Source organism: Gnatocerus cornutus, chromosome 2 (genome assembly GCF_029298725.1).
Source record: "Gnatocerus cornutus isolate USDA-ARS CGAHR chromosome 2, icGnaCorn1.1, whole genome shotgun sequence".
Classification (NCBI taxonomy): domain Eukaryota; kingdom Metazoa; phylum Arthropoda; class Insecta; order Coleoptera; family Tenebrionidae; genus Gnatocerus; species Gnatocerus cornutus.
The window spans coordinates 2,071,590-2,143,678 of NC_142234.1; the positions used below are offsets into that span (position 1 = coordinate 2,071,590).

The following is a 72,089-nucleotide window of genomic DNA, read 5'->3' on the forward strand; positions in this document are numbered from 1 at the left end:
AATCTTGGTAAAAAGTGATGATTTTGTAGATTTAGTGCTCTTCTTTGCGAATTCAAGCCAGAAAACAATGAAAATCGGCAAGAAATCGTCGTTTTGCATCGAAATATGCGGTTTTCTGTGAGAATTATGATGATTTCGTGCAGAATTCTGCTGTTTTCTTGCAACTCAGCCGTTGAATCTTGGTAAAAAGTGATGATTTTGTAGATTTCGTGCTCTTCTTTGCGAATTCAAGCCAGAAAACAACGAAAATCGGCGAGAAATCGTCGTTTTGCATCGAAATATGCGGTTTTCTCTAAGAATTTTGATGGTCTCGTGGCGGGAAGGGCACCTACTAGGACGGGCGGAAGTCCTAGATGAAATGGAGAGGCCGGTGGTGCGATCGGTGAGTACATCTCCTTTTGATTTGAGCACAATTGATGTGGGTGTGTTGAATGAACGAGACATGTCCGCTCTGATTGGGTTGTTGAACGAATACCGACGTTGTTTTGCGACAAGTGAGAATGATCTAGGGCGAACAGATTTGGCGAGCATGCAGATCAGGTTGACATCTGATAAACCGGTGCACAGACGACCTTATCGTTTGGCGCAAAGCGAGAAGGAGAAGGTCAGAAACAAGGTGAATGCGTTACTTCAAAGTGGAGTCATACGAGAGAGTAGCTCGGCGTATGCAAGTCCCATCGTGTTGGTTCCCAAGAAGAACGGTGATGTTCGAATGTGCGTTGACTACAGGGAATTGAATTCGATAACGGTGAAGGATCGATTTCCGCTGCCATTGATTGAGGACCAATTGGACAGCTTGGCGAATAAATGCTACTACACGACGTTAGACCTGGCGCAAGGTTATCATCAGGTGCCAATGCACCCGGATTCGATGGAAAAGACGGCTTTCATCACTCCGGAGGGGCATTACGAGTTTCTGGTAGTTCCATTTGGGTTGGCGAATGCTCCAGCTGTGTTTCAGCGGGTGATCAACAAGATGTTAGGTAGTCTCAGGGGCAATGCGGTGTTGGCATACTTGGACGATCTGTTGATACCATCGTCTACGGTGGAACAAGGACTACACATCTTGGCACAGGTGTTCGAATTGTTGGCGAAAGCAAATCTCAAGCTCAATTTGGCGAAGTGTGCGTTCCTAAAGGAGGAGATCGAGTATCTAGGTCATCTAATAAGCAACAAGGGTGTCTGTCCAGGTGAGAGGAAGGTCCAGGCGATGGTAGGCTTTCCAGTACCCACGAACGTACGACAGGTTCGACAGTTTGTAGGATTGGCGAGTTACTTTCGGAAGTTCATTAAGGACTTTGCGATTTTGGCGAAACCCTTGACGACGTTGACCAAGAAGGACGTACCATGGTGTTGGGGCGTTGAGCAGCAGGATGCGTTTGAACAGCTCAAGCAAAAGTTGACGAATAAACCGGTGTTAGCACTCTTCAACAGTAAGGCAGACACTGAAGTGCACACAGACGCAAGCAAACTAGGCGTGAGCGGAATTCTAATGCAGAAACAAACAGACGGTGGCTGGAGACCTGTCTTCTATTTTAGTAGGGCGACAACTAAATTAGAGCAGATCTACCATAGCTACGAATTGGAGACATTGGCGGTTGTGGAATCTCTTTAGCGTTTCAGGGTGTACATTCTTGGCCGACCTTTCAAGGTGGTAACCGATTGTGCTGCGGTGAGAGCTACATTGGTTAAGAGAGATCTGGTTCCGAGAATCGCGAGATGGTGGTTGGCTATCCAAGAGTACGACATGGTGGTAGAGTACACGCCTGGTAGCAGAATGCAACATGTTGATGCACTCAGTCGAAATCCGATTAAGTCTTTGACGCATGATGTTCTTAAATTAGGCGATGAAATTGCAATTGGGGACGAAGGCGCGAGTCTTAGAGGTGATTTGAATGTGAGATTGCTGGTGGGTGATGACTGGTTTCTCACGGTGCAACTGCAAGATCCAAAGGCGCAGAACATCATGGCGGCACTAAAAGAAGGAGTGGCAGACAAACAACTAAAGAGCGAGTTCGTGGTGAAAGATCATCGGCTTTACAGACGAACAACCTTAGGCGATCGGTTATTTGTCCCTGCCATGGCGACATTCAGCTTGCTACGGCGTTGTCACGATGAAATTGGACATCCAGGGTTTCAACGGTGTCTGAAACTTGTGAAGCAACACTACTGGTTTCCAAAAATGGGGCGATTTGTGAAGAAGTACGTGGAGGCCTGCATTCCGTGTGCATTCAGCAAAGGACAGCATGGACGAGCAGAAGGAGAACTGCATCCCATCAAAAAGGTAGACGTACCTTTCGACACTTTGCATGTGGATCATTTGGGGCCAATGGTGAGAAGCGTACGAGGTAACAGCTATCTTCTGGTGGTGATTGATGGCTTCACAAAATACGTCATCGCCAAACCGACCAAGACGTTGACGGCGAAGGAAGTGGTGGCTGTGTTGCGTGAGATTTTCGGCATGTTCGGATGTCCACGGAGAATCATCAGTGACAGAGGCACAGCGTTCAAAAGCAAGGTGGTGTTCAGCTCATTCGTGATGGCACAGGGGGTACGCCATACCATGAATGCGATCGCAACTCCTAGGGCGAATGGACAATGCGAGAGGGCGAACCGAACGATAATAGAATCGTTGATGGCAAGCGTCGAGAACGAGGCGAGATGGGACGAGAAGATTCACTCGGTGATATGGGGAATCAATAACACCATCAATGCGAGTACTCGACAAGTGCCGGCGGATCTCATGTTTGCTCGGGTGACAGGGACAATCTTTGGCGATCTGGTGGATAAGGACCAACGGCGCGAGCGAACAGAGATCATGGCGAAACGGCGGAAAGCACGGGTAAACCTGGGTGAAGTGGCCACGAAGATGAAGGCGAGGTATGATCGGCGGCGTAAGCCGGCTACCGAGTACAGGTTAGGCGAGCTGGTACTATGGCGAAAAGCAGCTACGTGCACGGCGACGAGAGGCGCTAGTAAGCTTACGCACAGGTTTGGTGGTCCTTACAAGGTGACTCGAGTACTTGAAGGCGATCGATACATCATTACTGCAGTAAAAGGCGTGCGAGGCTACAAGAAGAATAAATTCTTGGTGGCTGTGGATGCCCTAAGGCGATATCGAAGCGTGGTCCCTGCTTCCATGTTCTAATGTGATTTCTTCACAGGGTGTAACAGATTCTAATCCCTTACAGGTGGTTGACTCTGACTATGGCCCGGTGGATTCGCCTGAGGATGAGGAGGAGTCTCGGCAGGATCTGATTGATCTGCTGGAGGGATAATGGGTGTGTGTGTACATGTTTGGGTGTCTTTGTTGTGGTTCTGGTGGTGGACAATAGGCGACTGATGCAGAACGAGCGAGCGAGCGATTGTTCAAATTGTATTCATGGCGATGTGTATTAATGAGGACATTAATATGTTTCAGGAAGGCCGAATGTTAAACTAATTTGAACTTGGCGCGCAGTGACAGGTGAGGGCACTGCGTGCTAGGGACATTTAGGCGTTGACAGGTGACAGGGCGGGAAGAGAGACGAGAATTGGCGGTAAGACCAGCGTGGCGTGGCGAGAAGACGAGGTGTGTGTGAATAAGTGATATTGTGTGGCGTACGAAGACAATAAAAGTTAGATTTCGTAAACGGCGTTTTCTTAGTTCTAACATAAACTTGCAAACTCTATTGATATCCGCAACTTCCCTTGCTTTCTAGGCCATGAGTTCTGGGCCACTTGTATACATACATTGAAAGGAGGTAAACTCCTCATTTAAATCGCACCTTTCAAGGTCATAATTTGTGAAAATTGTGGAGCTCTATGGCAAATTTGAGAAGATTTATGCATTGTACATAAACGAGTACTTTAACACCGAAAGACCCTTTCGTGATAAAATATCTGTAGAATAAATGAACGAATTATTTGTCATTTTTATACTTTTCTACCGATTTTATCGAGCTGTATTGAGGGTGAGACTCAAACCACGCAACATACAATACACAAGTGCATTCTGAGTTGCCAGTGGAAAACCCGTTTATTTTGTTTAAACAATCACAACCCAAGCTGATGTTAGGGGGTACAATTGCGTCCAAAAATAATGCACCATCCCATTGCTTATTTCCAAATAGCATCGGAAAACATTTTGAGGGCCTCGCCGGGGCAGGTACAAGTCCGTTCTTGACCGTCCCAGCACATCTGGGTATTCATAAAATGGTAATTTTTCAATGTTTGCAAAAACCCTGTTCTAAAATTATTTAGATCTTATTTTGCTGTTCTGTGATCGTAAAAGAAACGTATAAATACGGTGGAGCGTTTATGACTTTAACTTTTTAAACAGTTTCCACCAAACTTACCGCAAGACCCTATAAACATAATCACCCTCAAGTGGTGGATCTTGTCTGATGACCAGAATTGATCCCCAATAAATTACAGCCTTTTTGTTGATTCAAATTTACTGGAATTGGGGAAAAAATATTTGGAAATAAAGTTTCAGGACATACATACAAAATATAGTAGATTACTCAACGTGTGAAGTTAAGTTTTGTTTTAATCTAATGTTAACTTGTAATAATTGAGTTGACGAATGATTAAAATTTAGATTAGCATAAAAGTGCAGTATAAAATTTTTCAAATTTCGCTTAAATTAAATAAAAATATAATTGTCAATTTTGACATGTCAAATCACTTGCTCTCATTGTTTTGTAACTTTTTCACTTACTAGTTAGTAGAAACATAAGTTAATTACTAGTGAAAAAAATGAAGAAAATTTGAGTTTCTTAGGTCCCAAACAATGACAGAAAATGTATTTTTATGGCAAAGTTAAAAAAAACCTATATTTTATAACTAGAGACAAATAATTAAAAAAATTATAAAGTCCGTTTAAAAAAAAAAAAACACCAACACCCCAATTTTTCCCTGCATTACACCCAACAACGTTGCCTAGGGAGATTTTGGTGAGAAAACATTTGTCAATTTTTTGACATTTCTGAAAATTAGGCAGTGTTTCCGTTAAAAACGTGTTTCTTTTACAGCCTGTTGGATTGCAAATCAGGATTTAATAGACTCGGCACAGCCTGGAAGGCCGTTTTGTGTAATCAAATTGTCAATTAGGCAGCTAACCTATTTGATTTTATGACCAAAAAGTCACCATCGACGATGTTGCCCGTTGTAAAGTGCTGGGAGAGTGCGGTGTTGGTGGTTTTTTTTAATAAAAAAACGGACGTTACACCCGGTTTACCGAAACAAAATTAAATCCTTAATTTTGATCAAAGATTTTTACGAAATCAAATAACGTTATTGGGGTTTTTACATCTAAAAAACTATGTTTGAAAAACTAAAACTCGAGAAAATGTACAAAATGACGCTTCAAAAATTATAAATGCTAGTTGGCTATAATTAGTAAAACATGTAAACAGTTTAGCAAAATTACCAACACTAGTATTGTTGCCAAATTTTTAACAGCACTAGGATTGTTAAATGTGCCTTTATACAATTTCCTGCTAAAGTGATACTGTTACTCTACCAATTTAAAATGAAATGAAATATTTAACATTATGTTAAAGTGACATAAGTAAGTTGCAAGTTTAATTTAATTTCAATTATTGCATTAAACCGGCCTTTACTTAGTTACTTACTATTGATCAGAATTAAAAATCAATTGTTCTAAAATTTACTTTTTTAGCAATGAAAGTGAATTATGTGAAGAAAAATGAATTTTAAGAAATAAATTAGAAATTAAAAATTAAATCTTTAATTAAAATTTATATTTGATTCCATCATCCATCCATGTCAGCAATCAAACTTAATTAAATGCATGATTAATTTAATCGCAATCAACTTATAGTGGAAATGAGGTCATTGCTTAAAAATACAAACATTGATTCAAAATTTCTTTCAATGGTTTTCAAATCATGTTGTTTAGTCGACTCAATCGGCATGAGTTTTCAAGTGAGTTGTAAATAAAATTTGGTTGTCTGACGCACCCTTGTACAAAAACTGATCGCTCAGATCTCAAGCAGACCAACCCAAAAGTTCTAGGGGTAAAATGTATTGTTGGGTGCATATTATATTCATACCATGGTGCATTATTTTTGGACGCAATTGTACATCGGATACGAGAGATAAATCCAAACGTTTGTTACTTTGTTTTGACACCCATGTCGCCGTTTCCATTTTTACAGATTCACATGAAGCGGTTTTCTTTTCTTCTGACGGCTGCTGGTGGCGAGACGAATATAATCTGTGGTAGGGTTGGTATTAGTAACCCTACGCTCAGTATTAGTAATTTTTTCAAAACGTCGCAGGCTGCAAATAAGGGTTAAAGTTTCAAGGAGACCATATCCATTACATTAGTATAAAAAGAAGCACATTCTCATTTCCTAAGAGTACTCAAACTTACCAATTCAAGGATTATTGCTTATTCATAAAACGTCCCCGTTTTTTTTCTTTGTTTTGCTTACAATATCACATTAATACAACTGGCACACAAATGCCGTCGGACATCTGCAAATTTGTCACAAAACCAGTATTTTCTGCCCGAAGTTGTTTAACGAAAAAATACCACCTTTTCATGTAAATCTTCTCAAAACAGGGCGATTCTATGTATAGGACACTTTTACGTTTAACTTAAAAAAAAAACACCCTTTACCCCATTCCACCCCCTTCCTGGAAGCCTAAAATTATAGAGTTTTTTTTTTCTTCATCAGTTCAAGCAACCTTACACACCTGAATTTTTTCAGAATTTTCGAACTACTCTAACAGGGCTAGACCCAATAGCCCATAGGCGGCTGGTTTCGGGAGATTTATTTTCAAAGTCCACTCTTGGGGTTGAAACAAAATTTGGAGAAAAATTCCGAAATTTTGTAGGGAGATCCTGCTATTAAAAAGCAAAATAACGTGCTGGTTACTTTTTCGATTTAGTTGAGAAAAACTACCCCTCACCCCATTTCACCCCCTTCCTGGAGGCCTAAAATTGTGAAGTATTTTTTTTCCTTATCAGCTTCAATCAACCTAGCACATCTGAATTTTTTCAGAATTTTTGAACGTTTTTATCGTGGTAAACTTGACACTTATTAACCGCCGCCGAGTTCCAGGATGCGCTTTTACAAAACCCCCTTATCTGGATAAATTGTAAACTTTGAGCAAAAAATACGAGATTTTCAGATTAGATGCCTTTGGCTGACGTCGAAAACGTGTGGTAATTACATTTTTGTTTTCTTAAAAAAACAACCCCTTCACCCCAATGCACCCCCTTAATAATGGGCAAAATTTATGGCATATTTTTTTTCTAGTTTTTCTCCAATGTGTTCGTGAATTTTTTTAAAATTTTTGAGCTAGTTTATCCGTTACAAATCAAGTCCTTATCCATAATTTTGACAATTTCGTTAAATTTTAATAAATTTATTGTGAGTCCCATAATCCCCCTAGAAACGCCAAATTTGACATAAGGACTTTGAAGCACTTGAAGAGTTCAAAAAAAAAATAAAAAACTCAACTTTTTGTTGTTTTCAACCCCCTACCCCTAACATACCACACTTAAATTTTAGAATTTGGGGTTGATTTTTTTTTACGGTATATTGGGGCCCAGGAAAACATGTGTGCAAAATTTCAACATTATGGGACAACTCTTTCTACCCTAGACCCAAGAGCCCATAGCTAACCCATCTGAAAACTCTAACCTTAAAAATGGCATGGTTACACTAGGAAAACAGTGGAACTAAAACGTTGGTTTCACAGTCGAAAAGTTACTAAAGTCACGTGAGTTAGTTCCGTATAATGAAAATACATACATATATCTACATATTACATGCATGTTTCATAATGTCATAGTTACTAATCAACAAACGACAGGGTTCTTGCCTAGTTACTTACTACTATGGGAGTAGAAAAAATAAATTATTATTACACCAAAGTAACGACACGAACGAAAAATTAGTTTGTTTGCTTTATAATTATATAATTTGTTTTTGTAACACAACTACTAACTAAAATTGATTTTCTTATTTTGTGATATTAAAAAGGTACAGATTTTCTTTTGTTGTAATTAAGAGAATTGTTTATATTTAGTCATAATTTTCATTGAACATATAAATAATAATAGTTTGGTTTTTTTCAACTTATTTTCTTACCATATCAAATATTATGTACCAACTAACATAAAGTCGTAAGTCCCGGTTTAATGAAATATTAAAAAATACTCAAGTAGAAATGTATAATTTAATCAAAGATTAAGGGCAAAAAAATGAGATTATTTTCCATTACAATTTACAGATTCTCAAACTACCTTAAAATCAGCGAAATGCACATAAAATAAAACAGGGTACATAACTAACAGAGAGAATGATTTTAACATTCATAGCTATCCTCTACAATTGTTTCTATGTTTGGTTCATCTTGCAGTGTTTTTTTCTCAAAATTTTCTAAATACCTGATGCTAACTTTACGATCATCAGAGAGATGAAGACCAATTAAAATTTTCTTTAAACCCTTTCTTTCATTTCCTTCAAGTTCAAATGCTTCATAGTATTTTTTCCGTAGACACTGTTTTAGGGCCTTCTTTGCAGAATCTTGTTTATGCCGCTTCAGTTCAATTATAATTACTGCACATTTTGAAATAATAATTAAATCAAGCTTGGGTGAGCATCCCTTTTTGATTGCAAATTCTGAAAAGCAATCCAACTTCCCACTAGAAATTAACATCCAAAGGTCACAGTGAAAGTGAAAATGAGCTTTTGGTAATTCTCGGTCGGTATACAAATTTTCCACAGATTTTTTAAACGCAACATATTTCATAGGTTCATGCTTCTCTCCACTTCCTAAAGACATTAATGCATTCACAAATGACTCTTGTTGTTCTACAGTAAACAGGTTAGTTTTAAATTCTACCAAAGCCTCCTGAAGTTTGTTTGTAAATACTTGTTTCAATTCTAGATTCGGAATTTGTAATGTACAATTCACATCATTCTTGTCAATAACGTTAAAGTACCCACATTCTGTGAGAAACTGAAGAGCTAAGTCTACCTGCTCTGGTTCGATACAATTCAAAATTGATTCACGTAATGATTTCAGATTATAAATATCGTTCAACTCTATAGTTTTTGTTTCGATGGAAATTTTCTCATTGTCTCTAACGGCAGGAAACACCTTCTCCCGCATTTTTTCGAATTTAAATAGTTGGCAGATATATTTGGTTCCAACCGATTCAACCCAATAACTTTTTGGTACGAGCTTCCGTAAATATTCGACAATAGACACAGGATTAGAAATAGTTATGCCTTCATCTCCCACTGCAGTGTAATTGTTGTACCACATAGCAATTTCATCAAGAGCTTTTTGTCGTTGACTTTCTGTGACACATCTGTTAACTAAAGCGTTTACTTCTTCCCTAGTAAATCCAAAGTATTTATGATAACCATAATCCTTGTCCAAGAATGTTCTACGTTTCACATTGTTAGCTCCTAATGAAATCATACCGCCTAATGCAGTGACAGAAAAAATTATTACTCGTTGAACAAATCGTGCTGATATCTCATCTTTACATAAAAGACGCATTAGGTCTCTAATGAAAAACATAATCTGCTGGTCTGAGTTTTCACTAAATAACATTTTCATAAAAGGTGCGTCGAACTCGTCAATCAATATAATAATTTTCTTATGGGTTTGTTTTGTTTGATAGTGGACCGACAAAACCTCGATCAAATATTTAAAAGCCACCATTATGTATAGTTCTGCTGTGTTACGATCTATTGCTTTGTTCCAATGATCATCATCATCGGCATATTTCAAATAGCACAAGAAAAGTTCAATATCCAGTTCTCCCATATCGTTACTTGACCAGCTGAATTTTTCACCATCTTTATGAATTAAACATGTTTTATATTTTCTAAACAGCTCCATTATCATTGTTCTAAGACTCTCCAAAAATTGGCTATATGACTTTACTGATAATTGTGCAAAATCAAGAAAAATTACTGGATGCTGTCCGCAATGCTTGCGAAAAAATCTTTTACTTTCACAATCATGATTCTCTATGCATTCTTCAGTGCATTTGTAAATTCTGAGATCCTTGAAAAGTTTATATTTCTCCGACATTTGTTCACTGCTGACAATTTCAAAAAACTTCTCCAGCATATTGCAAGCCATAGTCTTGCCAAATCTGGGCGGCGCAGTGAGAAGTATTCTATGTGCATCCTTCATAACGCATTTAATAAACATAGACTTGTCCACAAAAGTCGATGTCCAACGAAGAACTTCAAAAAACAAGTCAGGATCCTGAAAAGACATAACAAATTGTAATTTCCATGAATTCCTATTTGAACATAAAACAAATTGTACATTTGTTCGAAGCAAGTTACTTACGTCTTCACTTTCATTTGAGCCTCCGGAAGTGTAGAAAGATGTTACATCATCCATTAAATTTAATCCAAGTAATTCCTATAACAAAAGTGTAATACCATGTTACCGTGTGATACAATAATATGTCTGGTCTTACTTGGTCTGAATAGACAGGTTTACTTTCGACTTTTTTGCGCTTTGATGAGGATGAGGAGCCCTCCATCAGATCTACCTGAAAAAATTTTTATATTCAACGAATTTTTTTATCTGTAATCTGTATGAGTAAAAAAATATTAACAAAGTTCCGTTCAAAATGATTTAAAAAGATTCAAAATACATTTTTTACAATAAATAAAAAAATGACCAATACTAAAGAGAACAAAATTGTAGCAGAATATTATACACCATTAAAAACAAGACAACCATCTGAACTCCAACAATTTAAAAACAGTTACAAATCTTTTACCCAAGATAAAAAAATAAATATACTAAAAAATATCAATGAAGTAACTCAAATGAAAAATCGTAATTTTGCCATTGAATATCTCAATTCGACTGTAAATAAAAAACTAACAAAGACAGAATTTTGCAAATCTAAAAATATTTCTAGAAATTCCCTAAATATGGGACTAAATTCAGTTGGAATTAAGATTGCATGTAAAACGAGAACAAATGAGAACAAACGGGAACAATCCGGGACAAAAGAGAACAAATCGGAACAATTGGGAACAAAAGAGAAAAAATAAAATAAAAAATAAAAAAAATATTCGATAATGTAGAACATAAAGCAGGTAGTCGTAAAAATATAACTTTAGATGAAGAAGTACATAAATTAATTAGTAAATCTTTAGAAACTTTTCAATCATAAATGGACAAACTAGTTTCATACATTCCCAACGATGAGAAAGAAAAATGGAAAAAAGATTTAAAACCTATTATTACTGAAATAGACAGATTAGAAGATGGAGCAAAAATAGTCGGTTTCAAACAAGAAGTAGTAGATAAATATATTGCAAGAAAAACAGCTAATTTATTCCTTGAACAATTAATTATGACAGACTGTGAACTAGAATCCGCTAATAATAAAATCGATGAATTGGAATATAAATTAGACAACTACAATAATTATGATCCTAAGAAATTAGCAGAATTAAGAAACAAAACAGTAGTAATACCATCAAACATCGATGATGTAAAGAAAAGAACTCTCAAAATATTTGAAAGACATACTAAAAATATGAGAGCAATAAATGAAAAAACTCAAAAATTGTAAATTAAATGTATTCAAGAATTTAAATATATTCAATGAAGAATATCCAAAATTCAGAAAAAAGTTTTCAAGTCTTATTCAACAAGTTAATAAATTAAAAATTATTATTTTTATTCTTACGTTTATTATCGTAATTGTTATTATTGTTTTCTTAATTTATTACTTCAACGCTAATAAAAAATAGTTCAACAGTGTCCATGAACGTACCTATGATGATACTAATACGTGTCCATAAGCTAATGTATCTGTAGAATTAGGTAAAAGATATCTTTTATCATCTTTCCAACTTAGAGACTTTTTCTTTACTTCTTCAGTAAAAATATCATGTTTATGACTCCTAATCACTCTCTGTCTATGGAAGTATTCAGTTTGATTGAATAAGCAATTTTTGTAATCTTCAAAACTTATTTCTTTCTTCAATACTGCTTTCTTGATACCTTTTAATTTTTTTGAAACACACGTTTCAGTTCTGTAACTGTACATTTTTGACCTTAAACCTATGTATTCTAATATCTTAATACCATTCAATTCATCTTTGAATTTCCCTATTACTTTCTTATTTTTATCAGAATATAATGGATGGTCCTTTGGATAATCAGATGTATCAAAATAGTCGGGTTTGTTTTTCATAAATTCATAGAAATCAGCCATTTTAATCTCATATATGAAACTGTCGGTATCTCCATAAAGAAGTTTTATTTTTTCATTAAATTCTTTTTTAATTACATTGTAATGGAAGTTATACATTAATAATTTCGATAAATCTAATACGGCTTGCCCAATGTAAATTGGTTTATTAAACAATACTTTGGTTTTATAATTGTGAACTGCTGCCAGGTGTTTGCTAAATATAGTTCTGTGTTTAAAATTAGGTTTGTTTATCGCTTTTTGTAATTTTTCTTCATCACAATATAATTTAATATTTTGTTGGTTTCTAACAGATTGCATAGACTTACCATATGGTGCATTAACCATTAGTTTCCAGAAATCTTTTTCAAAATCATTTTTCGCCTTCTGTCTTTGTTCAGTATTAAATTTTACATATGGTGCTATGAAATTTGACTGAGTAAATTTTATACCTCTGTGAACCTTTGTTATTCTAATACCTAAACTTTTGTAAAGTTTTAATGTTTTGTAATGAATTATATAATTTTTCTTATCATAGAAATGACAAAGTAGTTTTTCTATTTTTCCGCCCGGGGGAATTCTATTTTCCGGAGCCAAAGGCAAGTCATTGAATTTGTTATGAATAGCCAAGTCTACAGGGAATGCTAAATCAACTTCTAAAACATAACCGGTATCACTATCTGATAACAGTATACCATCAACATTTTTAATTTCATCACAAGTCAACCATTTAAAGTTTTTTTCTGGTAATCTCTGAGATAAAGCCCATCCATATAGATTATTAGCATCTATATAGATAATCTGAGTATTTTCATCTGCCTGCGAATACCTGTTACTACACTGTGAAATACCTCCTCTAATTCCGTTTTCAAAAAACAAATACATTTCATAATCAGTTAATAATTCCAACTTCACTGAAGTATATTTGAGCATACAGTCCCAAGCTAACCCCGGAGTTGTATAATACCAAACAGGATCCAGTCCATAACTCTTTTCTAAACATAAATCTCTAAAATTTTCAAATACATCAGTTAATAGCAAAACATCTAGTTTTAAGTATAAATCATGCCATTCACCCAAGTTTTCAATTTTAAAATATTTCCATACTTTCACTGCATGTTTGAATTCTTCTTGAGAAATTCCTTCTTTTGTGAGCGAAGAATAAAATTTATCTATTGATGGAAGTTTTGTTTCAGAAAATTTCTCAAAAGAATCCATGTATTCCTTTTCTAATTATCTTGCTTTTTTCTTTCCTAAATAACACATCTGATTCATGATTTGAAAAGTATTTAATTATTTCTCTCAACTGACTTGATTCCAGATTAGATGACAAATTGTCTAGGCTACTTGCTAAAAATCTAAATGAATCGATAAAACTCAGTTCGATATATCCATTATCATCCATTCTTAAAATTTTACTGAAAGAAATATATTTCTCTTCGTTATTAGGTATTAATTTCAATTGACTTTTATCTTCTCCTAGATTTTTTATAAACAAATGACAATCGTAAGCGCTTAAATTATGAAACAAAATTGGAATAAACAATGGTTGTCTATATTTCAAATTGCATTTTCTACAAGCAGCTCCTCTATATTTTCCAGTGTAGTGATCATGATCTCTTACTTTTGGGTTTTCTATAGAAAACACATTTTCACAAAGATAATAAATTTTTGTTTTTTTATATTCTTCTAGTTCGATATCTTTTATGGGTTTATTTTCTATTAATAACTTGTATATTGTTCTGGCATATTCAGTTATTCTTTTTATAAAACATTTATCACTTTCCTCTCCTCTGTAAATTTCCAATGGGTTACCAATATTATTATAAGCACTCTTAATGTATAATCCATAACCACAGGGAATATGAAATTGTGTTTTATGAGTATATGATGATTCAGGATTTGGTTCGCATGTATGAATAGGTTTCAGAATAGATTCAAAATCAGAATAAATTACATACGGATGTCTTAACATTCTTTGAATATTTTTAAATTTTAATATATTATCTTCAGGCATGTTCGGAACACATGGTTCATTACTAAAGCACACATTTTGATGTTTCTTTAAAACATCTTCAGTTCTAGCGGAGTAGTTTAAACATCTTCTACAGAAATGTTTTTTGTTTCTATTTACTTCCAACTGATCATTCAACAATCGACTCAAATTCTTGATCCAACAATAATGATTTTTGTCTTTATTTCCAAAGTATAGTAAGTCGATATTCATTTCATATATTTGCTTATTATTATGATACAAAGGATAAAATATTTGTTCTTCGTAACTAAACACGGTAACATTAATTTTATTATGTGATTCAAATTTAGGTATGTCCTGGATTTTGACAGGAAAATGTATTCCTTCAAAATTTAATTCATTTATATATTCCGGCTTATTATAATGATTCAGTCTATCTACGTGTTCTGTTGCTTGATGTAAACATGATATTACGCTGTACATAAAGCATTTATTATCGTTGTTTTTAACATTAACGCAAGCTTTTTTATCTTTAATCCACTTGGGTAATTCTACATATGAATTTCCGCTTAACGGTGTATATTTGTTTATATTAATGCGCAAATAATTTATATTTTTCAAAGTCCATCCAGATCCCTTATCTTGCAATTCATCACATCTTGATATAAATAAATCCTTTTGTTCATCCCAATATTCCTCCAGATCATCTTGTTCTCTTAGTATAACATTTGGTAACTGAAATTTATGTATCATTATAAAGTCTTCATTTTCCAGTTTCATAAACTCGCATTCCATCTCTAAATTGATTTTAATATTTTTATGGAGATTTAAAGCATTTATAACTACTTTAATAGCCTTTTCTTTTATCATATCCATATATGTTTCTATATCTATACCTTCTTCTAGATTATTATGCTGATAGGTTAATAATCTTCCTTTAAAAGCAACCTGAACTAAAATAAAATCTGGCTCTGGATTATGTCTTGCTTTATGCAACTGCATTCGACTTTCCTTAATGATCTTTTTTACTCTTTCTTTTTTCGGTTTAGAAAATATGCCATCATTAAACGGAAATATTTCCAAGCTCTTTTTGTTTTCTCTTGTTATTTTTAATTGCTCTTCAGCATGAATAATCTCGTTTATCAATTCTGCCTTATTGTATCTTTTAATGTCTCTTATACCTAAAGATTTTGCCATATTACGTAATTCAAGCAAACGACGACTATTCAAATCATGTTTTAATTTATGCAAATGTATTCGAGTTTCCTCGATATATGTTCCACATATATCACATTTGATCTTCTTTACTCTATTTTTTTTTGGTTTAGCAAATATATCGTCATCAAACTGAAATGTTTTTAGGTTCTTTTTGTTTTCTTTCTCTTTATGTAGCTGCATTCGGGTGCTTTTGATATATTTTCCACATATGTCACACTCGATTTTCTTAACTCTCTTTTCCTTTGGTTTAGCAAATAAATCATCATCAAATGAAAATATTTCTGAATTCGCTTGGCTCATTATTTTGTTTTCGTTTTGTATTTTCTCATGTAATTGCTCTTCAGCTTTAATAATAGCTTTAATCAAGTCTGCTTTATTATATTTTCTAATATATTTGATGTCTAATGATTTTGCAATATTAAACAGATCAGATAAACGTAGATTACTCAAGTTCCTTCGTTCCATTTATTATAGAAAAAAATCTAACAAACAATTTTTAGCAAATAAATAAATTCAATCCATTTTTATGCAAATCTGTTTTTATATGCCTTTTAAAATTAGTTCTAGTGTAATATCTACCACAAACACATAACAAACGAGTAGAATTAACTGCTTTTTTACATTGTTTACATGTTTTTTCATATTTATTTCTATAGTTATAAAAAACACCTGGACATTTTGGTTCTAAACAAACCGAGCAACGACTAGTCATTTATTAGAAAATTTATTCATCAAAGACTTCAAGATTAGGAAAGTGTATTTTAAGAAAACCTAATTTTGCCAAGTTTAACATATTGTTTTCATACATTTTAAATTGATTATGCATATTTTTAAATACTAATCGTTCAAAGTCATTATTTGGTTTGCTTCTCATATCGTTAAACTTTTTTTGAAACAGTTGCCATGCTTCTTGGTCATCGTTATGTAAGCGATTCATTTAATTTATTACATTTTTTTTCACAAGAAATTATCCATAAACAGTGAGTGCTAAAACACACTGTCCCTGTTTAGGTAAAATTGTGAGAAGCCTCGAGATTCAAAAAATATGTGTTGTATATGGAGGTGATCAATTTAATGTTTATTTAATTAATTGTCGAAAAAAATAATACTTGTAATCAAAGCGATCTAGTGCAATATACGAGGCAATATGAGACCTACGTATTATAAAAGTCTACATAAAATGAATGAAAAGCTAGATATCAACCTAGGTTCAAGGGAAAAGACAGCAATTATTTTAGAACATAATAATATAAATAAAGCTATTAGAAATAATTATAAACAAAATATAGAAAAAATCAGGATTATTTTCTTTAATTTTATAATCCAAGAAAGAAGAAGCAAAAAAAGTGTCCATCAGAAGTATTTCCCCCAATAAGAAAGCATGACAAATATAAAAATTTGAATTGGAGCATTTGAAAAACCATAATTTAAAACTGACAGATTTATTATTATACATGGGATTGGTATATGAAGCGTAGTAATTATTTTGAAACAGCTATAACACAGGAAGACAAATATAATCACTCAGTAATCAGTGTTGCCAACCGTGGGAATTTTTTTGGCTTATTTAGCTGAATTTCATACAAAATATATTCGTTTAAAGATGATTTTCAATAAAAAATTCCCACGGTTGGCAACACTGTCAGTAATTTAAAATAAATTAAATGATTGACATTAATAATACTATTATTTGTTGTAATATTGGGTTACACGAGAGAGATAAAGGTAACCTAAACCTACCTACCCAGTGTCATTTCTATCCAAACATTCCCTAATGTAAATTCTGAAAATTCTTGGATGTAAGTTGCTGTAGGTACGTTCTTTTTGGGAAAATCTTGTGAGAAATTACTGGATGACAAGTGCGAAGTCAAATAATAAACGTTTTTATAAACTGAATATAGGTAGGTATGCCCCTTTAATTATTCTATTAATTGCTATCATGTTTTGGGCGTGAAAACAACGTTTCTTCTACTATACCACGTGGCTGTTCAGATGTTTCATTTATTTTAATTTTCGACACAACCGTTAAAAATTACCGAAAAGCAGACGACTTATATTTAACTTATAAACTTATAATACTATTAATAAATAACAAGACATTTTATTACTTACCAGCAGCTTTAACAATTAACACCAAACCAACACTGAAACGACTGAAACTGTCAATCATCTGTCAACGCAGAACGCAGCGGAACGGACAAAACTGAATTATCGACCGAAAGAGCGTCGCGCGCCATCCTGGTCTAGATGGCGCTAACCATATTATCGTTTCAAGACCGACTCTATCCGTATAAGGCCTGTTCGCTCCCTATTAAGGTCACTAGATCAAATTGTCTGTTTTATAAGGTACCGCTGTTAGTGACAAAAAGAAAGACAACGATATCTTCTGTCTATCTCTACATGCGCACTAAATTTAAATGTTGTTTGTGTGGACACATTGCTTTATGAACTGTCAATTCTTGTCAAATATCGTTTGTAATAAAATGGTTTGAATGTGCGATTTCTCAACACGAATCGTTATGGTGTATTTGTTTCCTCCGCCGTAAGTTAATACTATTTGACGTTTTATGTACGACGACTTTCCACAAATTTCAGAAAACTCCAAAAAGAAGGTAGATGGAAGCCCTATCGAAGCCGACAATCATTGTGACATTGGTTAAGCAGTACGTATTGGAGGAATACTAAAGTTGGTTTTTGTATATGAACCCTTGAGTACTTCTTATAAGGAATTGGAATTTTGTACCTGTTAGTTTATGAATTCCGTGAACTAAATTTAAATAATGTTCCCCCAATTTGTCTTCAATCGCTTTTGTGTTTCAATAGCCCCAATACCAACATGAACTTCTTGCATTCAGGCGAATAACTCGTTCATCTTATTGTTATTATGAGTTGAAAATCAAATCTATGGGCAAGAAAATGGAAGAAGCAAGACCACTCACATGTGGTACATCACAAAACCTGCGATATGGACAGAAATATTATTTCAAATGCCTAAAACACAAGCAATGATATTGTAAAGTGTAAGTATATCGGCCTCAACGGTAAACGTTCTCAAAATGTGTTGTAGGACCAACTGACTGCTATCCTTAATGTAACAGCGGGGCCTCATAAACTAGCAGGTGGACAAGACACAGTCATTGCACTCATCACTTGAACAGTGCAGATACACAGTCACATGAGGAAGACACACCATCGCTTTCAACATCAGCGGCAGAAGATGGTTGGTTTGAAGGCGCTGCTACTTCCTCATAATGAATGTGAAAACTGAAAATGCAATGGGACATGAAATATACATAAGATATGCAAAACTGGTTCTATAGTTTAATGTGGCCTACGAAGGTCCTTAAACGCATTCAAATGGTCTCCTGTAGTGTTAAAAATAGATGTAATTTTGTATTTCAGGGTGATTTAAGTAAATAATTTTAACATAACCTTAATATTTGTTCTTGATATTCATTTTGTTGCAGTTGTTTTGCATAAACTCATTCAAGATCTTAAACATGTCTACTTCTTCAAACTTGTAAATTCTTTCTTCTTAATAGCCCCTTTAAAATATCTCATGTACTTCATTTTCTGCTCATGTACTTGCTACTTCCATTTGTGCAATGCTTTCTCTCAGTTACTTTAACATCTCATCATTGTTACTACATCGTCGGGACAAGCTACAATATAATCAGTGCTAATAGCATATTCTAATTAGGGCGTTACTGCATACAAGTCGAATCGTTGGAGAATAGAAAAGGCAGTGCTTGAAGTCCGAGACCGTTTCTGAGTATTGCACCTCCTTAACGTGCTAAAATGGAATCGGTTCTAATGTCGGTTCGCTCACCTCTTACGTATTCACATAGTCTGTTATAATGTTGGAACCAATTTTCTTTTTGTACCCACGGTTTATTTAAGTGTATTTTAAACAAATAAATTTAAGATAACCTTACATTTTGTCAATGACAAATTTTACGTCAACAATTTTATGACAATTCCCTAGAATCTTGCGTCTCGTTCTAACCCATTGATTTATGGACTATGTCTGTCTCTCTTGCATTGCGCACTGAAAACTAACAGCGGTACCTTACAAAACAGACAATGTGATCTAGTGACCTTACTCCCTATTAAAACGGGTTCCCGTCTAGCAAGCCATGGACGTGCGGATTGTGGCGTCACCTACCTGCTAATTCGAATAACTAAATTGTCAAATCTCCGCTGTCAATCATTTTCCGATTCGTAATTCATCGTTTTGGTGTCTTTAAGTTCCTCTTTTGTGGTTACCAGCATTTTTCATCTAACAAACCAACCCTCTCTTGCGTTCTCCTGCCCACGGACTTGCTTTGTCTTCGTTACTTCGTGTTCAGGACTCCACTTGACCTTGATGCCGCAGTTTAGAAGAAACGGTGGGTGCTGTGCGGTGTGCGTCTCGTTCATTTTCATTTAGGGGGGTTGTTGATCGAGTACGTCGCCTTTTTTTCACTTTGGCTAACGCGGTTTTAACTATTGAGATCGAATTTCTTTGATCTCCATGGCATGGCTGCACCCGACTACCTTCCGCGGATTGTTTCTTATTAGACGGCACCACTTTGTGAAACGGTTGCGTTATAATGTAGAAAATCTCATGTATCCGTCGATTACTACCCCAAAATCTTCGCGGAGTCCCGCGCAGAGGGTTCTGTTGTTACTTCCGCACCGATAAGGGCTGTCAGACTTTCTCTTCGAACCCGCTTCACGCGCCTGGCGTAGAGAGTCATCATGCGTTCCCAATATTAGCGTAAAAGTGCCTATTTTCGATAAACAGTGTAACTACTGGCGTAATTGACAAATCAACATAACCTATTTGTCTCGTTAGTGACAATGACTGTCCCAGTAGTAGGGGAAAATTTCACAAGACGGCGCCACAATCCGCACTTTTTGACAGGAACTTCTAAAAGGCCCGAGCGGACAGGCCTCTTAAGGATATAGTCGGCCTTGATCGTTTTTATTATAAAAATGTGTAATCACAAAATAAAAAAACCTCAAATTTAGTAAGTTGTGTAACAAAAACAAATTATACTTATAACGTTCGCACCGTTAATACGAAACAATAATGACATTATTGGTTGCCTACCGTTGAATACAACAAACAATTTCTATAACGGGAAAAACGAGTTCTAGCGTATTTTTGAGGGATGTTTATAGACCATACCAACGCTCGAGCATCGGCCGTCTTCTGTTTAATGAAAACGCTCAAAAGTCAAAATGCGTTATTCGTTATTAAATTTACACGCTGGACCATAGGACCAGCAGGTAGGCAACCAATAATGTCATTATTGTTTCGTAGTAACGCTGTGAACGTTAAAGTTTTTTTAAGTATAATTTGTTTTTGTTACACAACTTACTAAATTTGAGGTTTTTTTATTTTGTGATTACACATTTTTATAATAAAAACGATATAAGGTCACTAGATCAAAGTGTCTGTTTTATAAGGTACCGCCATTAGTGACAAAAAAGAAAGACAACGATATCTTCTGTCTATCTCTACATGCGCACTAAATTTTGTGTTGTTTGTGTGGACACATTGCTTTATGAACTGTCAATTCTTGTCAAATATCGTTTGTAATAAAATTGTTTGAATGTGCGATTTCTCAACACGAATCGTTATGGTGTTTTTGTTTCCTCCGCCATAAGTAAATACTATTTGACGTTTTATGTACGACTACTTTCCACAAATTTCAGAAAACTAAAAAAAAAAGAAAAATAGAAGGTAGATGGAAGCCCTATCGAAGCCGACAATCATTGTGACATTGGTTAAGCAGTAGATACGTATTGGGGGAATACTAAAGTTGGTTTTTGTATATGAACCCTTGAGTACTTCTTATAAGGTTATGGAATTTTGTACCTGTTAGTTTACGAATTCCGTGAACTAAATTTAAATAATGTTCCCCCAATTTGTCTTCAATCGCTTTTGTGTTTCAATAGCCCTAATACCAACATGAACTTCTTGCATTCAGGCGAATAACTCGTTCATCTTATTGTTAATATGAGTTGAAAATCAAATCTATGGGCAAGAAAATGGAAGACGGAAGGCCACTCACATGTGGTACATCACAAAACCTGCGTTATGGACAGAAATATTATTTCAAATGCCTAAAACACAAGCAATGATATTGTAAAGTGTAAGTATATCGGCCTCAACGGTAAACGTTCTCAAAATGTGTTGTAGGACCAACTGACTGCTATCCTTAATGTAACAGCGGGGCCTCATAAACTGGCAGGTGGACAAGACACAGTCATTGCACTCATCACTTGAACAGTGCAGATACACAGTCTCATGAGGAAGACACACCATCGCTTTCAACATCAGCGGCAGAAGATGGTTGGTTTGAAGCCGCTGCTACTTCCTCATAATGAATGTGAAAACTGAAAATGCAACGGGACATGAAATATACATAAGATATGCAAAACTGGTTCTATAGTTTAATGTGGCGTACGAAGGTCCTTAAACGCATTCAAATGGTCTCCTGTAGTGTTAAAAATATTCATTTTGTTGCAGTTGTTTTGCATAACCTCATCCAAGATCTTAAACATGTCTACTTCTTCAAACTTGTAAATTCTTTCTTCTTAATAGCCCCCCCTTTAAAATATCTCATGTACTTCATTTTGTTGTAATTAATTCCAGCCACCCTCATTCACATATGTTCAATTAGTCACATCTCATAACTCTCCTTTAAGACGGAGTGGGGGTGCGACTATTCCGACCACGCATTTTTCTTAGATTTTAGATTTAGTTCTTAAGAGGTACTGATCCGGACTCCAACCCGGAATGTAAATATTAGCAATAAACCACAATTTAAGGAATCTCGCTTTTTCACTAGTTAATCCCCGTACAGAGAAACACAACGGCACACAACAATTTTCTGCTCATGTATTTGCTACTTCCATTTGTGCAATGCTTTCTCTCAGTTACTTTAACATCTCATCATTGTTACTACATCGTCGGGAGAAGCTACAATATAATAAGTGCTAATAGCATATTCTAATTAGGGCGTTACTGCATACAAGTCGAATCGTTGGAGATTAGAAAAGACAGTGCTTGAAGTCCGAGACCGTTTCTGAGTGTTGCACCTCCTTAACGTGCTAAAATGGAATCGGTTCTAATGTCGGTTCGCTCACCTCTTTCGTATTCACATAGTCTGTTATAATGTTGGAACCAATTTTCTTTTTGTACCCACGATTTATTAAAGTGTATTTTGGACAAATAATTTGAAGATAACCTTAAATTTTGTTAATGACAAATTTTACGTCAACAATTTTATGACAATTCCCTAGAATCTTGCGTCTCGTTCTAACCCATTGCTTTATGGACTATGTCTGTCTCTCTTGAATTGCGCACTGAAAACTAATGGCAGTACCTTATAAAACAGACACTTTGATCTAGTGACCTTAAAACGATAATATGCTTAGCGCCATCTAGACCAGGATGGCGCGCGACGCTCTTTCGGTCGATAATTCAGTTTTGTCCGTTCCGCTGCGTTCTGCGTTGACAGATGATCACAAACCACGTACGTTTAGACCCGTAAGTCAAGGTATAATGACCTTGGCATCGTGTTTTGTTGGTTTGAAACCCGACTAAAAGTTTCCCCTACAGCCGTTAGAGGATCGTTAATTCAAAAATTTAAACATGATGATAACAGTAGCACCCTGTTTTATCGATTCAAAAATAAAATGTCATGCGCATTTTATGAAAGTATTTTTTAAACTTATTTCAGCGGTTGGTTTTTTGATTTGTTGTAATGTTCCATTTTCAGATTGATTTGTTTCATCGAGTTTTGCGTCCGCTTTGTTTAAAACTATCTATTTTTATTCACGGTAAGTTTGATTATCATAAATGTAATCTTCGTTTTAGAACGTAAAATATATGTTTTCTAGGTGATTTCGCATATTGTGGCTGATGTGGGTACCGAAGATCGTAATAACAATAAATATTATGTTGTGTTCCGGGAGTTCTAATTCTTGCATCGGTTATCTATCAAAAAAATCTAAATCTTTGGAGCTATCAGTGGGTCTGGTTAGAAATTTACATTTTAGAAGGTCTTACATCTGAAGAATCTGCATTTCGGTAAAGATTAGTTATCGTTTGACGAAGGATTTAATTTGTAATATTTGATTTGTAGTTGTTCCTGTCACACTTCAACTGAGTCTACCATCAAGTAAAAATTAAGATCATACAGATGTTACTGCGTCAAAACTCCAGTTTTCAAAATCTCATGTCCACATTTCATTTTTAAAATGGATCCAGCGTAAAAATGGTAAATAGCATATTATTTTCTCCATTTTCTAGAGAGTGTAGATGATACAACTCTTTTTTTTACACGGGGGCGCACAAAACTGTAATTACTTTTAGTCAAATCTTAGCTTAAGGTTTAATCTTTTCAGAAATACAAGAGATAAACTCCATCAGTAAGTTGTCCGCGAGAAATTAATCTGAGAACAAGTAGTAACAAAATAGGAGTAGGATTTTCACTACTGGGATTGCGGACGTTGGCATTTAGAAGACGAAATGAAAAAATGACTAAAAAGCGTTCTTAAATTTTTTGTAAGGTACAATTTGAATCATTTCAGAAAAATCATGCCTAGATATTAGTGTGCATGTATTTCTTATAAATGTAATTCGACTGCTTTTTTTAAAAATGTAAAAATATGCGAATGGCGCGCGGTCTTTGCGGTTATTCTTTAAATCTTCCCAGTTCTCAAATTGTACTTGTGCATTCGATTTTCTCGAAAACTACGATGGATAGGTTGGTGCTTCCAAACGGATTTCTACTAAGTTGTTTCAAAATCCTAGGAAAACTGTTGTGCACCTATTTTGCACTGTAGTGTAACATTGAACATTGTTGATTTTGTAGGTCTACTGAAGAGAAGAGGAATCAATCTGTGGATGTCACCGGAGCCTAGCAGCAAATTGCATAAAATTTGTGACAAATGATTTTAAAAATGAATAAACGTAGTAAAAATGAAATTTGTTAGAAATTGAAAGAAAGATGAATAAACGTAACAAAACTTAAAAAAATTAAATTTGGCGCTCACCAGATTAGTTTCCCCTACAACCACTTTGGCGCTAGTGTTTTCTCCCCACTCTTTACTATCGGAGTTTCGGGTCTAAGGGTGCGTGGTTTGTGCAGATGATTGACAGCAATTGACAGTTTCAGTCGTTTCAGTGTTGGTTTGGTGTTAATTGTTAAAGCTGCTAGTAAGTAATAAAATGTCTTGTTATTTATTAATAGTATTATAAGTTTATAAGTTAAATATAAGTTGTCTGCTTTTCGGTAATTTTTAACGGTTGTGTCGAAAATTAAAATAAATGAAACATCTGAACAGCCACGTGGTATAGTAGAAGAAACGTTGTTTTCACGCCCAAAACATGATAGCAATTAATAGAATAATTAAAGGGGCATACCTACCTATATTCAGTTTATAAAAACGTTTATTATTTGACTTCGCACTTGTCATCCAGTAATTTCTCACAAGATTTTCCCAAAAAGAACGTACCTACAGCAACTTACATCCAAGAATTTTCAGAATTTACATTAGGGAATGTTTGGATAGAAATGACACTGAGTAGGTAGGTTTAGGTTGTAATTATCACAGCCACGCAAAACATACTCACAACATACACTTTCTACTTGCCATTTCTGAATATATTTTCAGTTTGACAGAGACCCGCGACCAATCACGAGGGGTCAACAATCATATGCTATTTCAAAATCTAGACTTGATGGAGAAAAACTGAGCACAGATTTGAATTCAGCGTGTCAAAATACATTATGATCCTTACATCTGCAGTCCAAAAATTTTTGTAAACCTGTGTTATCAAAAGATGAGTTATCTGTTTACGTTGTCATCATCGATTAAATTATCTTGAAAACATGTCTTTCCCACACTTAGATTTATGCGGACTAAAAAACATGACAATCTCTCTTAATTTCAGATTATCGTTTCAATTTGCTTTATCTGATTCTCTTTATGGAGTGATTTTTCTATATTCAAATAAAAGTCTTTAGTGTATTCCAAAATATTTCTTCCAAAGTAATATTATAGTATTCTCTAATTTCTTGAGCTGTTTTTGTATTTGTATTTAATAATTTTTATATAATTAGGGATTTAAAATTACGAACACCTAATAAAATCCTTATTGTTTTTTTTAAATTATTTGGTGAAACCTATATAATATCTTTTGTTATTATTTTTTTTATAATATGATAATTCATTTTTAATATTATAATTTATTATTTGGTATTGTATTTTATAATTTCCTAAAATTTTCTTTAAATCTTTCTTAATATCGTGTAAATTCAGTGGGAGATAGCTATCCTCCACTTAAATTCCATATTGTATAAAGCATAAAAGATCATTTGTTATTATTATATTTTTCTTTTGAATAACGGAAACCATAGATCGGTAAACCACGTACTCAAATTAATTTTATAGGACTAGTTATTTGTATTTATAAACTCAAACTGGTTTAATGGATTAGGATTAATTTTATATTGCTTTAAAAGATTATATTCGTTACCGTAATTTTCCTATTTATCTACCAACTCTTTTATTTAAAATAATATTTCATAACTTTTTTTGCCTTATTGTTATTCAACATCATTATTAATTCTTTAAAATTTTTAATCATTTTGTATATATTCATTCATTCCATCTACTCTATTTCTTCATATGTAATTTCGTTATCTTTAGAAAAATTCTTAAAATCTCGTCCTTTATCTCTCTCGTGTAACCCAATATTACAACAAATAATAGTATTATTAATGTCAATCATTTAATTTATTTTAAATTACTGACAGTGTTGCCAACCGTGGGAATTTTTTATTGAAAATCATCTTTAAACGAATATATTTTGTATGAAATTCAGCTAAATAAGCCAAAAAAATTCCCACGGTTGGCAACACTGATTACTGAGTGATTATATTTGTCTTCCTGTGTTATAGCTGTTTCAAAATAATTACTACGCTTCATATACCAATCCCATGTATAATAATAAATCTCTCAGTTTTAAATTATGGTTTTTCAAATGCTCCAATTCAAATTTTTATATTTGTCATGCTTTCTTATTGGGGGAAATACTTCTGATGGACACTTTTTTTGCTTCTTCTTTCTTGGATTATAAAATTAAAGAAAATAATCCTGATTTTTTCTATATTTTGTTTATAATTATTTCTAATAGCTTTATTTATATTATTATGTTCTAAAATAATTGCTGTCTTTTCCCTTGAACCTAGGTTGATATCTAGCTTTTCATTCATTTTATGTAGACTTTTATAATACGTAGGTCTCATATTGCCTCGTATATTGCACTAGATCGCTTTGATTACAAGTATTATTTTTTTCGACAATTAATTAAATAAACATTAAATTGATCACCTCCATATACAACACATATTTTTTGAATCTCGAGGCTTCTCACAATTTTACCTAAACAGGGACAGTGTGTTTTAGCATTCACTGTTTATGGATAATTTCTTGTGAAAAAAAATGTAATAAATTAAATGAATCGCTTACATAACGATGACCAAGAAGCATGGCAACTGTTTCAAAAAAAGTTTAACGATATGAGAAGCAAACCAAATAATGACTTTGAACGATTAGTATTTAAAAATATGCATAATCAATTTAAAATGTATGAAAACAATATGTTAAACTTGGCAAAATTAGGTTTTCTTAAAATACACTTTCCTAATCTTGAAGTCTTTGATGAATAAATTTTCTAATAAATGACTAGTCGTTGCTCGGTTTGTTTAGAACCAAAATGTCCAGGTGATTTTTATAACTATAGAAATAAATATGAAAAAACATGTAAACAATGTAAAAAAGCAGTTAATTCTACTCGTTTGTTATGTGTTTGTGGTAGATATTACACTAGAACTAATTTTAAAAGGCATATAAAAACAGATTTGCATAAAAATGGATTGAATTTGTTTGTTAGATTTTTTTCTATAATAAATGGAACGAAGGAACTTGAGTAATCTACGTTTATCTGATCTGTTTAATATTGCAAAATCATTAGACATCAAATATATTAGAAAATATAATAAAGCAGACTTGATTAAAGCTATTATTAAAGCTGAAGAGCAATTACATGAGAAAATAAAAAACGAAAACAAAATAATGAGCGAAGCGAATTCAGAAATATTTTCATTTGATGATGATTTATTTGCTAAACCAAAGGAAAAGAGAGTTAAGAAAATCGAGTGTGACATATGTGGAAAATATATCAAAAGCACCCGAATGCAGCTACATAAAGAGAAAGAAAACAAAAAGAACCTAAAAACATTTCAGTTTGATGACGATATATTTGCTAAACCAAAAAAAAAATAGAGTAAAGAAGATCAAATGTGATATATGTGGAACATATATCGAGGAAACTCGAATACATTTGCATAAATTAAAGCATGATTTGAATAGTCGTCGTTTGCTTGAATTACGTAATATGGCAAAAGATACATTAAAAGATACAATAAGGCAGAATTGGTAAACGAGATTATTCATGCTGAAGAGCAATTAAAAATAACAAGAGAAAACAAAAAGAGCTTGGAAATATTTCCGTTTAATGATGGCATATTTTCTAAACCGAAAAAAGAAAGAGTAAAAAAGATCATTATGGAAAGTCGAATGCAGTTGCATAAAGCAAGACATAATCCAGAGCCAGATTTTATTTTAGTTCAGGTTGCTTTTAAAGGAAGATTATTAACCTATCAGCATAATAATCTAGAAGAAGGTATAGATATAGAAACATATATGGATATGATAAAAGAAAAGGCTATTAAAGTAGTTATAAATGCTTTAAATCTCCATAAAAATATTAAAATCAATTTAGAGATGGAATGCGAGTTTATGAAACTGGAAAATGAAGACTTTATAATGATACATAAATTTCAGTTACCAAATGTTATACTAAGAGAACAAGATGATCTGGAGGAATATTGGGATGAACAAAAGGATTTATTTATATCAAGATGTGATGAATTGCAAGATAAGGGATCTGGATGGACTTTGAAAAATATAAATTATTTGCGCATTAATATAAACAAATATACACCGTTAAGCGGAAATTCATATGTAGAATTACCCAAGTGGATTAAAGATAAAAAAGCTTGCGTTAATGTTAAAAACAACGATAATAAATGCTTTATGTACAGCGTAATATCATGTTTACATCAAGCAAAAGAACACGTAGATAGACTGAATCATTATAATAAGCCGGAATATATAAATGAATTAAATTTTGAAGGAATACATTTTCCTGTCAAAATCCAGGACATACCTAAATTTGAATCACATAATAAAATTAATGATACCGTGTTTAGTTACGAAGAACAAATATTTTATCCTTTGTATCATAATAATAAGCAAATATATGAAATGAATATCGACTTACTATACTTTGGAAATAAAGACAAAAATCATTATTGTTGGATCAAGAATTTGAGTCGATTGTTGAATGATCAGTTGGAAGTAAATAGAAACAAAAAACATTTCTGTAGAAGATGTTTAAACTACTCCGCTAGAACTGAAGATGCTTTAAAGAAACATCAAAATGTGTGCTTTAGTAATGAACCATGTGTTCCGAACATGCCTGAAGATAATATATTAAAATTTAAAAATATTCAAAGAATGTTAAGACATCCGTATGTAATTTATTCTGATTTTGAATCTATTCTGAAACCTATTCATACATGCGAACCAAATCCTGAATCATCATATTCTCATAAAACACAATTTCATATTCCCTGTGGTTATGGATTATACATTAAGAGTGCTTATAATAATATTGGTAACCCATTGGAAATTTACAGAGGAGAGGAAAGTGATAAATGTTTTATAAAAAGAATAACTGAATATGCCAGAACAATATACAAGTTATTAAAAGAAAATAAACCCATAAAAGATATCGAACTAGAAGAATATAAAAAAACAAAAATTTGTTATCTTTGTGAAAATGTGTTTTCTATAGAAAACCCAAAAGTAAGAGATCATGATCACTACACTGGAAAATATAGAGGAGCTGCTTGTAGAAAATGCAATTTGAAATATAGACAACCATTGTTTATTCCAATTTTGTTTCATAATTGAAGCGCTTACGATTGTCATTTGTTTATAAAAAATCTAGGAGAAGATAAAAGTCAATTGAAATTAATACCTAATAACGAAGAGAAATATATTTCTTTCAGTAAAATTTTAAGAATGGATGATAATGGATATATCGAACTGAGATTTATCGATTCATTTAGATTTTTAGCAAGTAGCCTAGACAATTTGTCATCTAATCTGGAATCAAGTCAGTTGAGAGAAATAATTAAATACTTTTCAAATCATGAATTAGATGTGTTATTTAGGAAAGAAAAAAGCAAGATAATTAGAAAAGGAATACATGGATTCTTTTGAGAAATTTTCTGAAACAAAACTTCCATCAATAGATAAATTTTATTCTTCGCTCACAAAAGAAGGAATTTCTCAAGAAGAATTCAAACATGCAGTGAAAGTATGGAAATATTTTAAAATTGAAAACTTGGGTGAATGGCATGATTTATACTTAAAACTAGATGTTTTGCTATTAACTGATGTATTTGAAAATTTTAGAGATTTATGTTTAGAAAAGAGTTATGGACTGGATCCTGTTTGGTATTATACAACTCCGGGGTTAGCTTGGGACTGTATGCTCAAATATACTTCAGTGAAGTTGGAATTATTAACTGATTATGAAATGTATTTGTTTTTTGAAAACGGAATTAGAGGAGGTATTTCACAGTGTAGTAACAGGTATTCGCAGGCAGATGAAAATACTCAGATTATCTATATAGATGCCTTGTGATTATCTATATAGATGACTTGTGATGAAATTAAAAATGTTGATGGTATACTGTTATCAGATAGTGATACCGGTTATGTTTTAGAAGTTGATTTAGCATTCCCTGTAGACTTGGCTATTCATAACAAATTCAATGACTTGCCTTTGGCTCCGGAAAATAGAATTCCCCCGGGCGGAAAAGTAGAAAAACTACTTTGTCATTTCTATGATAAGAAAAATTATATAATTCATTACAAAACATTAAAACTTTACAAAAGTTTAGGTATTAGAATAACAAAGGTTCACAGAGGTATAAAATTTACTCAGTCAAATTTCATAGCACCATATGTAAAATTTAATACTGAACAAAGACAGAAGGCGAAAAATGATTTTGAAAAAGATTTCTGGAAACTAATGGTTAATGCACCATATGGTAAGTCTATGCAATCTGTTAGAAACCAACAAAATATTAAATTATATTGTGATGAAGAAAAATTACAAAAAGCGATAAACAAACCTAATTTTAAACACAGAACTATATTTAGCAAACACCTGGCAGCAGTTCACAATTATAAAACCAAAGTATATAAACCAATTTACATTGGGCAAGCCGTATTAGATTTATCGAAATTATTAATGTATAACTTCCATTACAATGTAATTAAAAAAGAATTTAATGAAAAAATAAAACTTCTTTATGGAGATACCGACAGTTTCATATATGAGATTAAAATGGCTGATTTCTATGAATTTATGAAAAACAAACCCGACTATTTTGATACATCTGATTATCCAAAGGACCATCCATTATATTCTGATAAAAATAAGAAAGTAATAGGGAAATTCAAAGATGAATTGAATGGTATTAAGATATTAGAATACATAGGTTTAAGGTCAAAAATGTACAGTTACAGAACTGAAACGTGTGTTTCAAAAAAATTAAAAGGTATCAAGAAAGCAGTATTGAAGAAAGAAATAAGTTTTGAAGATTACAAAAATTGCTTATTCAATCAAACTGAATACTTCCATAGACAGAGAGTGATTAGGAGTCATAAACATGATATTTTTACTGAAGAAGTAAAGAAAAAGTCTCTAAGTTGGAAAGATGATAAAAGATATCTTTTACCTAATTCTACAGATACATTAGCTTATGGACACGTATTAGTATCATCATAGGTACGTTCATGGACACTGTTGAACTATTTTTTATTAGCGTTGAAGTAATAAATTAAGAAAACAATAATAACAATTACGATAATAAACGTAAGAATAAAAATAATAATTTTTAATTTATTAACTTGTTGAATAAGACTTGAAAACTTTTTTCTGAATTTTGGATATTCTTCATTGAATATATTTAAATTCTTGAATACATTTAATTTACAATTTTTGAGTTTTTTCATTTATTGCTCTCATATTTTTAGTATGTCTTTCAAATATTTTGAGAGTTCTTTTCTTTACATCATCGATGTTTGATGGTATTACTACTGTTTTGTTTCTTAATTCTGCTAATTTCTTAGGATCATAATTATTGTAGTTGTCTAATTTATATTCCAATTCATCGATTTTATTATTAGCGGATTCTAGTTCACAGTCTGTCATAATTAATTGTTCAAGGAATAAATTAGCTGTTTTTCTTGCAATATATTTATCTACTACTTCTTGTTTGAAACCGACTATTTTTGCTCCATCTTCTAATCTGTCTATTTCAGTAATAATAGGTTTTAAATCTTTTTTCCATTTTTCTTTCTCATCGTTGGGAATGTATGAAACTAGTTTGTCCATTTATGATTGAAAAGTTTCTAAAGATTTACTAATTAATTTATGTACTTCTTCATCTAAAGTTATATTTTTACGACTACCTGCTTTATGTTCTACATTATCGAATATTTTTTTATTTTTTATTTTATTTTTTCTCTTTTGTTCCCAATTGTTCCGATTTGTTCTCTTTTGTCCCGGATTGTTCCCGTTTGTTCTCATTTGTTCTCGTTTTACATGCAATCTTAATTCCAACTGAATTTAGTCCCATATTTAGGGAATTTCTAGAAATATTTTTAGATTTGCAAAATTCTGTCTTTGTTAGTTTTTTATTTACAGTCGAATTGAGATATTCAATGGCAAAATTACGATTTTTCATTTGAGTTACTTCATTGATATTTTTTAGTATATTTATTTTTTTATCTTGGGTAAAAGATTTGTAACTGTTTTTAAATTGTTGGAGTTCAGATGGTTGTCTTGTTTTTAATGGTGTATAATATTCTGCTACAATTTTGTTCTCTTTAGTATTGGTCATTTTTTTATTTATTGTAAAAAATGTATTTTGAATCTTTTTAAATCATTTTGAACGGAACTTTGTTAATATTTTTTTACTCATACAGATTACAGATAAAAAAATTCGTTGAATATAAAAATTTTTTCAGGTAGATCTGATGGAGGGCTCCTCATCCTCATCAAAGCGCAAAAAAGTCGAAAGTAAACCTGTCTATTCAGACCAAGTAAGACCAGACATATTATTGTATCACACGGTAACATGGTATTACACTTTTGTTATAGGAATTACTTGGATTAAATTTAATGGATGATGTAACATCTTTCTACACTTCCGGAGGCTCAAATGAAAGTGAAGACGTAAGTAACTTGCTTCGAACAAATGTACAATTTGTTTTATGTTCAAATAGGAATTCATGGAAATTACAATTTGTTATGTCTTTTCAGGATCCTGACTTGTTTTTTGAAGTTCTTCGTTGGACATCGACTTTTGTGGACAAGTCTATGTTTATTAAATGCGTTATGAAGGATGCACATAGAATACTTCTCACTGCGCCGCCCAGATTTGGCAAGACTATGGCTTGCAATATGCTGGAGAAGTTTTTTGAAATTGTCAGCAGTGAACAAATGTCGGAGAAATATAAACTTTTCAAGGATCTCAGAATTTACAAATGCACTGAAGAATGCATAGAGAATCATGATTGTGAAAGTAAAAGATTTTTTCGCAAGCATTGCGGACAGCATCCAGTAATTTTTCTTGATTTTGCACAATTATCAGTAAAGTCATATAGCCAATTTTTGGAGAGTCTTAGAACAATGATAATGGAGCTGTTTAGAAAATATAAAACATGTTTAATTCATAAAGATGGTGAAAAATTCAGCTGGTCAAGTAACGATATGGGAGAACTGGATATTGAACTTTTCTTGTGCTATTTGAAATATGCCGATGATGATGATCATTGGAACAAAGCAATAGATCGTAACACAGCAGAACTATACATAATGGTGGCTTTTAAATATTTGATCGAGGTTTTGTCGGTCCACTATCAAACAAAACAAACCCATAAGAAAATTATTATATTGATTGACGAGTTCGACGCACCTTTTATGAAAATGTTATTTAGTGAAAACTCAGACCAGCAGATTATGTTTTTCATTAGAGACCTAATGCGTCTTTTATGTAAAGATGAGATATCAGCACGATTTGTTCAACGAGTAATAATTTTTTCTGTCACTGCATTAGGCGGTATGATTTCATTAGGAGCTAACAATGTGAAACGTAGAACATTCTTGGACAAGGATTATGGTTATCATAAATACTTTGGATTTACTAGGGAAGAAGTAAACGCTTTAGTTAACAGATGTGTCACAGAAAGTCAACGACAAAAAGCTCTTGATGAAATTGCTATGTGGTACAACAATTACACTGCAGTGGGAGATGAAGGCATAACTATTTCTAATCCTGTGTCTATTGTCGAATATTTACGGAAGCTCGTACCAAAAAGTTATTGGGTTGAATCGGTTGGAACCAAATATATCTGCCAACTATTTAAATTCGAAAAAATGCGGGAGAAGGTGTTTCCTGCCGTTAGAGACAATGAGAAAATTTCCATCGAAACAAAAACTATAGAGTTGAACGATATTTATAATCTGAAATCATTACGTGAATCAATTTTGAATTGTATCGAACCAGAGCAGGTAGACTTAGCTCTTCAGTTTCTCACAGAATGTGGGTACTTTAACGTTATTGACAAGAATGATGTGAATTGTACATTACAAATTCCGAATCTAGAATTGAAACAAGTATTTACAAACAAACTTCAGGAGGCTTTGGTAGAATTTAAAACTAACCTGTTTACTGTAGAACAACAAGAGTCATTTGTGAATGCATTAATGTCTTTAGGAAGTGGAGAGAAGCATGAACCTATGAAATATGTTGCGTTTAAAAAATCTGTGGAAAATTTGTATACCGACCGAGAATTACCAAAAGCTCATTTTCACTTTCACTGTGACCTTTGGATGTTAATTTCTAGTGGGAAGTTGGATTGCTTTTCAGAATTTGCAATCAAAAAGGGATGCTCACCCAAGCTTGATTTAATTATTATTTCAAAATGTGCAGTAATTATAATTGAACTGAAGCGGCATAAACAAGATTCTGCAAAGAAGGCCCTAAAACAGTGTCTACGGAAAAAATACTATGAAGCATTTGAACTTGAAGGAAATGAAAGAAAGGGTTTAAAGAAAATTTTAATTGGTCTTCATCTCTCTGATGATCGTAAAGTTAGCATCAGGTATTTAGAAAATTTTGAGAAAAAAACACTGCAAGATGAACCAAACATAGAAACAATTGTAGAGGATAGCTATGAATGTTAAAATCATTGTCTCTGTTAGTTATGTACCCTGTTTTATTTTATGTGCATTTCGCTGATTTTAAGGTAGTTTGAGAATCTGTAAATTGTAATGGAAAATAATCTCATTTTTTTGCCCTTAATCTTTGATTAAATTATACATTTCTACTTGAGTATTTTTTAATATTTCATTAAACCGGGACTTACGACTTTATGTTAGTTGGTACATAATATTTGATATGGTAAGAAAATAAGTTGAAAAAAAACCAAACTATTATTATTTATATGTTCAATGAAAATTATAACTAAATATAAACAATTCTCTTAATTACAACAAAGTAAGATAAGAAAATGTGTACCTTTTTAATATCACAAAATAAGAAAAACAATTTTAGTTAGTAGTTGTGTTACAAAAACAAATTATATAATTATAAAGCAAACAAACTAATTTTTCGTTCGTGTCGTTACTTTGGTGTAATAATAATTTATTTTTTCTACTCCCATAGTAGTAAGTAACTAGGCAAGAACCCTGTCGTTTGTTGATTAGTAACTATGACATTATGAAACATGCATGTAATATGTAGATATATGTATGTATTTTCATTATACGGAACTAACTCACGTGACTTTAGTAACTTTTCGACTGTGAAACCAACGTTTTAGTTCCACTGTTTTCCTAGTGTAACCATGCCATTTTTAAGGTTAGAGTTTTCAGATGTCACTAATCTGACAAATTTCAAAGAACTAGTCAATTATTTTATTTATCAGTTATTTCACTTATTAAAATAATACATAATTAAAAGTGTCACGCCAAATATACAGAAATATTCTTATTTCGTTTGCTCCAATTTGAATTCACATCAATTCTCAAAATAGTTGTGGATGTTTGTTGAAATCTTGAGACAGCATAAAGATGTTTGTGAAGGAATGCTGTAAAACTTTGGCGGATTTGAAAGAATCTTTCCGAAAGTGTAAGCGAAATTTTGAAATGGCTGGAAAGTGGCAATCCAGAGCAGACTGAACTTTTGATGCACATGAATTGTGAATGTTTAAATGGCCGTGGTTTAAAATTTTGTCTCTAACTTTTTATACTATACTACCTATATTGTTACAAAATTTAATTGTGATATAACAAAAACAACCTAAATTCTCTTTTAAAATTTTTCTTACTTCCCCTTCTGATATCCAAAACTTACGATACGTAGGTAAATAAGTTGAATAATGTGATAATGCAAAGTACAGAAAAAATTTAATTTTTTTAATTAATAAGAAAATTATCATAAACGTAATACATTCAATCCGAAATCGTTTGTATAAAATCCATTATAGGCGTGCTGATAAAACAGAACCGTGTTAGCCCAGAAGTTTAAGCGTCGCACTTTAAACATGTGCGCTCTTTTGTTGCGTGTTCAAATCTTGATAAAGCGCAAAATCTTTTTCATAGCGATAGAATATATTCTAGTTGTAAAATAAAATTCGCTCCGCATGCTACGCACTAGTCCACTGTGTGGACGCTCATGAGGGCTTCGCCTGAATTTCAAAACGAATCAAAAAATTCCAAAAAATTTTAAAGGGCCTTATGTATAGTCACAGCATAGACAATTAAGCTAGCAAATTATAACAATTGTATCTAAATTTATTTATTACGCTCGATCGTCCAGCGTTTAAATTTAATAACGAATAACGCATTTTGACTTTTGAGCGTTTTCATTAAACAGAAGACGACCGATGCTCGAGCGTTGGTATGGTCTATAAACATCCCTCAAAAATACGCTGGAACTCGTTTTTCCCGTTATAGAAATTGTTTGTTGTATTCAACGGTAGGCAACCAATGGGTCTTATGAATAAAAATATAGCATTTGCTAAAAGCAGAAGCTAAAAGCAAAAGCAACTACTTTGTAGAATTAAGTTAAAGCAAAAGTTTTTGTTTCATTTAATATGAATAATCTTTTACTATTACTTTATAACTTTTGCTTCCAACTATTTATAAAGAAGTCGCCATATCTATTTATTATCACTGACATTGCTTTTAGTCACCATGTATAAAACGTTCTTAAAATACAAGAATTGCCCAAAAACTTATCTTATATGCTTGAAACTTTATTTCAACGTCTGTTTCGGGGTTTATTCTGCTGAAATCACACAGCAAATTGTGAAAATGTTGTCCGATACTGATGAAACCAGTGCTAGTGTTAGTGATGTACGTAGCACACAAGATGAAGAAGATAGCCAAATAAAGTTTGTCAAGTTATTGGAACGATTTAAGATAGTTTTGCAAAAATCTCAAGTGCCTTCTGTGAGAAAAGCAAAAGACATAGCATTGAAAAACATCAAGGATGAGTGGGAAAATGAAACTGGAAAACCTTTCACCGAGAAGCAGTTGGCCAAAAAAATCACTAATATGAAAGCAAAAATAAAAAATAAAACTGATATCAAAAGGACAGGCAACAAGAAAATAAAGTTGAACAAATGGGAACAGGAATTTTATCATCTAATGGAAGGGGAGAAAAATCCAACATTGGGAAAAATTCCAGGTAAAAAATGGTTATTTCAATCGTACTTTAATATTATATTATCTATATTTTTTTTAGGTGCTATTTGTGCCGGAACTTCATCTTTGGCAAGAGAAAAACGAGACACTGCGGAAGTTATTCCAAGCCAAACAACATCTAAAAAGCGTAAATATCTTCCAGAAACCGAAGAAACGAAAAATCTCTCAACTCGTGAATTACAAAGGTTGGTTCTACTGGAACAATTAGAATTAATTCGTTTAAAAAAACAAAAATTAAAAGAGACATCGATCCAGGATACTGAAACTACCACTTTTTCTATAACACAAGACGCTGTTTCAAAACCTTTTTTCAATTTATAAAATATGCAAATTTAATGGTTTTTATATTGAATTCCAATAATAATTATTATATTGACTGTGAATTAATAATACGCATACCTTTATATATTTTTATAGAATACTTTATAATAAATTAATTTAAATTTCTTTCCATTATAATTCTTCCAAGCTCATTCCTTCTAAAAACACCCCTTCTTCTTATGTCGTCGTTCTCATGCACAACTGCACCTGGATTTTCTTCAATTTCTTCTTCTATGGCATTATCTTCTTGTTGTTGTTCTTCTTCAAAATCCGGGTCTTTCAAATATTTTGCTGCGTTATGAAGAATTACACAGCAAACAATTAACTTGGGTACATTTGGTAATTGAATACGAACTTTATATTGCAATACTTGAAACCTTTGCTTTAACTGACCAAAACATCTCTCAATGGTACATCGCTCTTTTTTTAACAATCTATTAAAACGCTTTTCTTGTTCATTACGTGGATTTCTAAACGGTGTCATAAGCCACGGAGCTACGGCATAACCTTCATCGCCTAACAATACTGCACTTCCTCGATGTCGTTTTATTATTGAGCTTACTGCAAAATTTTTCCAAATGCGGCTATCATGGGTAGATCCTGGCCACTGAACGTCAATGCTTGAAAATTTTTCTGAACTATCACATGTAGCCTGAACGTTGAGGGTTGCTAAACCTTTTCTGTTAATATATTCATCCCCGTGATTTAATGGTTTACATATTTGAACATGTGTGCAGTCTACAGCTCCTACAGCGCATGGAAATTTCCTACTTTCTTGCCATTGTATTTTGGCCCTGTTTATTTCTTCCGAAGAGTTTGGAAATTTAATCCAAAGATCAGCTTTAGCAATAATTTTATCCATGACGAATGGAATAGTTTTTGATACGGTACTTTGTGTAACGCCTACATCTTCAGCAACACCAATTTGGAATCCTGGATCACCAATATACAGGGTGTTATGGAAATGAGTACACAAAATTAAACTGGTAAGAGAACTCAACATATGCAACAACTTTTCTTAATAAAAAAAAATCCAAAATGCTTTCGTTTTCGAATTAAAAATCAATGAAAATTTGCTGTGAAAAGCGTTACCCGCCTATGCATTAAAGATACTAACCTTCATTTATGCGGCAAAAACCAAAGCTTCATAAAAACGAGTGTTTAGGTGCATCCAGGCGATACTTCGCCGTTCATTTGTTTGTACGAAAAAAAAACCAATAATAAATTCACAAAAGCACAATTGTCCAGGAGTGCCAAATTTGTTCATAAAAATTGCTCAAAATGCCGTCCTTCACTATCAATGCATGCCTGAATTCTCTGGGCCATTGAAGTTTGTATTCTCACAATCATCGCGGGGTTTTGGCGAATTGTTTCAGCCACAGCATTTACACGTTCACTTAATTCTTCCACTGAATCCACGGGGTTTGCGTACACTAACTGTTTCATATGCCCCCACAAGAAAAAATCACAGGGATTTAAGTCTGGCGGACACTGTACAGACGCTTTGCCTCCCGGGCATTGCCCCGAATTTCCCCATACAGAAGCACCATATCCGTGTATTCCATATTGGTATAAACCATTTTGTACCACCTTTTGCACTTTAAGAACAATCTGATAGCTTTGACACTGTGAAAATTCACGACAAACTGAGCGTTTTTAATTAAACTACAGCTGATCAGTCGTTTTTGTGACAAAAAGTTGTGATAAGGTTGTAATGATCTGTAACCCAATTCCGCCAAAATTCAAATGAACCGCCAAACTCGAGAACCGCGAACTTTAAAATAAATAAAATGGCCGAAAATCGTGATCGTCTGAAACGGCTAGGACCTACGTTGTGTTGTGAAGGCGGATGTTCGTTAGATACAAAGCAGTGCATCGTCTTTTGGGAAGAGCGTACCAATACAAAGAAATAAAAATACACCAGACCAAATGTGGTTTAACTTGTTTTATACAGACTTTAGAAGCTTGAATGGTTTTTATTTAAATTTTACAGCTAATTGTTCAAGAATTACAAGCATTTGAACAGACGAACTGATCATGTTACAAAATACTTAATAATCTTTAATGTCAAAGGAAGTCACTTTACAAAGAAACGTTTCGGTAGAAAAATGCAATAAACAAATTAACGGAAAGTGAATTACATCAAAAGAACTACAAAAATCTCCCATTCGCTCTGTTGTGAGTGTGATCAAACTACAAAAATTATTTAAACAAAATAACAATGAAAAACAACACACAATTTACCAAGTAAACATATACAAACAATTTATCAATAAACATTAATAAAAGATAATTATTTTCAAAGGCGACACACAGAAACAGGACGAGATTATGTTTTCGGAAGACCCGAAGACAATCTTTCCTATTCCGCAAGCATAGTACAGGCGGTGTCTTATCGAGAGTACTAACAAATTATGGCCAGATTAAGAGTAACCAACATCTCACCCGCGGAAGACCCGCTAGTTAGGTGAACCCTGACTACCCCGCGAGTCCCACGTAACAAGCTTCCAGCACTGGAGGGTTTTTGAAAGTCAAAACCAAAGTTTAATTTTGAATTGATCACACTCTGAAAAATCTACTAATATTAACGCGAGAGGCTGTTTGTTATGTTGAGTCTTTTGTGACGAAGAAAATCTAGAAAGGAGAATTGGGTTCGGACAAGTACAGAGCAGCTAAGAAAACAAGGGACATACATAAAATACATAAATTTTCGGTTTCAGTTTCAATAAAATACAATGGAAGAGAAAGTCATGGACTTTAGGAAAAATGTACTCGTTTTTGCTCCCGAATGACACAGAGCGATTCAAAAAGACATTTTCTTTAAAATCCTATTCTATTTTTAATCCTTCGAACTCAACAGTATAAATTCCTTGAACTGAATCGAATAAAATTCAAGTTCCCAAAACTATCGGGTTTCCACGAATCTAAACTGCTTCTGCACGTGTCTTATCGGACGGCGGGCGAACACTGGTTGAATCCAGACGCTTACGTCATCGGAAAAACGCGTTACTTTAGAATTGTACAGAAAATAGCTACTTTACATGAATCCGGAGTGACTTCCTTATTAAAACAACAAATGACAAAAATTATTACATACCAATAGGTGACAACACACAAGTGCTTCTTCAAGAAGCCCTAAAAGAGTCACTACACTCCCGTCAAAATTAATGGGTTTAAAAAAAAAAGAAAACGTTTAAAATGTTTTGACAAACTACAAACTAACAAAACACAAAAATGAAAAATTAAAATAAAATAGGAATTAAAATTAACACTTGGAAAAATTTGGCGAAACGCACTCGATTACACAGCACCTTGGTAGTTCCGAAGTCGTACCAAGAAATGATTGCCTCCGGCGTCGCCCGCCTCCTCCGCTGTGGCGGCGGTGAACTACCAAGTCCACCAACTTCTTAACGCAAAAATCCCTGCGGTCGTTGTAGCGCGAAGAGTTTGAAATTTGAATTTGAAGTGGGACACTACAAGGTTTAAGTCAAAAAACCTCCTCGTTGCGGAAATGAAAGTGAATTTGTTTAGAGATATCAAACGGTTGGCCAAATTAAGGGCGGAAAAAGGCGAAAATCAAAATGCGTTTACGGAAAAAATTATCTAGAAAAGAAGTAGATCTTGATACGTTCTAACCGGTTAAATTTTGTGTATTTAATTTCATAACAGTGTTATGAATTTTTTTAAATAAATTTTTTGTAGATTCCCAATTTTTTTTAGTTTATCTTAAACTTAACAGGGCTAAACACCACCGCGCCCCCCCTCCGCCCCCCAAATTAGTTTAGAATAGCCATTAATAAAGTTTCTTACGGGCGGACTGATAACGCAGAGTTTTTTGTGCTTTTTTGTTCCTTAATTTTATAAGCAATTCAATGGCAGGTGGGCGACTCGTCAAAATATGGGGGGGAAAAATTAGTTTAAAAACATGCGATTTCGAAAAAAAATTATTAAGAAAAGTTGTTGCAAATGGTGAGTTCTCTTACCAGTTTAATTTTGTGTACTCATTTCCATAACACCCTGTATCTCAAAAATATTTTCATTTGTTGGACTGAACGCAAAGCACCACCTCTCTATTTTCATCATTTTCACCAATAAAATGGAGAGCTAACCAATTGATATTTTCTAAATTAAATCGAAACAATGACCTCACATCACATTCCCGTGTACATCGTCGTTGCTTGTAGTGTTTTCTTTCACGAATATTATTAAGAAATAAGGCCATAATAGAATATTTTTAACAGCTGAAGTTTGCACACTAGGTGTCTTCACTTGAATTGAAGCAATTACTTTCATTTGAAGCAAATGTTCCATTTTATTCATACTGTTTACAGTAATTGCTTTTTTGATTTTGTTTCAAAAGCAATCGCTTTTCCTTCTAGCCAAAGCTATTCCTCTATTAATTTTTATTCATATATTGTAAAGCTTTTGCTTTAATTGTGTTTAGTAAAAGCTTCTACTACACTTTATTCATAAGACAAAATAATAATGTCATTATTGTTTCGTAGTAACGGTGTGAACGTTAAAGTTTTTTTAAGTATAATTTGTTTTTGTTACACAACTTACTAAATTTGAGGTTTTTTTATTTTGTGATTAAAGTAAATCCAGCGAGTAAATAGGATGATTTGAATTTCATGGCTTAAAACATTACAACTGCAAAAATTCTAGAGTTTACTCGCGTTTTGGGGATATTAATCTTGGTTTAAGTTGGTAATGATACTACGCCTTCGCGCCTTTTTGTAAATTTGTCATCTCCAGTCAGCTGTCAGTTTTGAGCATTTCGATATCCACTGTTTGCGTTATTCTTCGAGTTTTGTTGGTTTATTAGTGTCTAATTAATAGTTTTTTTCTTCTTCTTTTGTAAAAATTGTCTTTTTCAAGACAACGAGTCTAACGTTTCGAGATTTGGTAAGTATTGATAAAGAGATTTAAGATTTACGAAAACTAAAGCAAACTCTTTTTTTGCATTTCTGATTTGTTTGTTTCTACTACAGATTTTCTCAGGACAACAAGAATGGCCGAGGGAGTGGCAAATAATGTTTTGACGAATATCGTTAATACTCATAGCAATAAAGAAGTAAGAATGTTCAAAATTCAAATTGTTACGATTAATTACACTTACAGCGAGAGCCTAAACATTCTTACCTTGTTCTGCATGGAAATAAAACGGCGCAGATGATGATTCAAAACTGCTACAATTTTTTTAAAAACGAATTAAAGTTTGTTGGAACACCTGTGGAGGTGAGAACATACCTACGTCACAAGTGCGAGATTATTCTTTGCAATTATGTAAATGCATTGCAGGTCACTGCGAAATGTTTGGGCATTTGTAAAAGTACGGTGAGCAAATATAAGAATGGTCCTACTGAAATCAGCGTTGCCAAAATTCAAAGGAAAAGAGCTAGGAAAGCAACGTCGGACTTGCCAACTAGCAATAAAGAAGAAATTAGATTTGTCATCTATAATATGATTCACCAGAGTAATAATAACAGTAGAAGACAAACTAGTTGCTTTATACACAGAATATGTTATTATTTTGCATTTTTTTTAATCTTTTTTTTTTTAGCTTGTGGGGCATGGTTAATTTTTTAAGTAACATTATGTTCAAAATTTAATTTATTTTTAGAAATTTTTGTGACTCTTGATAACTTGTTACATGAGTTAAAAGAAAAATACCTCTATGAAAAAGGACGATCAAGTTTAGCTAAGCTTTTGAAAAACATGGGATTCTCATACAAAAAAGATGATAATCGTAGAGCATTAATGGAGAAACCTTATGTAGCTGCACACAGGCGAAGTTTTCTTAAAAAGTATATTCAGCATCTCGATAGTGGAGATGGGAAAGAAGTAGTTGTACTTGATGAAACATGGGTGTATGCAAATGGAAGCGTATGAAGATCTTGGCAAGACGGTGATATAAGATCAGTTTGACATACTGGAGGTGATGGTGGTAAATATATGAAGAATGTAATTATTTTAGTTAATTGTTGTTAATTTAGCCAGATACATTATTATTAATGCTGGGACGACCAATGGATTTGTACCCAATGCAAGTCGAATCTTTAAAGCCAAAAAGGGGTCTGGCGATTATCATTTGGAAATGAACGCTAATTCGTTTGAAGTTTGGTTACAAAATTTGGTTCAACAATTGGATAAACCGTCTATAATTGTGTTAGATAATGCAAGTTATCACAGTAGATTAAGCGAACAGCGTCCTGCCACCAGTTGGAGGAAGGCTCAGTTGCAGGAATGGTTGGAAGGCAATCGCATTGAATTTGACATAACTGCAAAAAAGTCTGTACTATTACAGTTATGCAGAGAAAATTATAGGGAAAAAAAATATGTCGTTGATGACATGATTAAAGCAGCAGGCCACGAAGTATGGCGATTGCCTCCATACCATTGCATTTTTAACCCCATTGAAATGGTATGGAGTCAAGCAAAACGATTTTATGATAAAAACATTTTGTCTACAAAAAAGGACATTATTAGAACTTGGGAAAAAGCTCTAGAAAATGTGACCAGCGAGCAGTGGCAACATTATTTTCATCATACCGAAAATATAATAAGAAAATACTGGGAAAAAGAACAGCTTTTTCTAGAAACCGAAGTGCAGCCAATTGTCATCAGCATTAATGCAAATACGGACTCAAGTGATCGTGATTTTAATTTTTACGGAGAATAAGATTTTACGTTCTTTATTATTTTAATTTGTAAATCTTGATTTTATTATTTTTCTTCATTATTTGTAAATTGAATAGTTATGTCATTGCGAGCAACAAATCGGCCGTTCTACGTTCGAGGGACATGGAAGCAGATGATCTGGAAGCAGATGATCAAGAAGATCGAAGCCAAAAGTCTTCAAGGCCTGTAATGTTGTCATATAAATAGTTGCTTGCTTTATCAGTTTGTTTATTACCCTTTTTACAACATTAAATTGAACAAAAGTTTATATTTTTTTAATTTGATGTGATGACAACTATTTTGAATTTAGCGCTTTTTGGTACTACTTTTAATCGCGCAGACTTGGTTACAAATCTGTCATCTATGTATTTATTCAGTGGACAGACTATACACATTTTTATAATTGAGGGCTATTCGGTCAATTGTCAATAGATGGCGCCACCAAACTACAAAATGGCGGTTTTAACGGTGAACAACAATATCTAACAAGCAACAAAAATTTGCATTTTTTGCAAATTTGCAAAATGCCCTTCGATGCAGATTATTGTCTTAAAGAAACAAGCATTCTTCGGACATTTAAAAGAAGGCTGTTGTGGACTTATGCCGGTTCAGATTAATAGTTCTTGACGATTTTATTCTGTAATTCGGCTCTGGTTTTAAAAGAAAGTTACATATTTATATAATAGTCACGAAAATGATGCACCTGTGGCTATTGAATGTTTTCCAACAATTTTTTTGCAAGTAAAATCCATAAACTAACATCAACGTAGCTGTATTTGGCTTTTTTCAATTTTATAATTTTAGTGCCTGCGTTTTCTGCCAATTTTCAATATCTCATGAAACAAATTGTTACTACAAGACTTCTTCCAACATTTAACAGCGTCAGTGAGCCTGATTCGTTTAGTTATGTTAACATTTCTTGCCAATTTACTCTTGAACAATGACACATTTGACCATTGAATATTACTAAACAAAACGACAAATCACTTTTGTCATACGCAGAAAAGGGCCTAGACACAAAGTAAAAGTATTTCAAATTGTTAATTTGCAAAATTCAACAACGAAAACGGTTCAAAAAAACTTTTCAAAGACAGGCCGTTTTTGTTGTTCACCGTTTCGGCGTTTCAGACGAACGACGATAGATGTCGCACCCTTCGCCAATTTTCTAAGGTCACTAGATCAAAGTGTCTGTTTTATAAGGTACCGCTGTTAGTGACAAAATGAAAGACAACGATATCTTCTGTCTATCTCTACATGCGCACTAAATTTTGTGTTGTTTGTGTGGACACATTGCTTTATGAACTGTCAATTCTTGTCAAATATCGTTTGTAATAAAATTGTTAGAATGTGCGATTTCTCAACACGAATCGTTATGGTGTATTGGTTTCCTCCGCCGTAAGTAAATACTATTTGACGTTTTATGTACGACGACTTTCCACTAATTTCAGAAAACTCCAAATAGAAGGTAGATGGAAGCCCTATCGAAGCCGACAATCATTGTGACATTGGTTAAGCAGTACGTATTGGGGGAATACTAAAGTTGGTTTTTGTATATGAACCCTTGAGTACTTCTTATAAGGTTATGGAATTTTGTACCTGTTAGTTTACGAAATCCGTGAACTAAATTTAAATAATGTTCTCCCAATTTGTCTTCAATCGCTTTTGTGTTTCAATAGCCCTAATACCAACATGAACTTCTTGCATTCAGGCGAATAACTCGTTCATCTTATTGTTAATATGAGTTGAAAATCAAATCTATGGGCAAGAAAATGGAAGACGGAAGGCCACTCACATGTGGTACATCACAAAACCTGCGTTATGGACAGAAATATTATTTCAAATGCCTAAAACACAAGCAATGATATTGTAAAGTGTAAGTATATCGGCCTCAACGGTAAACGTTCTCAAAATGTGTTGTAGGACCAACTGACTGCTATCCTTAATATAACAGCGGGGCCTCATAAACTAGCAGGTGGATAAGACATGGGAAAATGCAATGGGACATGAAATATACATAAGATATGCAAAACTGGTTCAATAGTTTAATGTGGCGTACGAAGGTCCTTAAACGCATGGGGGCTAACTCACAGCTATACATTCATAGAGAAAATGTAGAATGAAAGATTGATTAAAATTAATGTATTTAAGTTATATGCTGCACTATTTCTTTTGTTTTTGGATACATCGTTGAATCTTCATTTTACCTGAAATGTCTTGATCCCATTTCTAACATTCCATCAATTAATGTACTTTTAATAAAAGGTTTATTATCGGGCATTTTCAGTGCTCATTGGATTTATTAGTTCTTTTGTCTTCACTACAAAATATTTCATGTTCCCAAGTTAATACATTTATAATCGTGTTTTATTCATTTAATCAAGAACGGTAAACGTAGAATTAATATCCCACTTTATATCGATACAATCAAAAAAAGTGTTGGAATAAATAAACACCCAAAATTAACCGATTAAACTTTGATGTCTCTTAACTACTGCTACGCCAGTTCTTAGTGAATACATATATTTCTCACCTACTGAGCAGTTCCTCTACACCATCTTATTGTTTTACTCACAATTATGACTAATATCAGTCTCATTATTCATTTATAAACTTGCACTTGGTTCTTGTTACTTTATATAAAAATTTCAAGGTTTCATTGCAACAATCTGCATACAGTGTTGTTCATCCTTAAGTTCTTGAATTTCTTTCCACATTCTTTACTTCTTCTTGATTGCATTTGTAGTTGTTGTTTCAGAATTCTTCTTTTGACTATTTCATATACTGCTCATTTATTTCCTCACTATATGTGCCCCTCCTATTTTCCATGTTCCATTGCTTTCAGTTTTTCTTTAGATATAATAATTCTACATTCTTGCTAAAGCAGTACACAATATATAAAGTATTTATAACAAATTACATTTATGCTCTTACTGTATACACGTCGAGTCGTTGAAACACTGCCAAATACAACGCTGGAGGCTCAAGAACTCGAACAAAGCACTAAAATACATTATTCGCACTTCAATCGAATTGATCGAAATGTTAGTTTACTCCTTACGTATTCAAATGGTCTCCTGTAGTGTTAAAAATAGATGTAATTTTGTATTTCAGGGTGATTTAAGTAAATAATTTTAACATAACCTTAATATTTGTTCTTGATATTCATTTTGTTGCAGTTGTTTTGCATAAACTCATTCAAGATCTTAAACATGTCTACTTCTTCAAACTTGTAAATTCTTTCTTCTTAATAGCCCCTTTAAAATATCTCATGTACTTCATTTTCTGCTCATGTATTTGCTACTTCCATTTGTGCAATGCTTTCTCTCAGTTACTTTAACATCTCATCATTATTACTACATCGTCGGGAGAAGCTACAATATAATAAGTGCTAATAGCATATTCTAATTAGGGCGTTACTGCATACAAGTCGAATCGTTGGAGATTAGAAAAGACAGTGCTTGAAGTCCGAGACCGTTTCTGAGTGTTGCACCTCCTTAACGTGCTAAAATGGAATCGGTTCTAATGTCGGTTCGCTCACCTCTTTCGTATTCACATAGTCTGTTATAATGTTGGAACCTATTTTCTTTTTGTACCCACGGTTTATTTAAGTGTATTTTAAACAAATAAATTTAAGATAACCTTAAATTTTGTCAATGACAAATTTTACGTCAACAATTTTATGACAATTCCCTAGAATCTTGCGTCTCGTTCTAACCCATTGATTTATGGACTATGTCTGTCTCTCTTGAATTGCGCACTGAAAACTAACAGCGGTACCTTATAAAACAGACACTTTGATCTAGTGACCTTACAATTTTCCCAATAAAAACGATAATATGGTTAGCGCCATCTAGACCAGGATGGCGCGCGACGCTCTTTCGGTCGATAATTCAGTTTCGTCCGTTCCGCTGCGTTCTGCGTTGACAGATGATTGACAGTTTCAGTCGTTTCAGTGTTGGTTTGGTGTTAATTGTTAAAGCTGCTGGTAAGTAATAAAATGTCTTGTTATTTATTAATAGTATTATAAGTTTATAAGTTAAATATAAGTCGTCTGCTTTTCGGTAATTTTTAACGGTTGTGTCGAAAATTAAAATAAATGAAACATCTGAACAGCCACGTGGTATAGTAGAAGAAACGTTGTTTTCACGCCCAAAACATGATAGCAATTAATAGAATAATTAAAGGGGCATACCTACCTATATTCAGTTTATAAAAACGTTTATTATTTGACTTCGCACTTGTCATCCAGTAATTTCTCACAAGATTTTCCCAAAAAGAACGTACCTACAGCAACTTACATCCAAGAATTTTCAGAATTTACATTAGGGAATGTTTGGATAGAAATGACACTGGGTAGGTAGGTTTAGGTTACCTTTATCTCTCTCGTGTAACCCAATATTACAACAAATAATAGTATTATTAATGTCAATCATTTAATTTATTTTAAATTACTGACAGTGTTGCCAACCGTGGGTATTTTTTATTGAAAATCATCTTTAAACGAATATATTTTGTATGAAATTCAGCTAAATAAGCCAAAAAAATTCCCACGGTTGGCAACACTGATTACTGAGTGATTATATTTGTCTTCCTGTGTTATAGCTGTTTCAAAATAATTACTACGCTTCATATACCAATCCCATGTATAATAATAAATCTCTCAGTTTTAAATTATGGTTTTTCAAATGCTCCAATTCAAATTTTTATATTTGTCATGCTTTCTTATTGGGGGAAATACTTCTGATGGACACTTTTTTTGCTTCTTCTTTCTTGGATTATAAAATTAAAGAAAATAATCCTGATTTTTTCTATATTTTGTTTATAATTATTTCTAATAGCTTTATTTATATTATTATGTTCTAAAATAATTGCTGTCTTTTCCCTTGAACCTAGGTTGATATCTAGCTTTTCATTCATTTTATGTAGACTTTTATAATACGTAGGTCTCATATTGCCTCGTATATTGCACTAGATCGCTTTGATTACAAGTATTATTTTTTTCGACAATTAATTAAATAAACATTAAATTGATCACCTCCATATACAACACATATTTTTTGAATCTCGAGGCTTCTCACAATTTTACCTAAACAGGGACAGTGTGTTTTAGCACTCACTGTTTATGGATAATTTCTTGTGAAAAAAAATGTAATAAATTAAATGAATCGCTTACATAACGATGACCAAGAAGCATGGCAACTGTTTCAAAAAAAGTTTAACGATATGAGAAGCAAACCAAATAATGACTTTGAACGATTAGTATTTAAAAATATGCATAATCAATTTAAAATGTATGAAAACAATATGTTAAACTTGGCAAAATTAGGTTTTCTTAAAATACACTTTCCTAATCTTGAAGTCTTTGATGAATAAATTTTCTAATAAATGACTAGTCGTTGCTCGGTTTGTTTAGAACCAAAATGTCCAGGTGATTTTTATAACTATAGAAATAAATATGAAAAAACATGTAAACAATGTAAAAAAGCAATTAATTCTACTTGTTTGTTATGTGTTTGTGGTAGATATTACACTAGAACTAATTTTAAAAGGCATATAAAAACAGATTTGCATAAAAATGGATTGAATTTATTTATTTGCTAAAAATTGTTTGTTAGATTTTTTTCTATAATAAATGGAACGAAGGAACTTGAGTAATCTACGTTTATCTGATCTGTTTAATATTGCAAAATCATTAGACATCAAATATATTAGAAAATATAATAAAGCAGACTTGATTAAAGCTATTATTAAAGCTGAAGAGCAATTACATGAGAAAATAAAAAACGAAAACAAAATAATGAGCGAAGCGAATTCAGAAATATTTTCATTTGATGATGATTTATTTGCTAAACCAAAGGAAAAGAGAGTTAAGAAAATCGAGTGTGACATATGTGGAAAATATATCAAAAGCACCCGAATGCAGCTACATAAAGAGAAAGAAAACAAAAAGAACCTAAAAACATTTCAGTTTGATGACGATATATTTGCTAAACCAAAAAAAAATAGAGTAAAGAAGATCAAATGTGATATATGTGGAACATATATCGAGGAAACTCGAATACATTTGCATAAATTAAAGCATGATTTGAATAGTCGTCGTTTGCTTGAATTACGTAATATGGCAAAATCTTTAGGTATAAGATACATTAAAAGATACAATAAGGCAGAATTGGTAAACGAGATTATTCATGCTGAAGAGCAATTAAAAATAACAAGAGAAAACAAAAAGAGCTTGGAAATATTTCCGTTTAATGATGGCATATTTTCTAAACCGAAAAAAGAAAGAGTAAAAAAGATCATTAAGGAAAGTCGAATGCAGTTGCATAAAGCAAGACATAATCCAGAGCCAGATTTTATTTTAGTTCAGGTTGCTTTTAAAGGAAGATTATTAACCTATCAGCATAATAATCTAGAAGAAGGTATAGATATAGAAACATATATGGATATGATAAAAGAAAAGGCTATTAAAGTAGTTATAAATGCTTTAAATCTCCATAAAAATATTAAAATCAATTTAGAGATGGAATGCGAGTTTATGAAACTGGAAAATGAAGACTTTATAATGATACATAAATTTCAGTTACCAAATGTTATACTAAGAGAACAAGATGATCTGGAGGAATATTGGGATGAACAAAAGGATTTATTTATATCAAGATGTGATGAATTGCAAGATAAGGGATCTGGATGGACTTTGAAAAATATAAATTATTTGCGCATTAATATAAACAAATATACACCGTTAAGCGGAAATTCATATGTAGAATTACCCAAGTGGATTAAAGATAAAAAAGCTTGCGTTAATGTTAAAAACAACGATAATAAATGCTTTATGTTCAGCGTAATATCATGTTTACATCAAGCAAAAGAACACGTAGATAGACTGAATCATTATAATAAGCCGGAATATATAAATGAATTAAATTTTGAAGGAATACATTTTCCTGTCAAAATCCAGGACATACCTAAATTTGAATCACATAATAAAATTAATGTTACCGTGTTTAGTTACGAAGAACAAATATTTTATCCTTTGTATCATAATAATAAGCAAATATATGAAATGAATATCGACTTACTATACTTTGGAAATAAAGACAAAAATCATTATTGTTGGATCAAGAATTTGAGTCGATTGTTGAATGATCAGTTGGAAGTAAATAGAAACAAAAAACATTTCTGTAGAAGATGTTTAAACTACTCCGCTAGAACTGAAGATGCTTTAAAGAAACATCAAAATGTGTGCTTTAGTAATGAACCATGTGTTCCGAACATGCCTGAAGATAATATATTAAAATTTAAAAATATTCAAAGAATGTTAAGACATCCGTATGTAATTTATTCTGATTTTGAATCTATTCTGAAACCTATTCATACATGCGAACCAAATCCTGAATCATCATATACTCATAAAACACAATTTCATATTCCCTGTGGTTATGGATTATACATTAAGAGTGCTTATAATAATATTGGTAACCCATTGGAAATTTACAGAGGAGAGGAAAGTGATAAATGTTTTATAAAAAGAATAACTGAATATGCCAGAACAATATACAAGTTATTAAAAGAAAATAAACCCATAAAAGATATCGAACTAGAAGAATATAAAAAAACAAAAATTTGTTATCTTTGTGAAAATGTGTTTTCTATAGAAAACCCAAAAGTAATAGATCATGATCACTACACTGGAAAATATAGAGGAGCTGCTTGTAGAAAATGCAATTTGAAATATAGACAACCATTGTTTATTCCAATTTTGTTTCATAATTTAAGCGCTTACGATTGTCATTTGTTTATAAAAAATCTAGGAGAAGATAAAAGTCAATTGAAATTAATACCTAATAACGAAGAGAAATATATTTCTTTCAGTAAAATTTTAAGAATGGATGATAATGGATATATCGAACTGAGATTTATCGATTCATTTAGATTTTTAGCAAGTAGCCTAGACAATTTGTCATCTAATCTGGAATCAAGTCAGTTGAGAGAAATAATTAAATACTTTTCAAATCATGAATTAGATGTGTTATTTAGGAAAAAAAAAGCAAGATAATTAGAAAAGGAATACATGGATTCTTTTGAGAAATTTTCTGAAACAAAACTTCCATCAATAGATAAATTTTATTCTTCGCTCACAAAAGAAGGAATTTCTCAAGAAGAATTCAAACATGCAGTGAAAGTATGGAAATATTTTAAAATTGAAAACTTGGGTGAATGGCATGATTTATACTTAAAACTAGATGTTTTGCTATTAACTGATGTATTTGAAAATTTTAGAGATTTATGTTTAGAAAAGAGTTATGGACTGGATCCTGTTTGGTATTATACAACTCCGGGGTTAGCTTGGGACTGTATGCTCAAATATACTTCAGTGAAGTTGGAATTATTAACTGATTATGAAATGTATTTGTTTTTTGAAAACGGAATTAGAGGAGGTATTTCACAGTGTAGTAACAGGTATTCGCAGGCAGATGAAAATACTCAGATTATCTATATAGATGCTAATAATCTATATGGATGGGCTTTATCTCAGAGATTACCAGAAAAAAACTTTAAATGGTTGACTTGTGATGAAATTAAAAATGTTGATGGTATACTGTTATCAGATAGTGATACCGGTTATGTTTTAGAAGTTGATTTAGCATTCCCTGTAGACTTGGCTATTCATAACAAATTCAATGACTTGCCTTTGGCTCCGGAAAATAGAATTCCCCCGGGCGGAAAAGTAGAAAAACTACTTTGTCATTTCTATGATAAGAAAAATTATATAATTCATTACAAAACATTAAAACTTTACAAAAGTTTAGGTATTAGAATAACAAAGGTTCACAGAGGTATAAAATTTACTCAGTCAAATTTCATAGCACCATATGTAAAATTTAATACTGAACAAAGACAGAAGGCGAAAAATGATTTTGAAAAAGATTTCTGGAAACTAATGGTTAATGCACCATATGGTAAGTCTATGCAATCTGTTAGAAACCAACAAAATATTAAATTATATTGTGATGAAGAAAAATTACAAAAAGCGATAAACAAACCTAATTTTAAACACAGAACTATATTTAGCAAACACCTGGCAGCAGTTCACAATTATAAAACCAAAGTATTGTTTAATAAACCAATTTACATTGGGCAAGCCGTATTAGATTTATCGAAATTATTAATGTATAACTTCCATTACAATGTAATTAAAAAAGAATTTAATGAAAAAATAAAACTTCTTTATGGAGATACCGACAGTTTCATATATGAGATTAAAATGGCTGATTTCTATGAATTTATGAAAAACAAACCCGACTATTTTGATACATCTGATTATCCAAAGGACCATCCATTATATTCTGATAAAAATAAGAAAGTAATAGGGAAATTCAAAGATGAATTGAATGGTATTAAGATATTAGAATACATAGGTTTAAGGTCAAAAATGTACAGTTACAGAACTGAAACGTGTGTTTCAAAAAAATTAAAAGGTATCAAGAAAGCAGTATTGAAGAAAGAAATAAGTTTTGGAGATTACAAAAATTGCTTATTCAATCAAACTGAATACTTCCATAGACAGAGAGTGATTAGGAGTCATAAACATGATATTTTTACTGAAGAAGTAAAGAAAAAGTCTCTAAGTTGGAAAGATGATAAAAGGTATCTTTTACCTAATTCTACAGATACATTAGCTTATGGACACGTATTAGTATCATCATAGGTACGTTCATGGACACTGTTGAACTATTTTTTATTAGCGTTGAAGTAATAAATTAAGAAAACAATAATAACAATTACGATAATAAACGTAAGAATAAAAATAATAATTTTTAATTTATTAACTTGTTGTTGTTTTTTCTGAATTTTGGATATTCTTCATTGAATATATTTAAATTCTTGAATACAGTACTTTCCATTTAATTTACAATTTTTGAGTTTTTTCATTTATTGCTCTCATATTTTTAGTATGTCTTTCAAATATTTTGAGAGTTCTTTTCTTAACATCATTGATGTTTGATGGTATTACTACTGTTTTGTTTCTTAATTCTGCTAATTTCTTAGGATCATAATTATTGTAGTTGTCTAATTTATATTCCAATTCATCGATTTTATTATTAGCGGATTCTAGTTCACAGTCTGTCATAATTAATTGTTCAAGGAATAAATTAGCTGTTTTTCTTGCAATAATATTTATCTACTACTTCTTGTTTGAAACCGACTATTTTTGCTCCATCTTCTAATCTGTCTATTTCAGTAATAATAGGTTTTAAATCTTTTTTCCATTTTTCTTTCTCATCGTTGGGAATGTATGAAACTAGTTTGTCCATTTATGATTGAAAAGTTTCTAAAGATTTACTAATTAATTTATGTGCTTCTTCATCTAAACTTATATTTTTACGACTACCTGCTTTATGTTCTACATTATCGAATATTTTTTTATTTTTTCTCTCTTTTGTTCCCAATTGTTCCGATTTGTTCTCTTTTGTCCCGGATTGTTCCCGTTTGTTCTCATTTGTTATCGTTTTACATGCAATCTTAATTCCAACTGAATTTAGTCCCATATTTAGGGAATTTCTAGAAATATTTTTAGATTTGCAAAATTCTGTCTTTGTTAGTTTTTTATTTACAGTCGAATTGAGATATTCAATGGCAAAATTACGATTTTTCATTTGAGTTACTTCATTGATATTTTTTGGTATATTTATTTTTTTATCTTGGGTAAAAGATTTGTAACTGTTTTTAAATTGTTGGAGTTCAGATGGTTGTCTTGTTTTTAATGGTGTATAATATTCTGCTACAATTTTGTTCTCTTTAGTATTGGTCATTTTTTTATTTATTGTAAAAAATTTATTTTGAATCTTTTTAAATCATTTTGAACGGAACTTTGTTAATATTTTTTTACTCATACAGATTACAGATAAAAAAATTCGTTGAATATAAAATTTTTTTCAGGTAGATCTGATGGAGGGCTCCTCATCCTCATCAAGGCGCAAAAAAGTCGAAAGTAAACCTGTCTATTCAGACCAAGTAAGACCAGACATATTATTGTATCACACGGTAACATGGTATTACACTTTTGTTATAGGAATTACTTGGATTAAATTTAATGGATGATGTAACATCTTTCTACACTTCCGGAGGCTCAAATGAAAGTGAAGACGTAAGTAACTTGCTTCGAACAAATGTACAATTTGTTTTATGTTCAAATAGGAATTCATGGAAATTACAATTTGTTAAGTCTTTTCAGGATCCTGACTTGGTTTTTGAAGTTCTTCGTTGGACATCGACTTTTGTGGACAAGTCTATGTTTATTAAATGCGTTATGAAGGATGCACATAGAATACTTCTCACTGCGCCGCCCAGATTTGGCAAGACTATGGCTTGCAAAATGCTGGAGAAGTTTTTTGAAATTGTCAGCAGTGAACAAATGTCGGAGAAATATAAACTTTTCAAGGATCTCAGAATTTACAAATGCACTGAAGAATGCATAGAGAATCATGATTGTGAAAGTAAAAGATTTTTTCGCAAGCATTGCGGACAGCATCCAGTAATTTTTCTTGATTTTGCACAATTATCAGTAAAGTCATATAGCCAATTTTTGGAGAGTCTTAGAGATATGATAATGAAGCAGTTTAGAAAATATAAAACATGTTTAATTCATAAAGATGGTGAAAAATTCAGCTGGTCAAGTAACGATATGGGAGAACTGGATATTGAACTTTTCTTGTGCTATTTGAAATATGCCGATGATGATGATCATTGGAACAAGGCAATAGATCGTAACACAGCAGAACTATACATAATGGTGGCTTTTAAATATTTGATCGAGGTTTTGTCGGTCCACTATCAAACAAAACAAACCCATAAGAAAATTATTATATTGATTGACGAGTTCGACGCACCTTTTATGAAAATGTTATTTGGTGAAAACTCATCGGACCAACAGATTATGTTTTTCATACGAGACCTAATGCGTCTTTTATGTAAAGATGAGATATCAGCACGATTTGTTCAACGAGTAATAATTTTTTCTGTCACTGCATTAGGCGGTATGATTTCATTAGGAGCTAACAATGTGAAACGTAGAACATTCTTGGACAAGGATTATGGTTATCATAAATACTTTGGATTTACTAGGGAAGAAGTAAACGCTTTAGTTAACAGATGTGTCACAGAAAGTCAACGACAAAAAGCTCTTGATGAAATTGCTATGTGGTACAACAATTACACTGTAGTGGGAGATGAAGGCATAACTATTTCTAATCCTGTGTCTATTGCCAATTATTTACCTAATCTCGTACGAAAAAGTTATTGGGTTGAATCGGTTGGAACCAAATATATCTGCCAACTATTTAAATTCGAAAAAATGCGGGAGAAGGTGTTTCCTGCCGTTAGAGACAATGAGAAAATTTCCATCAAAACAAAAACTATAGAGTTGAACGATATTTATAATCTGAAATCATTACGTGAATCAATTTTGAATTGTATCGAACCAGAGCAGGTAGACTTAGCTCTTCAGTTTCTCACAGAATGTGGGTACTTTAACGTTATTGACAAGAATGATGGGAATTGTACATTACAAATTCCGAATCTAGAATTGAAACAAGTATTTACAAACAAACTTCAGGAGGCTTTGGTAGAATTTAAAACTAACCTGTTTACTGTAGAACAACAAGAGTCATTTGTGAATGCATTAATGTCTTTAGGAAGTGGAGAGAAGCATGAACCTATGAAATATGTTGCGTTTAAAAAATCTGTGGAAAATTTGTATACCGACCGAGAATTACCAAAAGCTCATTTTCACTTTCACTGTGACCTTTGGATGTTAATTTCTAGTTGTGGGAAGTTGGATTGCTTTTCAGAATTTGCAATCAAAAAGGGATTCCCACCCAAGCTTGATTTAATTATTATTTCAAAATGTGCAGTAATTATAATTGAACTGAAGCGGCACAAACAAGATTCTGCAAAAAAGGCCCTAAAACAGTGTCTACGGAAAAAATACTATGAAGCATTTGAACTTGAAGGAAATGAAAGAAAGGGTTTAAAGAAAATTTTAATTGGTCTTCATCTCTCTGATGATCGTAAAGTTAGCATCAGGTATTTAGAAAATTTTGAGAAAAAAACACTGCAAGATGAACCAAACATAGAAACAATTGTAGAGGATAGCTATGAATGTTAAAATCATTCTCTCTGTTAGTTATGTACCCTGTTTTATTTTATGTGCATTTCGCTGATTTTAAGGTAGTTTGAGAATCTGTAAATTGTAATGGAAAATAATCTCATTTTTTTGCCCTTAATCTTTGATTAAATTATACATTTCTACTTGAGTATTTTTTAATATTTCATTAAACCGGGACTTACGACTTTATGTTAGTTGGTACATAATATTTGATATGGTAAGAAAATAAGTTGAAAAAAAAAACAAACTATTATTATTTATATGTTCAATGAAAATTATAACTAAATATAAACAATTCTCTTAATTACAACAAAGTAAGATAAGAAAATGTGTACCTTTTTAATATCACAAAATAAGAAAATCAATTTTAGTTAGTAGTTGTGTTACAAAAACAAATGATATAATTATAAAGCAAACAAACTAATTTTTCGTTCGTGTCGTTACTTTGGTGTAATAATAATTTATTTTTTCTACTCCCATAGTAGTAAGTAACTAGGCAAGAACCCTGTCGTTTGTTGATTAGTAACTATGACATTATGAAACATGCATGTAATATGTAGATATATGTATGTATTTTCATTATACGGAACTAACTCACGTGACTTTAGTAACTTTTCGACTGTGAAACCAACGTTTTAGTTCCACTGTTTTCCTAGTGTAACCATGCCATTTTTAAGGTTAGAGTTTTCAGATGGGTTAGCTATGGGCTCTTGGGTCTAGGGTAGAAAGAGTTGTCCCATAATGTTGAAATTTTGCACACATGTTTTCCTGGGCCCCAATATACCGTAAAAAAAAAATCAACCCCAAATTCCAAAATTTAAGGGTGGCATGTTAGGGGTAGGGGGTTGAAAACAACAAAAAGTTGAGTTTTTTATTTTTTTTTGAACTCTTCAAGTGCTTCAAAGCCCTTATGTCAAATTTGGCGTTTCTAGGGGGATTATGGGACTCACAATAAATTTATTAAAATTTAACGAAATTGTCAAAATTATGGATAAGGACTTGATTTGTAACGGATAAACTAGCTCAAAAATTTTGAAAAAATTCACGAACACATTGGAGAAAAACTAGAAAAAAAATATGCCATAAATTTTGCCCATTATTAAGGGGGTGCATTGGGGTGAAGGGGTTGTTTTTTTTAAGAAAACAAAAATGTAATTACCACACGTTTTCGACGTCAGCCAAAGGCATCTAATCTGAAAATCTCGTATTTTTTGCTCAAAGTTTACAATTTATCCAGATAAGGGGGTTTTGTAAAAGCGCATCCTGGAACTCGGCGGCGGTTAATAAGTGTCAAGTTTACCACGATAAAAACGTTCAAAAATTCTGAAAAAATTCAGATGTGTTAGGTTGATTGAAGCTGATAAGGAAAAAAAACGTTATTTTGCTTTTTAATAGCAGGATCTCCCTACAAAATTTCGGAATTTTTCACCCAACTTTGTTTCAACCCCAAGAGTGGACTTTGAAAATAAATCTCCCGAAATCTGCCGCCTTTGGGCTATTGGGTCTAGCCCTGTTAGAGTAGTTCGAAAATTCTGAAAAAATTCAGGTGTGTAAGGTTGCTTGAACTGATGAAGAAAAAAATACTCTATAATTTTAGGCTTCCAGGAAGGGGGTGGAATGGGGTAAAGGGTGTTTTTTTTTTAAGTTAAACGTAAAAGTGTCCTATACATAGAATCGCCCTGTTTTGAGAAGATTTACATGAAAAGGTGGTATTTTTTCGTTAAACAACTTCGGGCAGAAAATACTGGTTTTGTGACAAATTTGCAGATGTCCGACGGCATTTGTCTGCCAGTTGTATTAATGTGATATTGTGAGCAAAACAAAGAAAAGAGTACCTCTATGTATTATGGAACGTTTGAAAAAGTAAAAAAAAACGGGGACGTTTTATGAATAAGCAATAATCCTTGAATTGGTAAGTTTGAGTACTCTTAGGAAATGAGAATGTGCTTCTTTTTATACTAATGTAATGGATATGGTCTCCTTGAATCTTTAACCCTTATTTGCAGCCTGCGACGTTTTGAAAAAATTACTAATACTGAGCGTAGGGTTACTAATACCGAGCGTAGGGTTACTAATACCAACCCTACCACAGATTATATTCGTCTCGCCACCAGCAGCCGTCAGAAGAAAAGAAAACCGCTTCATGTGAATCTGTAAAAATGGAAACGGCGACATGGGTGTCAAAACAAAGTAACAAACGTTTGGATTTATCTCTCGTATCCGATGTACCCCCTAACATCAGCTTGGGTTGTGATTGTTTAAGGGTCTACGCTACGCATATACCCGTATATGGCTTACGATTTTTCGTTTTTGAAGCGCATTTTGGACTTTGAAAAATCGCTCGACCTCTGTATGTATGCGTCTCAGGTAGAGCTATGGAGGTGACATCTTCGAATTTTGAAAAAGTGAAAAATTTGACTTTAATTAATTAAAAACTGAAATTCCCATTTTTCGTTTTTAAGGAATATGAAGCAACCTAGGAAGTTAAAAAAAATACCAACATGTGGAGAATTAAAACCTCTATGGAGGTGACATTTTTGTTTTTGTCATTATGCTATAATTTTGAAGTTATTAATAAAAAAACAAATCAAAGATAGGCAACCAACAGTACAACTAACGCAAATCATCTTATGCAAATCTCATGATTTACGACCGCTCACTAGGGGGTCACTGACGTTCCGCCCAATTGTAATAAACTGCTATCGGGTAAAAGCAGGTAAAGACCCAACTGGTCGCTCTCGGCAACAAATATCGAAGGTACTTGTAGCTAGTGTATTGAGAAATAATATTTTATTATCTCTGATACAGGGTCCGGCAACATTTGTGGTCACCCCCAAAATTGTCTTATAGAGGTAAAATTTTAAAAATTTACATACGCTAATGGATAATCGAAGAAGCTCTAGAAGATGACGCAAAAACTTGTTCTTTATCACCGATAGTTTTGGCGTCGCGACGCCTTAAAAGTGTAATTTTTATCTATTTGTGAGGGTTTTTGGAACCATTCAATATATATATATATATTTTAATATAAATGTGTTAAAAATATTTAAGTAATTAAGGCAGTAAACCTTCATATTAATCCTGACATTGTAAATAATTCTTTAGCGATGGTAGGGAGCAAAGGTATCTTCAACTGCGACAACGCAATTTTACGCCACTGATTTAAAATCGGGCCCTAAGTGGGGTGATTATTACTGTTGCCGGACTCGGTATAATTCACTGTTTTTCACACAAAATTTTGTTATTTACGCATTAATTTTACATTTCGTATTTTCCAGTTTTAAATTAGAAGACCTTTTTTCCGCAATTATAAAATGTGTATTATTGGGAACATTTTCTATTTCAAAAACTTTATCCGATAATTCTGACTTAAAACCGCTAATTACATTTTTACTTTCGGAACTATTCCTAATATTTTTCATCACCGTTTTTTAATAAAATTGTTGGCTCAAATCTTGGTGTTGATAAAAATTATCAAAAACACAATTTATTCCCAAACACCAAATTTTGTCAAAAACTGCTGACGTGCAAGTTTGATAAAAGCAACTGACCAACTTTAATCGACAAAACTCTAGAAATTTAAAAAAGTAGGTACATTGATTTACAAGTCGAGCACAGTCAAAAACACAAGTATCCAAAGATTGAAAGAATTTAAATATTTTTTCAAGATATTTATTTATAGGTTTTCGAAATACATTTTTAATTGCTTTTAAAATTCGTATAATTAAACTACTAAGATGGCCCCTTGAGAACACAGCTACTTTTTAAGGAAAACACCCCGATTTTCAAGGGTTAACAGAAAAGCAGAAAAATCGTGAAAAGACTCCCGTTTTTAAGGTATATTTTAAAATTAACATTTTTTAAAGAATTTGTCCGGTTTTTCGAACTCTTTTTTAAAAAAGTCAAAATTTTAAGAAGTATATCCTGTTTTATCAAACGTGAATACGGTTTCGTACAAACAAATTTCTCTTTTAAAAACATTTAAAATTAGGAATTTTACCTTGTTTTCAAAGATTTTACCCTGTTTTGAATTTTGTAGTAGTAGGCCCCCTCAGAACACAACACATTTTTAATGCTTTTAGCCTGGTTTTCAAACTAACTTGAAAAGTTAAAGTTTTTAAAGAATTTGACCGGTTTTTCGAAGTCACCCTTTTTTTTAAAAGTCAACATTTTAAGGAAAATACACCGTTTTTTCAAACAAGAATACGGTTTGGTCCAAACAAATTTCCTTTCAAAAACACTTAAAATTCGTCTTTTTACCCTGTTTTTCTGTTGGGCTACTTCAGAACAAAAATGAATACGGTTTTGGCCTGGTTTTCAAAGTAGCTTTTAAAAAGTTAAATTTTTTAAAGAAATTGCCCGGTTTTTCGAAATACTTTGTTTTTTAAGCAGTTTAGTCCTATTTTAACAGTCTTCTTAATTAAAAGATAAAATTTGCCTTTTTTGCTCAGTTTTTCTATGGAGCCACTTCAGCACACATATGAATATGGTTTCGGCCAAGAAAAGTTACAATTTAAATATACTTAAAATTCGTCTTTTGTCCTGTTTTCAAAGATTTTACCCTGTTTTGAATTTTGTACTAGTAGGCCCTCTCAGAACACTTTGTTTTTAATGCTTTTAGTCTGGTTTTCAAAAGTTTTTAAAAAGTTAAAATTTTTAAAGAATTCGCCCGGTTTTTCGAAGTCACCCTTTTTAAAAAAGTCAAAATTTTAAGAAATATATCTTGTTTTATCAAACGTGAATACGGTTTCGGCCAAGAAAAGTTACCATTTAAAAATACTTAAAATTCGTCTTTTTACCCTGTTTTTTCTGTTGGGCTACTTCAGAACAAAAATGAATACGGTTTCGTTCAAACAAATTTCGGACAAAATCTCCATGAGCGAAGCGAATTTCCCTTTCAAAAACACTCAAAATTAGAGATTTTACCTTTTCAAGTATATTTTTCAGACTTTCCCTTGTTTTTAAAAAAGTTAAAAGTTGAAGGTACTTATTTTTTATTCAAACATACATTTTTTTAAGTTAATACACTATATGTTGAAACAATAAGTAGTTAAATATATGATATATTCTAACTCAGATTATTATGCCTAGTTTTCTTAGTCATTTTCCTATTTTCTATGCATTTTTTTCAACAAAAACCCGTATTTCTAGCATCAAAAACATCAAAAAACAACATTGAACTTTAATCGATAAAACTCTAGAAATTTAAAAAAGTACATTGATTTACAAGTCGAGCACAGTCAAAAACACAAGTATCCAAAAATTGAAAGAATTTAAATATTTTTTCAAGGTATTTATTTATAGGTTTTGGGTTTTACAGTCTTTTCTTGAAATGAAAATTATGGTGTTAGCTTCGACATATTTGAAAGCTAATTGTCTTATTGGTAACCTATAAAATCCACCGGTAGCAGGTAAGATTAGAAACGAGGATTATTGTGTAAAATTCGTACAATTAAAGACACAAGTGGATTCAGATTTTTTAAAAAATATTTTTTTTGCATAGTAACATTAAACGCCAATTTTGCTTTTCCTGAGTGGTTCTGGCTTAAAAAATATTAATTAGGGAAGTATTTTTATTGATTAGTGGGATGTATTATTATGAAGAGTTAACTTTTAAATCACAGAAAACAACAGAGTCTAAAAGGTCCAAAAACTCATGTGTCAGGTAAAAGGTTTGGTTAAAAAAAATTAAATGCGTTTTTCTCAAATAAAAATATTAAAATAATAAGTAATTTTAAAATTTCCCCGGCGACCAGTGAGGAAAAATTTTGGATCACATTTACGAAAATTACATTTTTCAATTAAAAAAACATTCTTCCATTACGTACTATGGGAACTGGAAATTTGGGGATTTTATACATACATTTTCCATTAATTGAAAAAAAATTACACCCGTAAAATTTTTGTCTACTAGAACCAGAAATTTCACAAGCTCAAAACGCAGAGAAACTCAAATCCGGATATTTTAACTCATCTTTGGTCCAACACGAATTTATTGTTCCAACCGCTGGGTTTCTTAGGAAATGTGCAGGTCAAGCGACCGTTTCCATAAAGTTTATGATCCGCTCATTACCAAATCCTCGGTAATCCCTTTTGGCAGCTGTCAATCAAAGGTGTTGTTAAAGTTGCATACTTTTCAAACACGAAATTTTCGGGCAGGCTCGTAGACCCTTAAACAAAATAAACGGGTTTTCCACTGGCAACTCAGAATGCACTTGTGTATTGTATGTTGCGTGGTTTGAGTCTCACCCTCAATACAGCTCGATAGGAAAGTATAGAAATGACAAATAATTCGTTCATTTATTCTACAGATATTTTATCACGAAAGGGTCTTTCGGTGTTAAAGTACTCGTTTATGTACAATGCATAAATCCTCTCTAATTTACCATAGAGTTCCACAATTTTCACAAATTATGACCTTGAAAGGTGCGATTTAAAATAAATGAGGAGTTTACCTCATTTCAATGTATGTATACTCTAGGCCCAGAACTCATGGCCTAGAGAGCAAGGGATGGTACGGATATCAATAGAGTTTGCAAGTTTACAACCATAATTGTCTAACTTTAATAGTATTCGAACAAGAACGAAAAACTGAGAGACAATTCCGAAAGCTTTTACATAGATAGAACGAAGGTAAAATAAAAATCATTTCATTTTCCAGGGCCGTAATTAAAGGACCGTAATGTCATTCTGACAATTGAACAACAGTAGTTTCTATTTAACGTATCCTAGCAATGATAAGAAACTCCTCACAATCCTTAGTTATCGTAGGTTATGTCGTTGAAGTTAGCTTGGGATTGGCTTTTTGGTTGCGCCGTAACATAGGCAACACAACGAGCACTCGGCTTTTTTTACAGTAGACCAGACAAATTCTGGAATTTCGTGGGTATTTTCATGTTTTCGCTACTTTTCTTTCAAATTTATGGCAATTTGACTTTGGAATAATAACCTCCCATTGTAACAATCAATACTTTGGTGTAAAATATACAGAAAAGGGATAATCAAAGGGGGTTGTGCTGCCGCCTTTTTCATCACCGTTATCGTAAAAATCCAGCATCTACCCCGGTCGCAGTGATCCCAAAAAATAGAGAAAAATTCACTGATAAATCTCCCATATCAAGTTTGTCCCCACCAGCCGTCAGAGGGTTGTAATCTCGCCCCATTTATATTCACCCTCTAAAAATGTGAAAAGTCGAAAATGTACCCCAATGGCATTAGACCCAAAAAATAGAGAAAAATTCACTGATAAATCCCCCATATCAAGTTTGTCTCCACCAGCCGTCAGAGGGTTGTAATCTCGCCCCATTTATATTCACCCTCTAAAAATGTAAAAAGTCGAAAATGTACCCCAACGGCATTAGACCCAAAAAATAGAGAAAAATTCACTGATAAATCCCCCATATCAAGTTTGTCTCCACCAGCCGTCAGAGGGTTGTGATCTCGCCCCATTTATATTCACCCTCTAAAAATGTAAAAAGTCGAAAATGTACCCCAACGGCATTAGACTCAAAAAATAGAGAAAAATTCACTGATAAATCTCCCATATCAAGTTTGTCTCCACCAGCCGTCAGAGGGTTGTAATCTCGCCCCGTTTAAATTCACCCTGTAAAAATGTAAAAAATCGAAAATGTACCCCAACGGCATTAGACCCAAAAAATAGAGAAAAATTCACTGATAAATCTCCCATATCAAGTTTGTCTCCACCAGCCGTCAGAGGGTTGTAATCTCGCCCCGTTTAAATTCACCCTGTAAAAATGTAAAAAATCGAAAATGTACCCCAACGGCATTAGACCCAAAAAATAGAGAAAAATTCACTGATAAATCTCCCATATCAAGTTTGTCTCCACCAGCCGTCAGAGGGTTGTAATCTCGCCCCGTTTAAATTCACCCTGTAAAAATGTAAAAAATCGAAAATGTACCCCAACGGCATTAGACCCAAAAAATAGAGAAAAATTCACTGATAAATCTCCCATATCAAGTTTGTCTCCACCAGCCGTCAGAGGGTTGTAATCTCGCCCCGTTTAAATTCACCCTGTAAAAATGTAAAAAATCGAAAATGTACCCCAACGGCATTAGACCCAAAAAATAGAGAAAAATTCACTGATAAATCTCCCATATCAAGTTTGTCTCCACCAGCCGTCAGAGGGTTGTAATCTCGCCCCATTTTAATTCACCCTCTAAAAATGTGAAAAGTCGAAAATGTACCCCAATGGCATTAGACCCAAAAAATAGAGAAAAATTCACTGATAAATCTCCCATATCAAGTTTGTCTCCACCAGCCGTCAGAGGGTTGTAATCTCGCCCCGTTTAAATTCACCCTGTAAAAATGTAAAAAATCGAAAATGTACCCCAACGGCATTAGACCCAAAAAATAGAGAAAAATTCACTGATAAATCTCCCATATCAAGTTTGTCCCCACCAGCCGTCAGAGGGTTGTAATCTCGCCCCATTTATATTCACCCTCTAAAAATGTGAAAAGTCGAAAATGTACCCCAACGGCATTAGACCCAAAAAATAGAGAAAAATTCACTGATAAATCTCCCATATCAAGTTTGTCCCCACCAGCCGTCAGAGGGTTGTAATCTCGCCCCATTTATATTCACCCTCTAAAAATGTGAAAAGTCGAAAATGTACCCCAATGGCATTAGACCCAAAAAATAGAGAAAAATTCACTGATAAATCCCCCATATCAAGTTTGTCTCCACCAGCCGTCAGAGGGTTGTAATCTCGCCCCATTTATATTCACCCTCTAAAAATGTGAAAAGTCGAAAATGTACCCCAACGGCATTAGACCCAAAAAATAGAGAAAAATTCACTGATAAATCTCCCATATCAAGTTTGTCCCCACCAGCCGTCAGAGGGTTGTAATCTCGCCCCATTTATATTCACCCTCTAAAAATGTGAAAAGTCGAAAATGTACCCCAATGGCATTAGACCCAAAAAATAGAGAAAAATTCACTGATAAATCCCCCATATCAAGTTTGTCTCCACCAGCCGTCAGAGGGTTGTAATCTCGCCCCATTTATATTCACCCTCTAAAAATGTAAAAAGTCGAAAATGTACCCCAACGGCATTAGACCCAAAAAATAGAGAAAAATTCACTGATAAATCCCCCATATCAAGTTTGTCTCCACCAGCCGTCAGAGGGTTGTAATCTCGCCCCATTTATATTCACCCTCTAAAAATGTGAAAAGTCGAAAATGTACCCCAACGGCATTAGACCCAAAAAATAGAGAAAAATTCACTGATAAATCTCCCATATCAAGTTTGTCCCCACCAGCCGTCAGAGGGTTGTAATCTCGCCCCATTTATATTCACCCTCTAAAAATGTGAAAAGTCGAAAATGTACCCCAACGGCATTAGACCCAAAAAATAGAGAAAAATTCACTGATAAATCTCCCATATCAAGTTTGTCCCCACCAGCCGTCAGAGGGTTGTAATCTCGCCCCATTTATATTCACCCTCTAAAAATGTGAAAAGTCGAAAATGTACCCCAATGGCATTAGACCCAAAAAATAGAGAAAAATTCACTGATAAATCCCCCATATCAAGTTTGTCTCCACCAGCCGTCAGAGGGTTGTAATCTCGCCCCATTTATATTCACCCTCTAAAAATGTGAAAAGTCGAAAATGTACCCCAATGGCATTAGACCCAAAAAATAGAGAAAAATTCACTGATAAATCCCCCATATCAAGTTTGTCTCCACCAGCCGTCAGAGGGTTGTAATCTCGCCCCATTTATATTCACCCTCTAAAAATGTAAAAAGTCGAAAATGTACCCCAACGGCATTAGACCCAAAAAATAGAGAAAAATTCACTGATAAATCCCCCATATCAAGTTTGTCTCCACCAGCCGTCAGAGGGTTGTAATCTCGCCCCATTTATATTCACCCTCTAAAAATGTAAAAAGTCGAAAATGTACCCCAACGGCATTAGACTCAAAAAATAGAGAAAAATTCACTGATAAATCTCCCATATCAAGTTTGTCTCCACCAGCCGTCAGAGGGTTGTAATCTCGCCCCGTTTAAATTCACCCTGTAAAAATGTAAAAAATCGAAAATGTACCCCAACGGCATTAGACCCAAAAAATAGAGAAAAATTCACTGATAAATCTCCCATATCAAGTTTGTCTCCACCAGCCGTCAGAGGGTTGTAATCTCGCCCCGTTTAAATTCACCCTGTAAAAATGTAAAAAATCGAAAATGTACCCCAACGGCATTAGACCCAAAAAATAGAGAAAAATTCACTGATAAATCTCCCATATCAAGTTTGTCTCCACCAGCCGTCAGAGGGTTGTAATCTCGCCCCGTTTAAATTCACCCTGTAAAAATGTAAAAAATCGAAAATGTACCCCAACGGCATTAGACCCAAAAAATAGAGAAAAATTCACTGATAAATCTCCCATATCAAGTTTGTCTCCACCAGCCGTCAGAGGGTTGTAATCTCGCCCCGTTTAAATTCACCCTGTAAAAATGTAAAAAATCGAAAATGTACCCCAACGGCATTAGACCCAAAAAATAGAGAAAAATTCACTGATAAATCTCCCATATCAAGTTTGTCTCCACCAGCCGTCAGAGGGTTGTAATCTCGCCCCATTTTAATTCACCCTCTAAAAATGTGAAAAGTCGAAAATGTACCCCAATGGCATTAGACCCAAAAAATAGAGAAAAATTCACTGATAAATCTCCCATATCAAGTTTGTCTCCACCAGCCGTCAGAGGGTTGTAATCTCGCCCCGTTTAAATTCACCCTGTAAAAATGTAAAAAATCGAAAATGTACCCCAACGGCATTAGACCCAAAAAATAGAGAAAAATTCACTGATAAATCTCCCATATCAAGTTTGTCCCCACCAGCCGTCAGAGGGTTGTAATCTCGCCCCATTTATATTCACCCTCTAAAAATGTGAAAAGTCGAAAATGTACCCCAACGGCATTAGACCCAAAAAATAGAGAAAAATTCACTGATAAATCTCCCATATCAAGTTTGTCCCCACCAGCCGTCAGAGGGTTGTAATCTCGCCCCATTTATATTCACCCTCTAAAAATGTGAAAAGTCGAAAATGTACCCCAATGGCATTAGACCCAAAAAATAGAGAAAAATTCACTGATAAATCCCCCATATCAAGTTTGTCTCCACCAGCCGTCAGAGGGTTGTAATCTCGCCCCATTTATATTCACCCTCTAAAAATGTGAAAAGTCGAAAATGTACCCCAACGGCATTAGACCCAAAAAATAGAGAAAAATTCACTGATAAATCTCCCATATCAAGTTTGTCCCCACCAGCCGTCAGAGGGTTGTAATCTCGCCCCATTTATATTCACCCTCTAAAAATGTGAAAAGTCGAAAATGTACCCCAATGGCATTAGACCCAAAAAATAGAGAAAAATTCACTGATAAATCCCCCATATCAAGTTTGTCTCCACCAGCCGTCAGAGGGTTGTAATCTCGCCCCATTTATATTCACCCTCTAAAAATGTAAAAAGTCGAAAATGTACCCCAACGGCATTAGACCCAAAAAATAGAGAAAAATTCACTGATAAATCCCCCATATCAAGTTTGTCTCCACCAGCCGTCAGAGGGTTGTAATCTCGCCCCATTTATATTCACCCTCTAAAAATGTGAAAAGTCGAAAATGTACCCCAACGGCATTAGACCCAAAAAATAGAGAAAAATTCACTGATAAATCTCCCATATCAAGTTTGTCCCCACCAGCCGTCAGAGGGTTGTAATCTCGCCCCATTTATATTCACCCTCTAAAAATGTGAAAAGTCGAAAATGTACCCCAACGGCATTAGACCCAAAAAATAGAGAAAAATTCACTGATAAATCTCCCATATCAAGTTTGTCCCCACCAGCCGTCAGAGGGTTGTAATCTCGCCCCATTTATATTCACCCTCTAAAAATGTAAAAAGTCGAAAATGTACCCCAACGGCATTAGACCCAAAAAATAGAGAAAAATTCACTGATAAATCTCCCATATCAAGTTTGTCTCCACCAGCCGTCAGAGGGTTGTAATCTCGCCCCATTTATATTCACCCTCTAAAAATGTGAAAAGTCGAAAATGTACCCCAACGGCATTAGACCCAAAAAATAGAGAAAAATTCACTGATAAATCTCCCATATCAAGTTTGTCTCCACCAGCCGTCAGAGGGTTGTAATCTCGCCCCGTTTAAATTCACCCTGTAAAAATGTAAAAAATCGAAAATGTACCCCAACGGCATTAGACCCAAAAAATAGAGAAAAATTCACTGATAAATCTCCCATATCAAGTTTGTCTCCACCAGCCGTCAGAGGGTTGTAATCTCGCCCCGTTTAAATTCACCCTGTAAAAATGTAAAAAATCGAAAATGTACCCCAACGGCATTAGACCCAAAAAATAGAGAAAAATTCACTGATAAATCTCCCATATCAAGTTTGTCTCCACCAGCCGTCAGAGGGTTGTAATCTCGCCCCGTTTAAATTCACCCTGTAAAAATGTAAAAAATCGAAAATGTACCCCAACGGCATTAGACCCAAAAAATAGAGAAAAATTCACTGATAAATCTCCCATATCAAGTTTGTCTCCACCAGCCGTCAGAGGGTTGTAATCTCGCCCCATTTTAATTCACCCTCTAAAAATGTGAAAAGTCGAAAATGTACCCCAATGGCATTAGACCCAAAAAATAGAGAAAAATTCACTGATAAATCTCCCATATCAAGTTTGTCTCCACCAGCCGTCAGAGGGTTGTAATCTCGCCCCGTTTAAATTCACCCTGTAAAAATGTAAAAAATCGAAAATGTACCCCAACGGCATTAGACCCAAAAAATAGAGAAAAATTCACTGATAAATCTCCCATATCAAGTTTGTCCCCACCAGCCGTCAGAAGGTTGTAATCTCGCCCCATTTATATTCACCCTCTAAAAATGTGAAAAGTCGAAAATGTACCCCAACGGCATTAGACCCAAAAAATAGAGAAAAATTCACTGATAAATCTCCCATATCAAGTTTGTCCCCACCAGCCGTCAGAGGGTTGTAATCTCGCCCCATTTATATTCACCCTCTAAAAATGTGAAAAGTCGAAAATGTACCCCAAGGGCATTAGAACCAAAAAATAGAGAAAAATTCACTGATAATTCCCCCATATCAAGTTTGTCTCCACCAGCCGTCAGAGGGTTGTAATCTCGCCCCATTTATATTCACCCTCTAAAAATGTAAAAAGTCGAAAATGTACCCCAACGGCATTAGACCCAAAAAATAGAGAAAAATTCACTGATAAATCCCCCATATCAAGTTTGTCTCCACCAGCCGTCAGAGGGTTGTAATCTCGCCCCATTTATATTCACCCTCTAAAAATGTGAAAAGTCGAAAATGTACCCCAACGGCATTAGACCCAAAAAATAGAGAAAAATTCACTGATAAATCTCCCATATCAAGTTTGTCTCCACCAGCCGTCAGAGGGTTGTAATCTCGCCCCATTTTAATTCACCCTCTAAAAATATGAAAAATCGAAAATGTACCTAAATGGCATTAGACCCAAAAAATAGAGAAAAATTCACTGATGAATCTCCCATATCAAGTTTGTCTCCACCAGCCGTCAGAGGGTTGTAATCTCGCCCCATTTTAATTCACCCTCTAAAAATGTGAAAAGTCGAAAATGTACCCCAACGGCATTAGACCCAAAAAATAGAGAAAAATTCACTGATAAATCTCCCATATCAAGTTTGTCTCCACCAGCCGTCAGAGGGTTGTAATCTCGCCCCATTTATATTCACCCTCTAAAAATGTGAAAAGTCGAAAATGTACCCCAACGGCATTAGACCCAAAAAATAGAGAAAAATTCACTGATAAATCTCCCATATCAAGTTTGTCCCCACCAGCCGTCAGAGGGTTGTAATCTCGCCCCATTTATATTCACCCTCTAAAAATGTGAAAAGTCGAAAATGTACCCCAACGGCATTAGACCCAAAAAATAGAGAAAAATTCACTGATAAATCCCCCATATCAAGTTTGTCCCCACCAGCCGTCAGAGGGTTGTAATCTCGCCCCATTTATATTCACCCTCTAAAAATGTGAAAAGTCGAAAATGTACCCCAACGGCATTAGACCCAAAAAATAGAGAAAAATTCACTGATAAATCTCCCATATCAAGTTTGTCTCCACCAGCCGTCAGAGGGTTGTAATCTCGCCCCGTTTAAATTCACCCTGTAAAAATGTAAAAAATCGAAAATGTACCCCAACGGCATTAGACCCAAAAAATAGAGAAAAATTCACTGATAAATCTCCCATATCAAGTTTGTCTCCACCAGCCGTCAGAGGGTTGTAATCTCGCCCCGTTTAAATTCACCCTGTAAAAATGTAAAAAATCGAAAATGTACCCCAACGGCATTAGACCTAAAAAATAGAGAAAAATTCACTGATAAGGCTCCCATATCAAGTTTGTCTCCACCAGCCGTCAGAGGGTTGTAATCTCGCCCCATTTTAATTCACCCTCTCAAAATGTGAAAATTTGAAAATGTACCCCAATGGCATTAGACCCAAAGATTAG

General features: G+C 33.3%; 7 protein-coding genes across 8 annotated transcripts; 5 read left to right on the forward strand and 2 right to left on the reverse strand.

The window, feature by feature from the left end:
* Nucleotides 1-8,185: 8,185 nt before the first annotated feature.
* On the reverse strand, nt 8,186-17,640 carry LOC148178117 (uncharacterized). Of its 2 annotated transcripts, none has more exons than XM_088031294.1 (4): nt 17,520-17,640; nt 10,475-10,545; nt 10,342-10,416; nt 8,186-10,254 (listed from the first exon to the last, which is right to left on the reverse strand). In XM_088031294.1, the coding sequence occupies exons 1-4, from the start codon at nt 17,575-17,577 to the stop codon at nt 8,329-8,331; spliced, it is 2,130 nt and encodes a 709-aa protein (XP_087887420.1). In that variant the 5' UTR covers nt 17,578-17,640; the 3' UTR covers nt 8,186-8,328. The 2 variants fall into 2 exon arrangements, with proteins under 2 accessions (XP_087887420.1, XP_087887421.1); XM_088031295.1 differs by having other exon boundaries at nt 10,475-10,549; nt 17,520-17,585.
* LOC148178118 (uncharacterized) lies at nt 13,789-15,877 on the reverse strand. Its single transcript, XM_088030385.1, has 2 exons — nt 13,863-15,877; nt 13,789-13,803 (listed from the first exon to the last, which is right to left on the reverse strand). The coding sequence occupies exons 1-2, from the start codon at nt 15,870-15,872 to the stop codon at nt 13,789-13,791; spliced, it is 2,025 nt and encodes a 674-aa protein (XP_087886511.1). The 5' UTR covers nt 15,873-15,877.
* A 6,929-nt stretch (nt 17,641-24,569) lies between the features above and the next one.
* Nucleotides 24,570-35,012, forward strand: LOC148178119 (uncharacterized). The gene is made up of 4 exons (XM_088030032.1): nt 24,570-24,624; nt 32,649-32,723; nt 32,782-32,856; nt 32,944-35,012. Exons 2-4 carry the CDS (start codon nt 32,658-32,660, stop codon nt 34,867-34,869), a joined length of 2,067 nt encoding a protein of 688 aa, XP_087886158.1. The 5' UTR covers nt 24,570-24,624; nt 32,649-32,657; the 3' UTR covers nt 34,870-35,012.
* Nucleotides 28,013-29,627, forward strand: LOC148178120 (uncharacterized). Its single transcript, XM_088030918.1, has one exon. The coding sequence runs from the start codon at nt 28,041-28,043 to the stop codon at nt 29,511-29,513; it is 1,473 nt and encodes a 490-aa protein (XP_087887044.1). The 5' UTR covers nt 28,013-28,040; the 3' UTR covers nt 29,514-29,627.
* A 1,719-nt stretch (nt 35,013-36,731) lies between the features above and the next one.
* Nucleotides 36,732-37,716, forward strand: LOC148178121 (uncharacterized). The gene is made up of 2 exons (XM_088031462.1): nt 36,732-37,378; nt 37,436-37,716. Exons 1-2 carry the CDS (start codon nt 36,883-36,885, stop codon nt 37,714-37,716), a joined length of 777 nt encoding a protein of 258 aa, XP_087887588.1. The 5' UTR covers nt 36,732-36,882.
* Nucleotides 37,717-48,255: 10,539 nt separating this feature from the next.
* Nucleotides 48,256-55,487, forward strand: LOC148178122 (uncharacterized). Its single transcript, XM_088031474.1, has 3 exons — nt 48,256-52,109; nt 54,376-54,397; nt 55,472-55,487. The coding sequence occupies exons 1-3, from the start codon at nt 50,030-50,032 to the stop codon at nt 55,485-55,487; spliced, it is 2,118 nt and encodes a 705-aa protein (XP_087887600.1). The 5' UTR covers nt 48,256-50,029.
* LOC148178123 (uncharacterized) lies at nt 55,395-57,708 on the forward strand. The gene is made up of 3 exons (XM_088030420.1): nt 55,395-55,413; nt 55,472-55,546; nt 55,625-57,708. Exons 2-3 carry the CDS (start codon nt 55,493-55,495, stop codon nt 57,563-57,565), a joined length of 1,995 nt encoding a protein of 664 aa, XP_087886546.1. The 5' UTR covers nt 55,395-55,413; nt 55,472-55,492; the 3' UTR covers nt 57,566-57,708.
* The last annotated feature ends 14,381 nt before the right edge of the window (nt 57,709-72,089 follow it).

What these genes read in the sequence shown, in the direction of transcription:
- LOC148178118 (XM_088030385.1), bottom strand. Translation starts at nt 15,872, where the DNA reads ATGGAACGAAGGAACTTGAGTAATCTACGTTTATCTGATCTGTTTAAT.
- LOC148178117 (XM_088031294.1), bottom strand. Translation starts at nt 17,577, where the DNA reads ATGATTGACAGTTTCAGTCGTTTCAGTGTTGGTTTGGTGTTAATTGTT. An exon ending in GTTAATTGTTAAAGCTGCTG is followed by an intron (nt 10,546 to 17,519) that starts GTAAGTAATAAA and finishes TTTTTCAGGTAG; the next exon opens with ATCTGATGGAGGGCTCCTCA. An exon ending in GCTCAAATGAAAGTGAAGAC is followed by an intron (nt 10,255 to 10,341) that starts GTAAGTAACTTG and finishes ATGTCTTTTCAG; the next exon opens with GATCCTGACTTGTTTTTTGA.
- LOC148178120 (XM_088030918.1), top strand. Translation starts at nt 28,041, where the DNA reads ATGGAAAGTCGAATGCAGTTGCATAAAGCAAGACATAATCCAGAGCCA.
- LOC148178119 (XM_088030032.1), top strand. Translation starts at nt 32,658, where the DNA reads ATGGAGGGCTCCTCATCCTCATCAAAGCGCAAAAAAGTCGAAAGTAAA. An exon ending in AACCTGTCTATTCAGACCAA is followed by an intron (nt 32,724 to 32,781) that starts GTAAGACCAGAC and finishes CTTTTGTTATAG; the next exon opens with GAATTACTTGGATTAAATTT. An exon ending in GCTCAAATGAAAGTGAAGAC is followed by an intron (nt 32,857 to 32,943) that starts GTAAGTAACTTG and finishes ATGTCTTTTCAG; the next exon opens with GATCCTGACTTGTTTTTTGA.
- LOC148178121 (XM_088031462.1), top strand. Translation starts at nt 36,883, where the DNA reads ATGTATAAAACGTTCTTAAAATACAAGAATTGCCCAAAAACTTATCTT. An exon ending in AACATTGGGAAAAATTCCAG is followed by an intron (nt 37,379 to 37,435) that starts GTAAAAAATGGT and finishes TATTTTTTTTAG; the next exon opens with GTGCTATTTGTGCCGGAACT.
- LOC148178122 (XM_088031474.1), top strand. Translation starts at nt 50,030, where the DNA reads ATGGAACGAAGGAACTTGAGTAATCTACGTTTATCTGATCTGTTTAAT. An exon ending in AAAATATAGAGGAGCTGCTT is followed by an intron (nt 52,110 to 54,375) that starts GTAGAAAATGCA and finishes ATATTTTGAGAG; the next exon opens with TTCTTTTCTTAACATCATTG.
- LOC148178123 (XM_088030420.1), top strand. Translation starts at nt 55,493, where the DNA reads ATGGATGATGTAACATCTTTCTACACTTCCGGAGGCTCAAATGAAAGT. An exon ending in GCTCAAATGAAAGTGAAGAC is followed by an intron (nt 55,547 to 55,624) that starts GTAAGTAACTTG and finishes CAATTTGTTAAG; the next exon opens with TCTTTTCAGGATCCTGACTT.